Genomic DNA, 72,089 nt, shown 5'->3' with positions numbered 1-72,089 from the left:
TCGGCCTAATGATAAATTAAATAATTTAAAAAAAAATATCAATGAATCCACCCAACGTCATTTGACGCTATGGGTAAAATTCACGTATAAGAATACACATGCGTCGTAAATCGTTTTGTAAACGCCAAATATCACGTCAAATATTTGAGGTTATCTGTTAGTTACAACTGTGTTCTGTGTTTAGGCAAATAATAATTATAAATGTTGCAGTGTCTCAGTTAAACACTTTCATATATTTTTTCATAATATTCCATGCACAAAATATTCAACGGAAGAAGTCTGACAAGAAACAATAAAAGTTTACGTGTGGCAGGAGAGCCATAGGCCATAGATAAATACTGATTTGTTAGTGTTTCCACTTTCTCATTCGTCTTTGTATAATTACAATAATAATTTAATAATTGTCAGAGGGTTTTCAAGAATAGCATGACAAAGCTATTGAGATGCCCAATCGACTATTGTCGAGTGGGTGACAAAATGGCACACCTTTCCAGCATAAGGCTCCAGAAATGTATGACGACGTAAACGCAAATAAAACACTGTTTTTGTTAGATTTTTTTATTTATATATTAATCTGTAGATTTAATCAATGTAGAAGAATTCTTAGGAGTATCAAAAGATCTGAAATCAAAAAAATTAAATAATATAAAAATTTAAAAAATTTAACCTTCCCTCTCCATTACACAACAATACACATTGCGTCTAGTAACTATAATATCTTTATAAATATAATAAATATTGGGTTTAGATTTTTAGTGTTCCTCCATTACACATTTACGTATCCACTGAAATAATTTGTTATTTAATAATAAGTACTTATTAGGCACAAAAAAACATTTTATCGGAAATCGGGGATAAATTACAAATATCATCAAAAGTATACTCTCAGTCGGTCACGTAGTCCAGTACTATATAGCTACTCAGTAGCTCTCGGGAAGTTAGCGCGGGTGCACGTTTCGCCCGAGTCGTTAGCGATACCCAATGGTTTTTCATGTTTTCAGCAGTTAGATTTGAAATATTATCATCTTTGAATTAAATTATGGTTAATTAAAGCCATTCCCTATAAATATTCCATTTTCACCTTTTTAAATCTCTTATTTTTTATGTGTAATGACCACGCAGCACCGTAACGCGCGGGTGTATTTAGGACCGCAAGGGAAACGTTAAGACAATAGACAAAATTAACAAAATGAAATCATTATTTTATAATATGATAGAAAAATTGCAAAAACTAGGCATTCCAGGTACCTTCCTTCATTGGTTATCAAGTTATTTGACTGGACGCAAACTTGCTGTTAAATAATGTATTTTTGTCAAATGAATTTTCAGCTTCCTCGGGAGTTCCTCAGGGTTCTCACCTTGGTCCCCTTCTCTTCAATATATTTACAAATATTTGAGTTTGTCCAAATGCTCGTAGAATACTGGATTTCACCCCCTCGGGAGTCATTAAGATTAAGAAATTACAACAGGGATGGAGAATACCTTAAATAAGAAAATATGAAAGTCAAGGCATTTACAGGGCTTATGACCTGTCATTGGCTGGTTTAAGCGGCCACTTTACACACTGTGTAACATTTACCACTCTGCCTATGTTTGAACAGCCATATTTCCTCAACTCTTTCGTCCGTTGAATTTCCCTCTCTGTTGCGACAAATTTAAATATGAAGAACTACCAAGGGAGGAAATCCAGCTAGTCTGCAAGCGTTTGGACATACTCAAAATATTGTTGAATTAACTACCCGGTTACTCCATTCTTCTATTTGTTGATTTTAGTGAAGTTAAAGAGCTGACACTTTTATTGTTGTGAAGAGCTTCATCTGACTGAATTATTTCACATACTAGGCAATGCCTGAAATGACAGGTCTTAAGCCCTGTAAATACCTAGACTTCCACATTCTCTTATTTAAGGTATTCTCCATCCCTGTTGTAATTTCTTGATATTATTAAATGATATTGCGCTGATTTTTAAAAACATTGAAAATCTTTTTTTGCTGATGATTTGAAAATGTTTTTGAGAGTGAAAAATTATTTTTATTAATAAGATTTGTGTATCTGAGAAGTATGTTTACTTGGGATGAAAATCCAATGTGTTCTCTCTTATGAAAAGTCAATCTGCTTTCATAGATGATCCCCTTTGTGTCTTCCATGCAAATTCAAGACCTCTCTCTACCTTGAACTTTTCCAGTGATAAACGTTCGTCCCGACGCGGAAACAATTTTAATACTTACATGAGTTAATATTAGTATTAGGCATCTCATTCCTCCCCTATCTTTCTTCGCAAATCCTAAAATAAAAAAAATATTTAAATATAGGAACAAAGAGGAACTGCAATTCTTGGTAACAATAGTCAATGATGCGAGGGAAACGATGTTTTTCATTTTTTTTAATTAATTTTTTATTTTTATTTATTTAAATTTTCTGTTTTCTTACAATAAACATAATAATAAAACAGAGTATTAAAAAAATAAAGCATAATTACATATCAACGAAATACATATTAATAGAAAAATAGTAAACAAAAAATCCCACAAAGGCATGGCCTGTTCGTGGGTATACAAAAAAAATGTTAATGAATTTTTTCTCCATTAATAAATAATGGACAGTTATAATATTTTTGTACAACATAAGAAAAAAAAATATTCTGTAAAAGATAATATGGTATTTTTTTTATAGTAATTAAAAAAGGAAATAAAAAATATTTTTAAAAAAACACAAACATATTCCTTATTATTAAAGGGCAACAAAATAAATCATAGAAAAAAAGAGTTCATATCTTTAGTTTGAATCCAGGATAGTGTGTGTTTTTTAAAAGAAGGAAAATTTTGAAAGTTTGGAATCAATGAAATGTTATCAGTAAAAAAAATTAAAAATTTTTGGGCCTATAAAATATGCATGTCTCTGTGCGAGCCTCGTTTTACAATGTGCTATTTCTAACACACGATTCCTTCTTTGACTTGATTTATTTATTTATTTATTTATTTATTTATTTACGGACAAAGTCCATTATAAACATTACAATTAAAAGAAATTTTTACAAAGGAATAAAAAAATATAAGGAACAGAAATAAGCAGCAAAGACAGGTGATAGATTTTTTAGATTAAGTAAAAAGCATAGGCTAACTATACAGATTCTTTAGCTGATTTGTAAAGAAAGACATCCTTACACCATAATAATCAAGATCTTGATGATCGTTCACCCGCCTGATCATTCTGGGCAAAGGCGACTGTGCACCATAATTGGTCCTGTAGTGACCGAGGAAAAGCATTTCATTATTTCTTAGTCTACGGGTGGGAACGTTAAAAAGAATCTTTTGCAAAATTTCAGGGGCATCAATGAGACAGTTCATAATTTTATACATGCAGATTATATCTGCAATGCATCTGCGTTTTTCAAGACTTGATATGCTTAAAAACCTCTCCATATCAGAATATGAATAGTCTCCTCTTTCCAATCCCATCTTCCATGCAATTTTTCTTATAAAACGATGTTGAACTGATTCAAGGCGCTTGATATGAACAGCATAATGAGGGGACCAGATTACAGATGCATATTCAAGAATAGGGCGAACTAAAGAGCAATAAAGTGTTTTAAGTGTAAGCATACTTTGGAAATCAGACGTAGTTCTATTAATAAAGCCTAAAATTTTTAAGGATCTGTTTACTATATTATCAAAGTGTTCCAGAAAAGTTAGTTTATTATCTAGGATCACTCCAAGATCTCTTATAGAGGTGACAATCGAAAGAACTTGGCCATTAAGTTTATAATCAAAAATAAAAGGATGTTTACATTTATGGTATGAAATAATTTTGCATTTATCGATGTTAAGTTCCATGTTATTAGTTTTGCACCAAGTATGAAATGCATTTATGTCTTCTTGGAGTCTGACACAGTCATCAATATTTTTAATTAGCTTAAGTATCTTGTTATCGTCAGCAAAAAGCCAGAATTTTGTAAAAGAAAAAACATTAGCAGCATCATTAACAAACAGATTAAATAGAAGAGGGGCCAAGTGGGCACCCTGTGGTACACCAGAAGTTACTAGGAAGCTATTTGATATGAAGTTATTGATTTTTACACTTTGTTTTCTATGTGAGAGGTAGGATTTTAAAAACGATAAAAAGGGATCTCTAATGCTAATGATGATCTAATGATCTATTTGAATTACTTGTAAATAAATTTTGGTTCTTAAATGTATATTTTAAACATTAAAAACAATATATTTGTATTAGATCTAAAAGTTTAGCTTCTTGGAAGAATTGGAAAGAGGGAAAAGTGCGATTTTTATGAAGCATAATTTTTAATATAAATTTTTAAACAGTTTCTAATGGTTTTATATGATTGTTGTAAGTTCCCCCCCATCCAATATTCCATAGGAAAGCGATGACTGTACAAGTCCATAATATACCATTTTAATCGTATTTAGCTGGGCGTAAATACTTAGTCTTTTGAACACATAAGTTAAATATCTTAGTTTATTTACAATTACTTCAAGATGATTCCATTTAAGTTGACAGTCAATGATTGCTCCCAGGTATTTTATGCACCTTTCAGACTGATGAATGTCGATAAATCGAATGTGATGGTTTTTTTAAAGAAATAAAAGTATCGCTAAATTTGAAATATCTGTGAATGGGTATAATGAAACAGGCAGAGGAATTTGTATATTTGGGAAGTATGTTTTCTAGGGATGAATAGACAGTGAAAGATATTAAAAGAAGGTTCCCGGGAACATTTTGAACGGCGCACCTAAAAATTGGTAAATAAATGTTTGCAAATTAGCAGTTCACAATTGAGTGGTGCCGACCCGTGTGGTCTGTGAGCAGATGCACAAATGTCGAGATTTATGACGACAAATTAAGAATTTATAAAAGATAACGCATCCCGCGAACCAGCATTTTGAGCGTGCATCTGCTAACGAGCAAGTGGCGCAATCAGTCGGAAACATTAAACTAGAGATATGTTTCTTTCATCTCGGTCAGTTAGTTCGCAAAAGAAAAAAAACGCCGAACTAAATGAATCTTCGTGTCGTTCGGATCTTCGTATCTTTTACATCTCTAGCTCATTTAGTTCATTCGTTCACAAATATTGTGTCCGTATCCCGTGTTACCATACGGTATGCGTAGTTAGAAGATATGTAGGGTTTAAGTTGCTGGGTGTTAGTTGAAGTTCCTACCCCAGTTAGAGATTGACATAGAAGACACGAGGTTGCTGTTTGATGCGTATTTATTACATGGCGAATAAATAATGAGTTATGTCGGACGAGTGTTACGTCGATGATGGGTTGAAGAGACTGCACTTGAACTACACGCTGGAGCTGAAAAAACTGCACTGATCTTGTTGGGCTGACTGAACGAGCTGACTGATGTTGGCTGCGTCCTGTGGTCTCTTTATAGACCATATTCTTTGTAGTTCATTTCTCCATGGTAGGGACGATGTAAATGTACTGCAGGGCGACAATACCGTCTTTATGTGCAATATTGCTAGAGTTGTAATGTAAGTTGTACTGGATTCGATACAAAATGATGACATTGCATCGTCGGTCATTAGTCTACTTCAGGTGAACTAATTTAACACGTGTGTGTCATCGGCTATGGACTATGGACCCTACAGATAGGTTAAATATAGGTAAATTATCTTATGTTAAGGCCACGCATACATAGTCATTTGCTATTTCGGCGAGAAATCCAATTTACCAAAAATCCCGTTAATTCGTTCAGGGGTGCAATTAAAAATCTTCTCTATCCCCTAGAAAGTGGCTGATTTGGGGGTATTTATTTTTCCCCTTCTTCTTCGCAGTCTCAATCCTAGGGATTGGTTTGCAGCAAAGTCCTGCATCTCGTCCTCCATTGGTCTCTATTCTTCGCAGCCCTCTTCAGCTCGACATATGGGGCGCAATTTAAATCCTCGCACACTTGCTCCAAATATTCCCGTCGGGGGCGCCCTCTGCAATTTGTCCCCTCAGCCATTCCCTCTATGATGTCGTGCAGGAGACCCTCATGGCGCATAATGTGGCCGATCCATCGGGCTCGCCTATCTGAGATGGTTTTGATTAGGTGCCCTTCTTCGATTCTGCTGAGAACCTCGTCATTAGTGGTGTGGTCTCGCCAGCAAATTTCTAATATTTTTCTGTAGCACCACATCTCAAATTTTTCCTTGCAACTAGTTGATTTATATCTGGCCACGTTAAAAAAATATGAAAACGTGAAATCAAACAAGATGATTTTTATTAGGAACATTATTTTGACCTTTAGCATTACCCAAAACACTTAATTAGGTTAAATTGAACAAACCGGTTTTATACACCATTTGACATTTGATTATCTGTGTGGTCATTATGTAGCAAAGTGCCGTCGCATTAAAAAAATTAAAACCCTCAAATTAATCACTATCTAGAAGATTCATAATTGCACCCCTGATATCTGTAACTTACTTCTGGAAGCTCCACAGCGCCTCCCTGGTCTTCTGGGAGCCACTGGCCGTCTTCTTTCTTTGCTCCTTCAGCTTGGACCCTCAGCGCCATGGCCAGGAGAAGCAAGCTGAGAATCACGTAAAGGAACCGCATTTTAACTAGAAACAAACGTGTAATTTAGACAAGTAGATATGTGTAGTTGTCACTGCCAAATAGTTGAGTGAGCCACTGAACTGAGCGGCTAGGCTGTTCACTAAATGCTGGCATTCAACTGAATGGCTAGGCCGTTCGTTGAATGAACGTTAAACGGAAGGGTTAAACGTCGCCTAACCTTTTAATTTTAATTTAACAATAATTTATATTTAAAAAAATAAATTAATTCATATTTTTCTCTTACGAGCTATAGTTAATTATAAAAATAATGTGACCTCACTGGGGTTACCCGTCCTGAGGACACTAACAATATACTTTTTTACATTTGAGAATAAACAAAAAAGACTTACTTAATAAACAGAGATGATTAACAAAATATTCACAGTTTTAAAAACTAGGTATATATGTACATTTATATTACGAAACGCACAATGAAAATAACAAAAACCTAACATAAGCTATACACTTGTGGAGCAGTTGATTCAAAACTGGTTTGGGCGAATGAGACAATCCATTTCTCCCTAGCTCCACTATCAATTTTTTTATAGCCTTTTTAAACATTAAATTATTAACATTAATGAATTAACATATTAGAACAGAGATGAAGAACATGTTAAGGAAGGTAATATAGAAGTCTAGGCATCTACAGGGCTTATGACCCGTCATTGGATGGTTTAACTGGCCACTTTACACACTGTGTAACATTCCCCATTCTGACCATATTTAAACAACTTTATCCCTTCAATTCCTTCATCTGTTGATATTTTTGAAGTTAAAGAGCTGAAACCTTTATTTATGCGGGTGAGATTAATCTAATTGAATTATTTCACCTACATACCAGGCAACGCTTGAAATTTTTGATGTTAACAGCTGGAGTAGAATCCAGTCCTTGTCTAAAAAAATTTGGACAAACTCAAAATATTGTTAATATTAATTTAAGCACTTGCCCCACAAACGTAAAGTTTATGTTATGTTTTTGTTCTTTTATTGTGCGTTTTATATTTATGATTACATTTATGAGCACACACTATTTTACTATGTGATTATTTTTTCCTTATTTTTAAAATATATTCAAGTGAATTGCTATTCTTAATTTGTATATTTTATCGAAAAAAAAAAATATTGGCAAACAGAAATAAAATACAAACATAAATATGTAACGTGTTAAACATAAATATTAAGTCTTCTTTGTATATTTTCACACGTAAAAAAAAAGTATTGTTAAGTGTCTTTAGCACGGGTAACCCCAGTAAGGTCACATTATTTTTTTATTCATTATTGTTTATAATGTGAAAAAAAAGAATAATTAAATAAATAAAATTGTTATGTCCATGTAGGGTGTTAGTGTTAAGGAACTAAAATGGTCTCGTGTAGGTATATTATATATTATGTTTAAGTTGCGGCCGGCTCTATTCATTCTGGTTTTACCTTCCTAGTCACTCACACGCGCTTGCTATTACTGGACTCTAATATATTTTTTGTACGAAACTAGCTGACCCGACAGATGTTGTCCTGCCCGAACGTTGGCTTGCCTTGGAAAAAATACTTTTTATTGATAATTAGGTACCTAGGTACTTGTTTTTGATTAAATTCCAAAACTAAAAATTAGTAATATTCAAATATTGAATTTAAGTTGGTACCAAGGTAATTGTTTATAGTTGAATTCCAAAACATAAAAAAAATATTATTTCAAATATGGCATTTTTTGCAAACGTCAAACTCCGGTCTTCTCACCAATAGAGGTATTATTATTTTACAATATTATTTTAGTATTACCAAAAATTCAATAAAAAGAAATAAATGGGTAGAAATTATAAGGAATTTAAGGGAAGAATCTGATCGAGATCCACAAAAAACAAATGCTTTTTGTAAATGCATTCTCCTCAAATGCAACCCTGGTAGATCGATGAATAAAACACTAATGCTCCTTCCTTCTTTTTTACATATAAGATTGAAGATTTTAATATCTACGAACACGCACTGCGCAAAGATCTATATTTCTCTGAAAACCGCACGTAAATCGGTTAAGCCATTTAGAAGGAGTTCAGTGACATCACACGTACAGAGGAATTATATATGAAAAGATATTCTTCTTAAGCACTTACTCTCAAAACTCAGAAGTTTGGTGTTTTAAGCTGTGGTAAGCTGCCAAGATTCGCATGCATATAGGAGTACTGGCATTATACAAGAGTGGAGTAATCGGCTATAGACTAGAGTTAGACCATCACACGTACTAAGGAATTATATATATAAAGATAAGGACATTCAATCCATCTAATCTTCACATTCGTTTGAAAAAGCCGTAACAAGGCGAAACAATTGTCACGAAATTTTTGTTTTTATATTTGTAAAAATAAAATAAAGTGTTCAGTAGACTCAAATCAGTGTTTGATTTCTTAAATTATAAAAGTTTAGTATGGAATTTTACAAAATAAACACCAAATCAATAAATAATAAATAATTTACCAGGTAGAACAAAAAAAGGTTTTTGAATTCGCACTGAAATGTTAGCGATTAAAATGGCGATTTTTAGTATTTATACCTATTTTGTCGTGTACGCAAAATTGCCTTCGTGATTGATAAAATATGTGTTCATAAATAAATGTCACGATATTACAATAAATAAATTGTTAATGGTTTTAATTAAGTATTATATTTTCAATTACACATATGAAACGTTTTTTCCGTGTCCATATGCAAAAGGTTTGATTTTAATAAAATAAAAAAAAACATACAAAATGGTCGGATTAATAATGCGGGTATTAAAACCTTTGTAACATGCAGAGACGTGAAAAACTTTACGAAATATTTGTTCGTCCCCAATACTGTACGTAGGCACCCAATAATGTACGTCATAGAATACTGTACTCGGGGCTGGTTTTAGCACTACCACCGCCCTGGGAGGGATTTCTACGGCGCCCCCTATCTTTCAACCCTTTAAACCGCTACGAAAAAAGGCAAGGTTTTTAATGAAATAATCATTTATTGAAAAAATACTAATAAAATTTTAACATATTACAACAGAGATGAAGAACATCTAAAAAAAAAACCAGATATACGAGGGTAAAGTCGATGGTAAATGAAATGAAATTATTAACATATAAACAAAGAATATTTTACAATACAATGATATTTGTTCATAAAATTATAAACTCTAATAAAAAAACAGAATTTTGGAAAAAAATTGATCGGAACCAGCATGAACACGATCACAATACTAGAGAAAAGAACAAAATTAGACTTCCATTTAGGAAAAAGGCAAAGTCACAAAATTCAATTTTATTTAAAGCAATTAAAAAGTATTACGAAATGGAAAAAAATATTTATGAAGAAAAAAACATATCAAAATTTAGACATATCAAAACAGAGATGAAGAAAATTTAAGAGAAGGTAATATATAAGTCTAGGCATCTACAGGGCTTATGACCTGTCAATGGCTGGTTTAAGTGGCCACTTTACACACTGTGTAACATTCACCATTCTGCCTATATTTGAACATCTATATTCCTTCAATTCTTTCATCTGTTGATGTTTGTGAAGAGCTGAAACCTTTATTTATGCAGGTGAGATTCATCTAATTGAATTATTTCACCTACATACTAGGCAACGCCTGAAAATGTTATTTTTTCAATTTCTATACTTCTTCATGGACCAGGTAATTTATCAACTAATCAATTAAACCAGCCATTTAATTATCAAACCAGCCATTGACAGGTCATAAGCCCTGTAGATGCCTAGACTTCTATATTACCTTTTCTTAGATGTTCTTCATCTCTGTTGTAATATGTTAATATATACAGCTCCCCAGGGAGTTGAATCCAGTCCTTGTCTACAAAAATTTGGACAAACTCAAAATATTGTTAGTAAAATTTTACTTTTCTATAGTTTCTATCGGTAAACTCTTTTATTAAAATACTAAAGTTTTCTACTAAAATTTCGTTTTCGATTGACTAAGATGCCACGTTTGTCGATCTAGATTGAGATATTGTCGATCGTAGATAAGTTTTTATCAGTTTAAGCTTAGAAAAACTCCTTTCCCCACTAGCAACCTTTACAGGTATAGTGATCAATATTCGCAACGCTATCCATACATTTGGATACAGTCCTTGTAAGTTGCGATCTTTAATAAAATTCAAAACAATCACAGGAGTACCCACATTCTGATCAGGCAAAAATGATTTCAGACTTATGAGTTCATTACACAACATACATACACAGGAGAAATTAAAAATATACAAATTCTTCAAAATAAGGCGATGAGGATTATACTCAAAAGAAATATCTATTCTAATGTAGAAATAATGCACAAAAAATTGGCTTGCTCACAGTAAAGCAACAAATTAAATATAATGTAGCAATTTTTATGCATAAAATATTTATTTTAATTTTTTACTTATTAAACTTTTTGTACATAATGTTATTTGTAAATTGGCGGGCTTATTGCCAAATGGCAATTTCTTCCAACCAACCAATAAATTAAAAGTTTTATTTTTATAATTCAAGTTACAGAACACATTCAATAAAAAAAAGGTTAAAAAGCTAAAGATATATAAAAATAGAAATAAACGTATTTGTTTATTAATTACCTTAAATCAAAACTATTACTCAATGGGGATGAATAAAATAAATAAATGAAAATAATAAGGGGATGAATAAAATAAAAACAATAATAAAATTCAACCAACAATGTCATACATATGAAACGAGCAGCAAAAAAATACCAATAAAAGTCACTAGATGTCAATAAAATGCACATTTTTAGACAGCTGGTAAACCACGTGAAAACACGGGACCGGGACACAACGCGTGGTTATATGATCACGTGTTTACACGTCTCCGGGATACAAAGTGTTAAGATGGTGATTTTTTTTTTGAAGAGGTAGCTCATTCCGATATCGACGAAGGTAGGGTTTGTAATCGCCCCCCTGATTTTATCTCACACACAGAACTGTACTCTTCATTCGTCAGCCGAAAAATATTAAATTCAATAACGCAATAAATAAATTGTGAACGCGGGGTCATGCAAACATTAAAAAACATACAAATTATAGTGGAGAGGTGACAAAGCAAAAATCTTTTGAATTCACCCCAAGTTTTATTTAAGGGGGACAGTGCGTTTACAATAAGTCACTTGTCGCGTTATTTATTGTATAGGGACCCCTTTACAATAAAATCCAATGAAAGACATATTCGAATTAATGCATGCTAAAGGTAGGGTATAAAGATAAATAATATTACTAATAAAACAAATACAGACACGTTACGCCCTTATTAATCGCAACTAATATAATAGTGATAAAAATTCGTAATAAGATGATACGCCTTGAGGGTGTAGTCTGATAAAATTATGTTTTATGCTTGCGGGTATGTTTGTTCCAAATTATGTTTGCGGGTAGTCAAAGATTGCTTAGTAAGCTGGACGTATCTTCACTTAATCCTCTTACTGTCAATGGTACCAATATTCAATGCAGGGAATCTAGGAGTACAAATGGATGAACATCTCTGCTGGCGAGCTCATACTGATGATTTAAGCCGCAAAATATTTTTCAGTCTACACTCCCTTAGAAGGTTGCAAAAATTCTTACCCATTAATACTAAATGCACCCTCGTACAAGCATTAGTACCAGCCATTCTAGATTACGCTGATGTTTGCATGGCTGAATTCAGCTGTGAGCAACTCGATAAACTTTAACTTTAAGAAATATGACAACATTTCTGATTATCGTAGGCAACTGAAACGGCTCAAAATTAGACAGCAGAGAGACTATCACTCCCCCCCGCTTCTATTCAATGTACTTCATAGTCCTAACGCTCCTATATGAAAATCCTATACCTGCGTGAAAAATTTCAACGCTTATCAGTTCATGGTTTACCTATTCGTTCTAATTCTCAAGGCACTCTCTTAATACCCATCCACAATTCCTCTTTCTTCTCTAACTCATATAGTGTCCATACCGCTCGACTGTGGAATAACCTCTGTTGAAATCACGTCTGAAGAAACATCTCCCTCCTCTTCCTTAATCTCTTCTCCTTTCCTCTTTTTTCCTTTTTCCCATTGAGTAATAGTTTTGATTTAAGGTAATTTATAAACAAATGAGTTTATTCATATTTTTGTATATCTTTAGCTCTTTAATTTTTTAAATATTTTCTATTGAATATGTTCTGTAACTTGAATTATAAAAATAAAACTTTTATTTTATTGGTTGGTTGGAAGAAATTGCCATTTGGTAATAAGTCCGCTGATGTACAAATAAAATAATGTACAAAAAGTTAAACAAATAAAATAAAATAAAAATTAAGAAAATCATGCCAGCACGCTCTTTGTCAAAGTTACCTATAGGAAAATATCACATACTATGAATACCGATAAAAATATCTGAAATGCATTAAGAAAAATTAACTGTACTATGATGGAGTTGACAGAGAAAAATTATGGAAGGTGTTATCGGAGTCCGGAGTGAGCGGAGACCTGACACGGGCTATTGCTTCTTTGTATAAAGACAGCACAGCATGTGTTAGGGTAAATGAATCAAACACATCGTGATATGACTTCATAAAGGAAATCTGAAACATGCCTAAGATTAGCTATTTAACAAAGTTAACAAAATAATAATAAAAAACAAAAATATTGATAAAAAACATAACCAATTTATATAGACTAATTAATAAAATTCATAAACAGTGCATACATTTTACATATTTGGCTTGATCCACTCATCGATCCGTGCGCAACCCACCTCCACTATCCATTTCTTAATAGCAATTTTATATTGTGAGAACTTACTAATTGTCCTTATGGATAATGGAATTAGATTGTACACTTTAACCGAGTAGTAGGCCAATCCTCTTTGACCGGTTGTATTTATTTTTTATTTTTTTGCAGCATCAGAGTGGAGTATCTAGTAACTCTTGTATTTGTAACGGAAGGTAGATAATAATGTTTACGTGCGTATAGTAACAAAGTTTTACATAAAGTTGTTTTATAGATTTGACATTGAGATTTTCAAATATACCGAGGGAGCTAGTTCTGATTGGGACTCTTAAGATAATTTTTTTTAAAGCTTTTTGTGCAATTATTATTTGCTTGATCAGTGTGTCATTTGCACATCCCCATATTGGAGTGACAGGGTATAATCCAACCGGACACGCTAAGTAAGTAAATATAGAATCACATTCTCCAGCAAGATGTGACTCACTGCGACCCTTCTGACAGTTCGAACGCCAGTTATGTTTATGTAAAAAAAAATAAAAAAATAATAGTGTATATGCTTCCGCTTTCCATAATGTTGTATCCCAACTCAACATAGGGCTTTTGGTCTCATGGAGTCAGAGCTACGTTTTTTTTAATTTTTAAATAAGTATATATGTATTTTTTTGAACAAATTGATAATATAAAAAAAATTGAATTCATCAAACCTTGATGGTGCGTGTATATTTTATGACGAAATAAAACGACCTCATTTTTTCTTTACGCGCGCTTGATTGTCCATAGGGCACTGCATCGGAACACTAAATTATAGTCGAATGGTTCTGTGCATTTAGGTGTAGCAACTTGCAAGCTCGGTTTTTATTCTCTAGGCTCTAGTGATGCGCAAACCCGTCGAGTAATTCATAACCGATTGCGAGAATATCCGATTGTTCCATTGATATCTAATATACATGTAGGAATAGGTTGTTAAGAATTGGTTGGAGTTCCTAATCCAGTTAGAGATTCACAGAGAAGACACAAGGTTGTTGTTTAATGCGTATTTATTACATGGCGAATAAGACACAGCACTTGGTTGTGTAGCGCGAAATTGAGTGACTTTTTTCGAGCTGGACTGAAGTGAACTGAACTTGTTGGGCTGACTGACTGGCGTTGCGTCCTGTTGTCTCTTTATAGACGACGTTCCTTTGTAGCTCATTTCTTCATGGTAGGGACGATGTGAATGTACTGCAGAACAATGCTCCCGGTTTAACGTGCACTACTATAAGAGTTGCATAATACGAATGTATTGGATTCGATAGAAAATTATGACATTGCATCGTCGGTCATTAGTCTACTTTAGGTGAACTAATTTAACACCCGTGTGTCATCAATTATGGACTATGGACCCCACATATCCAAATAGAGCAACGCCTTACATTTTTCTTCCACTGTGTTGGTAGTAAACAAAACTAGACATGTGGTTTTTAGCCGAGAGAGTCATCTAAATGTAAATCTCCAACTTAAAGGTGTCAATATTGAGAGTGAAACAGCTTAGGTTATCAGCTCAGTATTATCACCGAAAATCTAGACTCCGACAATGAGATAAAATGCAGAATAGAAGCAGCCCGAACAGGATTTAACGAAATAAAAAATCTTCTTTGTGACCATAAAATAAACCTTAAGCTGAGACAACGAATGGTCAAATGTTATATATGGTCTGTCTTACTGTACGCTGTAGAGGCGTGGACTCTTAAAGTTAATATTATAAACCGTCTTGAAGCATTTGAAATGTGGATCCACCGAAGAATGTTAACAATATCTTGGACAGATATGATAACCTACAATGAAGTATTACGCAGAGCCAATACTAATAGAGAACTACGAGTATTCACCACTGTTAAGCTCCGTAAGATGTCATATTTTGGACATGTGTCGAGAGGTGATAAATATGCCATACTTCAGCTTGTCACGAAGGGGAAGATCGAGGCACGTAGAGTAGGTAATCGGTACATATCGAGACGGTATAAATTTAAATAGATATTTATTTACGAAAATGTGTCTATTTGTATGAAAATTTTAAGTATCTTCGTCGGTAATCTGTAATTAAACATGTTACAAAAAAATGTAATTGTATTCTATTTTTATTTGTTTTTTTAAATTGTATATTTGGACCCCTGTATTTAGTTGCCTTACGTGTCATGTACAAGGCTAAGGTACTCGGAAAAAATCGTTATAGTTTGTCTTGGAAATGGGGTGTTCGATCACTGATTTAAGTTTATTACCTTTATTTTTTTTTTTTTTTTTTTTTAAAATTTAAATCTTAAAGTAGAGCACACATATCATACATATTGTTATGTGTGTTCTAATAATAACATTACAAATATATTTAATTTATAAATTGTTTATCACATTTGTCTTGACCATTATTTTAAATTTTGATATGTTTTTTTCTTCATAAATATTTTTTTCCATTTCGTAATACTTTTTAATTGCTTTAAATAAAATTGAATTTTGTGACTTTGCCTTTTTTCTAAATGGAAGTCTAATTTTGTTCTTTTCTCTAGTATTGTGATCGTGTTCATGCTGGTTCCGATCAATTTTTTTCCAAAATTCTGTTTTTTTATTAGAGTTTATAATTTTATGAACAAATATCATTGTATTGTAAAATATTCTTTGTTTATATGTTAATAATTTCATTTCATTTACCATCGACTTTACCCTCGTATATCTGTTTTTTTTCATTTATTTATTAAATCATACAAAAAAATTTTTTTGTACTCCCAGGAGTTACAAAAAGCTCATTTTGGGACAGAAAAATATTTACACATAGGTGTGTTAACTTCAATAATAAAGCAACAAATAGTAATAAAGTAACAAGTAGTAATATGTACATAAAAACTGAAATAAGATAGCAAGCAAATATATGATCCAAATTATACATCCGCTTGCCATCCTTTAAACAATCTATAATAAAAATTAAAATTAAAATTGTTATATTTACATATTGCAAGAAAGAAATATTTAAGGGAAAAAATAACTTAAAACTATATTTCACCCTCCACGTACCTCCTCAAGTAGTAATTTTTTTAATGAATACAGTTATTTATTGACGTTCTATAGGACTCTGGTAGCCTGTTGTACTCGCTACAAGCAAGGTATAGCAGAGACCTTAGACCATACCTTGTCGTGCTTGATCCAGGTACGTGAATATTTTGACGCTGTCGCGTATTATACTGATGGACGTCACGATCAAAGGTATAGCCAATATTAGTCAGAGAGTCTTTATTCATACCTTGAAGCACCGTTTTTGTAATCTCATAATACGGTATGACCAAAAATGGGAGAATGTCAGTAAGTTTGTAAATGTCTTTGACATGCGTTTCCATTGGTATACCGTATATGTTTCTTGTAGCTCTATTCTGTATTACTTGTATTTCTGATACACACTTTTTGGTGGCAAATCCCCAGATGCACGACAAATATACCATATGAGAGTGTATCATTGAAAAGTACACTGCGCGGCGAAGTGAGATCGGAAGAACTCCCCTAAACCTATGCATTATACCAGTGATTGAAGAGAGTGAGTGAGTCCAATCACCATTGTTGCAAAGTTCAAGAACAATGGCGCGTGAACTATTTTTAAAGACAGTGTGGATATCTGTTAAGGATATTCCATCTTTCCTGCATTCTGCTTCAAGATTATGTATGGCGTTGTTAACTGAAAAATGGGCCCTGAAATAATAGATGTTCGATACGGACAATAGTCATCATTCTTTGATTTAAACCTATGTAGGTAACTTCTCGTAGCTCCGTGTCTGGTTAAGATTTGGGTCTTTTCGAAAGTACTTTGGTGATGACGACGGAAGTTTGCCGCATCAGCCAGCGTTGGGTTTAGTGATTTTACCTGTAGAAGAAGCGCGGTAATGATCCTCCCAACGCTGCTGCGTTAGAAAGAGTTTATTTTCTTTTTGTTACTAGCATTGCTTTTGTTTTTTCTTCTGAGAAGTTGATTTGTTTAAAACTTAAAGTACAAATAATAAGCACTTTGGCGGACTTATTGCAAAGCAATATCTTCTAACAAACCAAAAAACAGACTGGTCAAAAGAAGAGTTGGTCAATACGTATACTAAAAACAAAAATACATTTTTTTTAAAAACATAAACGGCAAATCTACCTTTTACAAACATTTATAATACTAACATATTTGGCTTAATATTTTTTCTTTTTTTTTTAAAAACATAAATTTCCTTATACCCAAGATTTATAAAAAAAAAATTAACCTAAAAATTATACAGCATATTCAGTAGAAAGTTTAAATAATAGAACATTCTACAGTAAAACAACAAGAAAATCATTAGTACTGTTTTATACAGCTGGGCAAAGTGAACAAAAAACTGTATATATTATGAAATGCATGAATAAATAAATATAATTACTATTCACCATCTTTGAAAAAGTTCAAAAGGTTTGTTCTAAAGGAACAATACCCTACACTCAATATATCTGATACGTGGGAATAACTATTGCCGAGTCCATGAAGTCTATTTAATACGGCATTACAAGTATACACTGTTCGTGAATTGTTGCTACAAAACGGTGGCACCTGTATAGTCATTAAAAAGACACATAATAAAAACCTGTTTTTTTAATTGGGAGATATGGGAGTTGATGTTTAAATATAAGCAGAATGGTGAATGTTACACATTGTGTTAAGTGGCCATTTAAACCAGCCAACGAAAGGTCATGAGCCCTGTAAATGCCTAGACTTCCATAAACCCTTCACTTTGACATACTTTCATTTTGACATTCTCAAAACGTTGTTTATGCTAAGATTTGTTCATTTTTTAAATCGATCTTATCCTCACTTCTTTTTCGCACCTAATGGTGCATAGGGCACTGCATTAGTACACCAATCACAGCGAACCTTTATCATTTTTGTTGCACGAAGATAAGATGATCAGTCTTACGCTTCAGGTGCCAGTCCAGGTATTATGAAATATTCTTGTGTGAAAACACATTTTTAAAATAAATATTTCATGTCAACCATGTCGGAAATCGAACCCAAGATTTTGTACAGTGAAGAAAAACGCGCTGACCACTACCTACACTACGAAGCTTGTCTTATTCTTACGTGACAAAAATGATTGGGATTCGCTCCGATTTGCGTACCAATACAATGGTCAATGCACCATTCGTGAAATAATCGATCGGTGATTCGATTAATCTTACCGGTTAAGCGTGCACAGCACTATATGGAATATAATGGTAATTTGCCGCCTGCTTGCAAATCCGATTGATGTTCTTTTTTCAAACGATTTGCCGGAGGGAGAGAATTAGGGTTGCCAACTTTCTGTCCACCGTACCGTTTTCTTTACCGGTATTTCTAATTCAATCCGGTACACCACAAACCGTTTGTTTTAAGTGAAAACTTTTTGGGCGCGTCGCGTAGGGGGGAGCGGGGTCTAAAGTAACACTGGTACAAAGTAACAACGCCCGTCCCTCAGGGGCAAATCGTTAAAATAAGCGATTATGCACAGCTTACCATTGTATTTGACTTTCGATAAAGATGCTTTATAGTAAATATGTTTATCACCACCCCCATTTATATCTTCCTACAAAAATATATTTATGAAGTGCGCCCAGCGCCCAGCCCGTTCTCAGTGAACGATGAAACTAGCCGATTACCTCAGCTTATTTCTCCGTACAAAAAAGTACACTATATTTTCCATCTTAAACCCGAGTCAGGTTTTTTAGTACTAAAACAAGCTTGCAGATCACAAATATTCTTTGAAGATTCTCTATTTGGAAACTAGTATTTCGAACATTATTTCCGAAAGACTATTTTTCTTTGATAGGATACGGGCCGTTTTTGGCATTATTCGTTTTAAATATAATCTAAGTGTTTTTTTAAAAGTTTTTCAGAAAAAAAATCTAAATAAAGTTTCCCATTACGTAAAAGAATATACTTACACATTTCGCGAAGTAATTAATTGGTGTTTGTTTATTGGTAATAATTATTTTAATTAAAAATAATTAGGTATTCCGTCTTCTGTTGTCAGCAGGCGAAACTGGAGCTGGAGAGATGAAGTTGTTTTTACACAAAATCATAGAAAAAGAAGCCGTGTACCTGTATATACTTTATTACTTATATGTAAGTATGTACATGCAGGTACAAATTATGAAAAAAAATGTAGCTTGCCTATAAAAAAAGTCACCGTTCGCCACTGGTACAGGGTAAGTTGTATGTTAGCTTAATTATTTATTTTTTAAAATATTTTTTTAAAATTTAATTTATTGGGGATATTAACAGCAATACATGTAAGAAAATATAACAAATAAAATATACGGAGAATAAATGCAATGACAGATATCCACAGAAATACTTACATGCCAGTGTGTTTGTGTGAGTGTAAGTATGTGAGAGGGTGGGCGAGTGGGTGTTATAAAGGAATGAGGGTGGAAATGTGTGTAAATATTATTGCAAAATTGTCAAAAATATATAAAATATTAAGAATTAGAGATAAAATAAGATTTCATTATAGAATCTAAGTATAAGACAAAAAAGTGTGTTTTAAAGCGCGCATTTAAAATGTTAATTTGCTACAATCAAACGGATCAATAAATTGAAAGTTCCAATTATATTCACGAGCTAGACATATAAGTGGAGAGTTCTGGGCATAGTTCGTACGAACTGCTGGCACATGAAATAGAGAGCTCGACGTGTGGCGTAAAGATGTGTGACGTAAAGACGTGTGACGTAAAGAAGTGTGACGTAATGACGTAAAGAAAGATATTCTTGTTATGTCTGTCTTGTCATCGGTTCCCCGGAAGGCGATCATGTAACTCGATTGTCAGAGCAAAGTGTCCTATAAGAGCAATAAATGAACAAATAACCGGTTTACAATGAAAGCGTCCACCCCTTTCCCGAAACTGTTTATAAATACTTGAGTCTTACTCCAGTTTCGCATATCAATATCGTTTTTTTAAAAACTAATTAAGCAAAAATTTAATCTTTAACCGCGGAAATAACAAAACAAAGAATCTTTAAAAGCTTTCATTGTACCCCTCACTGCAGTATTGTCAATTTATGATCAATCAAATACACATGGTCAGCACAATCACCTTTTTCTAATTTCCCAGTATGACAGTGGAGGAATACAGTGTTAGTTCCAAATTGAGACCGCGGCTGCATGCTCCAGTCCCGCCTCGGAAAGGAAGAAGAACGTAGTAATGCAAACAAATCAATCAACGACACGAAACCCAAATACAAATAGGAAACATAAGAATAATTTGCCCTATACAACATGCACTCATGCAACAGAAAAAAAACAATACGTATCTATACCAAATCACAGAGGAACATCAAATTATAAGATACTACTGGCAAAATCCTAACACAGATCCTAACATGATCCCTATCGAACTCAGGCGAAATTACTTCTCGCCATAGTACTGAATTCCTTGCAAAAACCATTATCCTAATACCAACAGTAGAAAAAACCGGTTTGTAGCGTTTGCTAGCCCTGCCGGCAGGTATTTAGTCACAAATTTATCGTTTCATTAGGTAACCCAGGCCCTAGCAAAGATTACCCGCCGCTACCAAAGGGCCGCGTGCACCCTCCACTTACAAGTATTAATAAAAACATTCCTACCAACCCCTGTATTAAATAATCGGTTTATCAAACAGGGCTGTCGACGCGAATCTGTGCACGTGAAAGCCGGGTGGTTATGCTGTCTTTTATCATTGAGGTATACGATATAACTATATAAAATAAATAAATAAATAAAACGAGTAGAAATAAATAAAACCGTTTTCAATTGTTCAATCGACAACACAATTTTAATGAACGTCGAGACAATTCGAGATCTTGGGATACTTTTTGTTTGATAACCAACTTAAATTCAACCATCACATTGACCACATTTCCAAGAAAGCGTCCAAAATCTGTGGATTTATTTTGCGAATATCGGAGCCATTCAAAAGCCCGAAAATTGCAATTACATTGTATAAATAATTTGTTTGTAGTTTGCTTGAATTTAATTCTATAATATGGTCTCCTAATTATAATATTCATATAGCGCGGATTGAATCGGTACAACGTAATTTTTTAAAATCGTAATGATTAGAATCGGGTCAAATACTTTCATAATCAACTATTACGATCGTCTAGAGTACTTTCATATCTTTAGTTTAGAATTCAGAAGGATTTTGGCTGGTTTGATATTCTTGCACAAATTAATATCTAACTGTATAGATGCCCATAATATCCTCGCTCAAATAAACCTCAATGTACCTCGCCGTAACTTGCGTACCAATCCTGTATTTGCTGTGGGAAATTATAAAACTAACATCGGATTCCTTTCCCCTCTGCCGAGAATCCTTAGAACAGTGAACGAAATCTCACTAAAAGGTACTGTCGATGTGTTCCTACGGCAAGGGCAGGCATTTAAGAAGCAAGCGGTGTTGTCTCTCCTGACTCGCGATGTCACACTTGCCATTTCCACCTAGATTATGCTTTATACGAGGGCGGATTGATAATGAAGCTACCTAGCGCTAGATGGCAGCACAAACCCAAAAAATATTTGTTTTTTCCAAATTGCGATCTGTCAAACGGCAGCTGTTAAGATGTCACCCAAATTCATCGATTAGTTTATTTGTTGTAGTCGTTTGAAGTAAACAACTTTTGTGTTTCTTGAAAAATGGTAAAAAGCGACTTTCGTGCAGTGATTAAACACTATTATTTGAAAGGGAAAACGGCGAAAGAGACTAAAGAAAAGCTCTATAAACATTACGGTGAGTCTGCTCCGTCAGATTACATGGTCAAATATTGGATTGCTGAATTTAAACGCGGCCGAACGAGCACTGCAACAATACCATCAACAGGAAGGCCAAAAGAGGTGGTTACATCCGTCAAATCCCGATCGCTGATTTCGGCCGAAAATTGGCCGAAACCACAGCCAAAACCCGTTTTATTAGCCGAAACTGAAATGCGGTCGGTCACCAAATATTTCATAGTTTCTGGGATGGTATTCCAAACGCTCTCACGGTCGTAGTAAAAGCTTTTATTTCGCGTATTTACATACGAAATAAAAGTGTTTACGCTGGACTGGCTCCTGTCTTACCTTCATGAAACAAACACGATCAGGATACAACAATGTTTCGAGTATGTCCAAATGCTTGCAGACTGGCTGGATTTTCTCCCTAGGGAGTTATTTAGATCTAAATTTGTTATAACAGAGATGAAAAACATTTTTGAGAGAGGAATATGTAAGTTTTGGCATTTTCAGGGCTTACGACCTGTCATTGGTTGGTTTAAGTGGCCACTTTACACACTGTGTAACATTCACAATTCTGCCTATGTTTGAACATCCGCGTTTCCTTGACTCTTCCATCTGTTGACTTTTGTGAAGTAAAAGAGCAGAAACCTTTATCACGCGGGCGAGATTCATCCGGCTGAACCAAATCACCTACTAGGCAACGCCCGAAAATAATTGTCTGATTTTTATACTTCTTCTTTTACCGGGTAGTTAATTCAACAATGTTTTGAGTATGTCCAAACGCTTGCAGACTGGCTGGATTTCCTCCCTAGGTAGTTATTCAAATTTAAATTTGTCGCAACAGAGAGGGAAATTCACAAAAGTCAACGGACGGAAGAGTTGAGGAAATATGGCTGTTCAAACATAGGCAGAGTGGTGAATGTTACACAGTGGGTAAAGTGGCCACTTAGACCAGCTAACGACAGGTCATAAGCCCTGTAAATGCCTAAACTCCCATATTCCCTTCTCAAAAATGTTTTCACTCTTTGTTGCAATAAATTCAAATCTGATTTTGTATATTTATGTTGATTTATGTATGAATCTCACCCACGTGATACACACAGCTCTTGTACTTCACAAAAGTCAACAGATGGAAGAGTTGAGGAAATGTGGATGTTTAAACATGCGCAGAATGGTGAATGTTACACAGTGTGTAAAGTGGTCACTAAAAACCAGCTAATGACAGGTCAAAATCCCTGTAAATGCCTAGACTTCCATATTCCCTTCTCAAAAATGTTTTCCCTCTTTGTTGCGACAAATTTGAATATGATCAGGATACGCTGCGATTGGTGTACCAGTGTGGTGCCCTATTTTCATTTCATTTCATTTATTTGCACCACAACGGGCCAGGAGGCCCAATTACAGTGGTGAATTACATTACAGAACAACCAGGCTTGAGAAAAATCATATTTTTAATTTTTGTGTTCTCACCGGGAATCGAACCCGGAACCTTCCGTGCGTGAGTCAAGCGTCTTGACCACTACACCACGGAGGCCGCCACTATGCACCATTAGGTGTGGAAAGGGAATAATTACATTGAAAACACACAATCAAAAAATAGATTTTCTGACATCGTTCTTTCTTTGACAACCCTGATGAAAAGATGTGCAAATAACTACAGTCTCTTTTGTTAAGACCGACATTAGCAGACGCTATTATTCGACAAATACAATTTACAAACGCTCGACAGTTTAAGGGTGAGATTTGATGTTAATTATTTTTATTAATTTATTTTCAGACGAAATTCCTAGCCTCGCGTAGGAGAGATGTAAAAAAATAAACCACTTTTGGTCAAAGTGTCCATTAAGAGGATAATTTGATGAATAGGTATAATATTTGTCGGCATCGTGACGTAATGGCTGGCCCGTTTGCCTACCATGCAAGAGGTCTCGGGTTCGATTTCCGACATGGTCGATATGAAATATTTATTTAAAAGGGTGTTTTTACACTAGAATCTAGTAGACTAGTACCTGAAGCGTAAGACTGGTCATTCCACTTTCATGTAACAAAAATGATCAAGATACCCTGCAATTTATTTTTATTTATTAAATAAGTGCTTCGGCGGACTTATTGCTAAAATAAATATCTTCCAGCCGATTAAAAAACAGATTGGTAAAAAAATTGTACTACTATTACCATCACGCCATTTCCCCGTAGGGGTAGGCAGAGAGAATGGACCGCCACACACGCCTTTCCTGGCATACATTCCTAGCTTCTTCCACATTCATACATCTTGTCATACATCCCCTTCGGTTCTGTCTGCTTTTGCGGTCGTCCTCGTCTCACGTTGCCGTTCATTTTCACGCCATTTCCCCGTAGGGGTAGGCAGAGAGAATGGACCACCACACACGTCTATCCTGCCATACATTCCTAGCTTCTTCCACATTCATACATCTTGTCATACATGCCCTTCGGTTCTGCCTGCCTTTGACATGATCAGACTTAAGATTTTGGTTTATCTGATCATGCTACGTCTTTCTCAGTCGTCTTCGTCTCACGTTACTGTTCATTTTCACCATATATACTTGTTTTACCATTCTTTCGTCGTCCATTCGTTCTACGTGACCAAACCATCTCAGAGACCCTATATTAATCTCATCAATTATACTTGACTCAAATTTACTCTCTTGCTTGATTTCATCATTCGTAGCCCTGTCATACATTGATTTCCCGCACATTCGTCTAAGAGATCGCATTTCAACCGCGTTTACTCGGCTTTCATCCTTTCTCTGCCAGTTCCACGTTTCGCTTCCATACATAAGTGTTGGGACTAGAGATGCAAGGCGGTAAAATTACCGCGGTATTTTACGGGAATTTTACTAGATTTTGGTAAAATACGGTATTTTTCGGTAAGAAACGAATTTTACGTATTAATTTTTATTTTTCAAAGATATTACAAGTACCAGTAGCTTTGTTTTAGGACACTTCGGGGGCTTAGGGTCATAAGGGCGAAACTACAAAAAATGCTGTTTTGTGTTAAGTACTAATCTGATATCCAAACAAAATATCCTGTTAGTGACAAAAAGATGAAACTCACCCGATAAGTAGTTACCTAGATAAATTTGTGTGAAACTACAAATGAAGCGTTTTGTTTAAAGTCAGAAGAATAAAACACCTTTTACATCATTTTGTTAATTTACTAATGTAAGCGCAAGTTAGGGTCATATAGACGAAAGCGTAGTTTCATATTTTTGTCTCTAAAACACATTATGCTCTATTAACTGTATTTTTTATTTTCTTTATTTGTTACCCTCAAAAGACAGTATTATTTTTTGAAAACTGTTTTATCATTTATCTCAAAACTGTGTTTTTGTAGTTTCGCCCTTACGACCCTTAACCCCCGACTTTACATGACTGCAAAAACCAGGTTTAGATCCATCGGGTGGTTGTCGAGATTTATTAGAAGTATGGGACGTTCAAGGTCATTCGGTATTTCCTCTCTCAATTTTTTTTATAAAAAGGGTTATTATGTTTTGAAACTTAACAGGATCAGTGGACATAGGGTCCTCAGTAAAACCTTAAGTTTGTGACCTCGAACGACCACCGCTCATGCCACGATTTAAAAAAAATGGTGCTTAAAATCAGTTTTTTGTGTATAATTACGTCCCTGAAGGTTTTATAGAAAAAAATATACGAAAGTCTGAGAAAATAAAATTTACTTAAAAATCGTAATAATTTTCATTTTATCAAAATAGCGGAAAAACGCTATTTGCACAAATTTTTTACTAATTATTAAATAGTTGACCTACCAAAAGTCATCATCGTTCCATTTCCGCTACCTAGTTGGAGCATATGGTGTTCACAAAGATCCTTCAGGCATCTCGGTCGGATGCCAGATCCTGTGCATCCTCACAAGTCAGGTTCGCATCTCGTAGTTGTGACATGAACATACTAAAACTATTATTTTTTGGTATGTGTATTTTGTACATACACAAATCTGGATTTCTCCCAAGGGGGAGTAGGTATATATTTTTTTATTAATATCCCTACAGAGATGAGGTAGATTTTTTTTTTTTTTCAAATTCAGGATTGTGGATATTCAAAAATACTTAACTTCAATATCAATACATAGATGGCGCTCCAACACGCTTGTGAATGGTTTCTCATTTAATAACATATATACAAAAATCAAAAAAATGTTACCTGTGTCGATATTCGCTAATAAGCGGAATGGTGAATGTTGTAGTACGTAAAGTGGCCACTTAACCCAGCCAATGACAGGTCATAAGCCCTGTAAACGCTCGAATATCCACAATCCTGAATTTGAAAAAAAAAAAAAAAAAATTCTACCTCATCTCTGTAGGGATATTAATAAAAAAAAAATACTGAAACTACGTTGGGCACTGCCAGTTTAGCTTCGATTGCCATATTTGTACTAAAAAAACGAAAATACACGGTTTTTTAGGTCCAGATCGCAAAACTTCAGGGGAACATTCCTCATGGTAAGCTTTAAAAAAAATCCGAATCAATTTTTTCCAAAAAGTAGTTTTTTAAAAAGAAATAAAAAATATTGTAATTTCGAAATGTAGTCAATCCTTAATTTCTCGGACAAACAGTCCCTCCACAAACCCCCACCTCTCTCCTACCCAGCCGCTTCCCTTGTCCGCGTCTGGTGCGTATCGCTTCGTTGGTCAAATACGTTTTTATCACATTTTTTTTGTTGAGAATGAGTAGGGGTTTGCGGGAGGGATGCTAGTCCGAGAAATAAAAGATTTACTCCATTTTGAGATCATTTTATTTTCTTTTTAAATAACTTTTTGGAAAAACATTATTAGGATTTTTTTAAAAGCTTACCAAGAGGAATGTCCCTCTGAAGTTTCGCGGCTTGGCCCTGAAAAACCGTGTATATACATTTAAAATATCAATGTTTTTTAATTAGGAGATAAGGCTTGCACATATTAACTTTAAAAAGTACATTATGATCTGCATATAAAAATATATATAATATGCCTTAACTTTATCAAATTTAGTTTCTAGTATTTTCATTAGTTTTTTATGTATACAGGGTGTTCATTAAACCCTGTCACATCCGAGACCACGATGATCAGTATGAGCAAGAAGACATATTGGCACATTACAATAATTTTTTAGAACTAATAAAATTTAAAAAAACAAGATATCAAAAAAAGCAAATGGTTGCTTACTTCTGCAGGTACACACACACACGCACACACATTCATATATACATACACTCACATTCATAAATACATACATGCATACATGAATGAACCCTGTCACATCCGAAACCACGATGATCAGTATGAGAAAGGATACATATTAGCACATTAAAATAAATTGCGTGGCCGTGCTTCCCTCTTTTCTCCCCTGCTGAAGCAAGCAACCATTTAAGAAGAACCATTTAACCAAGAAGTTAAACTTTTAGATACAAGACAAATATATTGTTTTCAATGTTTAAAATATACATTTAAGAAATAAAATTTATTTACAAGTAATTCAAATAGATCAAGTCAAAGAAAGAATCGTGTGTTAGAAATAGCACATTGTAAAACGAGGCTAGCACAGAGACATGCATATTTTATAGGTCCAAAAATTTTTAATTCCTTTTTTACTGATAATATTTCATTGATCCCAAAATTTCAAAATTTTCTTTTGCCCTTTAATAATAAGAAATATTTTTGGTTTTTTTATTTATTTCCTTTTTTAATTACTATAAAAAAAAACCTTATAATCTTTTACAGAATATTTTCTTTTCACTTTCTTATATTACACAAAAATATTATTATAACTGTCTATTTATTATAGGAGCAAAAATTCATAAACATTTCTTGTAAACCTACCCACGAACAGGCCGTGCCTTTGTGGGATTTTTTGTTTACTATTTTTACTGTTAATATTTATTTCATTTCTATGTAATTCTCCTTTATTTTTTAAAACTATGAATGGTGCGACATCAATTGTCTTCAACTTAACATTGACAAATGTAAAATAATATCTTTCTCGCGACGAAAAAAACCTATACAATTCAACTACAAACTAAAAAATACTTCCCTTTCAATGGTTTCGTCAATAAAGGATCTTGGCATTACTTTAGATAGTAAACTCTCCTATGGTGAACACATTGATAATATTGTAAACAAATCGCTCAAACTTCTCGGTTTTATCAATAGAGTGATGGCGGACTTCAAAAATATTAATACCATCAAAACTCTTTATTGCTCACTAGTTCCACCCCATCTAGAATACGCTTCTCCTATTTGGTCTCCATTCTACAGGACTCATATTGACCATATCGAGTCTGTTCAACGCTGTTTTCTAAGAAAAGTGGCATGGTTGCTCGGATTACAAAGGAGTAATTATTCTTATTTTGAAATAGAGCAATCTCTTAATCTGTCTTCATTGGAGAGACGTAGAACTGAGATGGACCTTATATGCATTTTCAAAATACTTAATGCTTTAAGTGATGTCCCATCTCTGTTGCGATCAATTTCTTTTCATGTTCCCAACCGTGTCACCAGAAGTCAAAATCTGCTATTTATAAAATCTTCTAAGAGCAACTTTGGTTTTTATGCCCCAATGTCCAGAATGTGTAGATTAGTCAATTCATCACACGACTTGGAATTCTTTGGGATAGATCTCCGGCTTTTCTTAGATCTCTTCGCGACTAAACAGTGTAGGATGAAGTTGGATTGGCATGGTTTAGCTCAAAATTTTTGGTCTTTCGTTTTTTTTAATATATTGTATACTATTATTGTTTTGCCCTTGTTTGTCTTTGCTAAATACTCGTAGTTTTATGTTCTTTTTGTTCAGTTTCTTGCATTTATGTTTCTTCATGTAACTGTTGTAATTGGCTTAGGCCGTATATACATAATAAATAAATAAATAAAACTCTGTTTTACCTCTTATGTATACTGTAAAAATACAAAAAAAAAAACTAAAACTAAATATTTTTTTTAATCTGCTAATATGTCTTCTTGCTCATACTGATCATCGTGGTCTTAGATGTGACAGGATTTAAAGAACACCTGTATATATATACACATACATACACACATGAACATCACACTCGATAAATTGTTGAATAAAACAAATAAATAAAACAATTTCTTATAAAATATTTATTTTTAATTAAAAAAAGAGTTACACATTTTCTCGAGCCCTTCTTACTTAAAAATGCAATTTCACATTTCAACAAATCAACAAAATCTTCTTAAATTTTAAGATGAATGAAAATTTTTCAGTACCCTATGCACCGCTGGAATGAAAACCGGAAGGCAGCTATTAGATTATTGATTGGGAGTGTTGATATTGTACCCGGGCGCTTTTTTAGAAGTGTAGATATATCATTTGAAACTCCGGTGTTTGGAGGAGGCAGGAGCTTTGGAGCAGCAAGAGATGAGTATAGTTATTAGATGATATTGGCCAGATAGTCTTTGATATGTGCAGGGTCCAGACGCCTGAAACCGGTGGCGTCGCAAATTCCAATCTGTAAATAAATTTTAAAAGTTTTTTACTTTCTGCAATAGTGTTTTTTTAATGCCACCTGATAAATAATTGAAATTTTTCTAAACAGCTTACTTTATTATTATTTCATCTAAAATGTACAAAAAAAACTGTTTTGGTAAATATACAGTAAAAAATACCAAATACGTATAGATCGCTGCAAAATTGTTACACACTTTTATGACAACTTTTTAAACCATCATTTTTTAAACTTTAAACATATCTATTGTTACATTTTAAACATCGCAATTTATTGATATTAAAACTTTATTGCTCCTAAACGTTTTTCAACTGTGTGTCATGATTTGTACAAGTCAATATGACGATTTTGTTCAAATGAAAACTAAATAAAAAAACTAACCCTAAACGAAGACACTTAAACAAAAATGACAATTACACTGCACCTGCTTTGAATTTAGGTTAAGACTAGTAAAAAAGTTTGACTGGTAAAAATGCCAAGTCGATCCGGCACTCTAAAAATAATTTAATTTGTAAAATGTGTGACCATTTGATAGAAGCTCACAGATTTTTGACAAGTAAAACTGACCAACACACATAGTCACTTTTATTAGTAAATTTAAGATCCAAAGAATTGACCAAGTAACAGTTGGTCAATTTGACTTGTAGGTTATGTCACCAGTAAAGAGTTAGTTAAGACGAACAAATGTTAAGAAAATGATTCAACTTCTAGATATCATGACAATTGATCAAAGAATCAAATTCAATGTTGCCAATGAAATAAACAAAATTATTAAAGGAATAGTTCCGAGATATTTTCAAAATAAACTAAAAAATAATGAGTTCTTTCATAGAAACTATGCAACAAGAGGATCTGAAAATATAAGACTGGAAAAGAAATCAAAAGCAATGTCCCAGAACTGCCGCATGTACAAGGGAATAAAGCTATTTGAAGAAATGCCAGAAAGCATAAAAAATGAAATTAATGTAAATATATTTAAAATTAAATGTAAAAAGCATATATGTGAAAAATATTAGGTAGTATATAGTGTAAATAGTGAATATAATTAATGAAAATGTACATATGAAACAGTTAATATTATAAATTAGGATACTAAGTGTAAAATAGTGATAAATAATGTTAGAATAAGTATAGATGTAAATATTGTGTTGTAAATATATATTAGACTATGTTACATAGAACTAAATAAATAAATAATAAAATAAAGTCACAATATGTGTAAAAAGCTAGACGAGCAATTGGTCGTGTCTTCTTGTTTGAGAAGAAAATTCAGTTTCCCCTTTGTGAAGTCACCTGAATATTGTCAGCCGTCATCTGTCCCTCGAAGCCCTCCTTCAGCGTCAGGATGGCCGTGTGGACTGCGTCATCCAGCTCCAGATCTTCGCTGTACCTAAAAATTCACATTGTAATTATATATGACTGTCAGCGTCCAGGCAGGTGAAAAATACAGTAATGTGTGTAGAGAGGATAGTCTTCCTCTTCCGCATTCATCAACATCAGCATTGTAAACATTTTTCAGACATTATTTCACCGTCCATTCGCTCTACATATCCAAAACCAACGCAGAACTCCTTGCCCGAGTTTGTCGATAATGCTTGCCTTAGAATAAGGAACTTCAGCCCTATGGGAAATTGGATACAAAAAATGTTCCCCTGCGCGCTGTAAAAATTAGACATTTATTGTATGGCAAAATAAACCAATCGGAAGAACTGACCTTTGACGTCACACGCAGAGTTATTTCAGAAATACAAAACTTTAAAATATCACAGCGCTGATAAAGCCATTTATAAAAAATAAAAAAAATGTTTTTTTAAAAACCTATTAAATAAGAGATGTTTGGAAACATTAAAATGGGATGTCCCACCGCACCTGTAGTATCTCCGGACGTTGCTCCCTCTGACTACCGCTTGTTTCCATCAATGGCACACGGAAAGGCTGACCAGCACTTCCGGTCTCATGAAGAAGTAAAAATTAGATTACTTCTTTCTTAAATATATTGTATTCCTGACTGTACTTTTGATTATCTTTGTTCATTTCATTAAAGAAAATATTCCTCTATAAGTACTCGTATAATGTTGTGCAGTAGTTGTTTTGAATTTAGGAATGAAGATATTACCACCTGTTCTAGGTCGCGTACTTACGTTTTGAGACCTAGAAATACTACTATTTATTTTATGTATTTGAAGCAAACAATTCTTTTTATATGGCAATTTTATATCTAAAACCTTAAACTTTTTAAATAATAGAACAGTGGGAAAAGTAGACGGTTTTTTCAAAATAACTTAATTTTTGTATTTTTTCAACTGGTAAAATATTTGTTTTAACGATTATTCCGTACTGTAATATGGATTGGGCGAATGCAAAGTAAATTGATTTTAATTTTTCGATGGTTAATATATTCCTTAATCTAATAAATACATAAATAAGTTTTCTCATTCTATTTACAATATTATTTATTTGCTCCTTCCATTTTATATTTTTATCAATTATAATGCCTAAATATTTTATGCTAATTTTTTCAGTGATTTGAAGACAATTATCATTATGAAACTGATATCCTTCATTGCATTTTGTAGTGTGGATACAAATATTTATAGGAGTTTTTTTTTGTAGTGTGGATATAAATATGTATCGATTCATAGATCGTTTCAAAAGATGATCAGTTTTTTCAACGCGTGACTTGTATGCCGCCCGAAAGATGAGAGAAAGTAGGGAGATATTAAAGTTATTAGATGCAATGCGTACTGACTATACATCACTGGAAATCATCATAATATTTTTTAGGATTCCCTGACAAAAAATTCAATTAATATTTACGCAGTATTGCCGTATCACGGACAATATGGAACTTCACTGACAAACCATATAAATTGGCTCGGTGAGTTTCTACCTGCTTTGATGATGAATAATAGGATTCATGTGTTTTGTTTTACTGCACATAGAACAGAGTATAAATTTGCAACCCACCTCTTTTCCAGGAAGGTCTTCCCGTTGACGTAGTTCTTGCCCATCGCTGTGGCCTTCCAGGCGTAGTACGCACCCGAGGGGTCGCACTGGAACAGGAACGGCCGCCCCCCGTCCCAGCCGCAAATCAGCAGCGACACGCCAAATGGCCGCACGCCCCTGGACGCGGAAACGTAAACATGACAATCGGTAAGTTAGTAAGTTTTGTAATATGGTTAATTGGTTCAAACGTTCAATCAACAAAGATAATATGCTGCTACAGTAGTTGGTTCGATAATGAGGATGTTCAAAGCATCAGGAATTTGGGTATGAAAAATTAGAAAATATCTTAGATTTTGCAAAATTTAAAAAGTAGCGTCAGTTACCCTGTCTGCGTGTACTCCTGCATGACGGCCGCGACCTTCTGCACGAGCTGCGTGGTGGGGATGGTGTGGCCGTACATGAGGCGGTACCGCTGGGCTATCTTGCGCGCGTGCTTCACCAGCAGGCGGTAGTCGGGGCCCATGCCCGAGTACACGGCGCCCGCGCACTCGGTGATGCTCTCGATCTTGTTCACCGACTGGGGGCAGTACAGCAGCGACTTGTGCTTGTTCTCCGTCGCTATCACCACGCCGTTGCTCGCTGGAAACAGAGGCAAAACAAATTAGCCACAGCAAGAAAATATCACTTTATCTATGAAATACAATATGAGTCTATAAAATTAAAATACCCGTGTATCACTTTAATTTATTTAAATAAACTAGATTTTCGGAGGCATTAAACTTCCCATCCGCATTCTATATTGTAAGATTTCCCAAGAGCTGTCGTTTTTGTGACTAACACTGTTTAATGTTTGTCGCAAAAGTCCTGGTTCCGACCCTGATGTATGGGAGCGAAGGATGAACTTGAAACAGGGATGAAAGTAGGCTGAATGCTGTCAAAATGCGATCTCTCAGGCGAATGTGTGGTAAAACTATGCACGATAGATGCACAAATGTTGAGATCCGTACATTATGCAAGGCGGAGGGAGGTAAGCATTATCGACAAAATCAAGAAAGGAGCTCTGCGTCGGTTTGGACATGTAGAGCGTAGGACAGCAAAATAGCAGCTAAAAATATTTACAATGCGAATGTTGATGGATGCAGAAATGGAGGAAGACCGAGAAAGATATGGCAAGACTAAATCCAACAAATACTTGGAGATGGACATGTTAAACATCAGAATAATCGGCGCGCGTGCATGACTACTCATGTAGAGGAAGCGAGATCTGTATGCAAAGATAGTGATTTTTCAATTTTATTTATTTATGTACATTACAAAATGGAATTTCTTAATTCATACATATAGAAATAATTAAAATAATTAGGTATATACAAAAAAAAAAACACATTAGTATACATAATATCAAAAGAATAATATGTTAAAAAAATAAGAAAAATCTTGTAACGAAAGACTCCCTCAGAGACGTGAAAAATGTCAATGTCCATAGTAAAATTGTTCAACATTAAGATAACCCTTCCATTGGCAGGTTGGTCCTGTATATTGGAATGTGAAACAGTCTATGCTGACGCTGTCTAAGGAACATAAAAATTAATGCTCCGCATAATTTCAGGTTGCCAATAATACCGAGCAACAATGGAAAGAAGTGTGTAGTTAAATACACATTCCGTCCGGTCTTCAAACTGTTGTAACCGAGCAAACCCTGGAGGAACTCAGTGGGATAAAGCCATAGATAATATCCGCACTCCCTCATGTAGAGAAACCGAAGAAATTTCTTCTGAACCCTCTCCACCATAAGAGAGTATTCGAATCACGCGGTCCCCGAATCATCGAGCCACTCTCGAGTCTACTTCGCACCAACAAGTTACAAAGAATTCTCAGTACTCGTGTATTACCAAAAACCTTGACAGTACCAGTGGCCAGTGGCATTCTATCGAAAGAGAAACGGCGTGATGGTTTGTTGTTGTAGTTGATTATTACAATTTCTTGTATGAAACCGGCCTGGCTGATTCTAACGGCATTTGATAGCACTAATATCTCATATTTTTAAACTGTGAATTGCTTTTGGTATAACTACGTTAAATTAGTACTGACCTTTGATCCCCACAGATGGCGCTCCAGCAGCAACAGCGGCCAGAGCATATTCTATTTGTACCAGTTTCCCTGAAGGGCTGTGAACATATTAAAACATGGGTATAAAAAGAAAAATAACAAGAAATATATATACATATACATGTATGTATGTCAGCGTACAAAAGATATAAAAAATATTAAATGAATAAACACCAGATCGTTAGCATAAGTAGCTTTTGCAAATATTTCGTTAATCGTTACTATAGAACATCATGAAATATTTATAAAGAGATGATTTTAATTCACAGAGTCTCGGGTTAAAAATGTCCATATGAGAGGTACACTCGTTTCCTAGTCTGTGTATACGCGGTATTGGTGAGTGGCAAAGATGCTTGGTTTGAGAAGGTTGACAATAATATAGACTATTTTGTCTAGATCTACGTATTGATATATTAATGTTTCTTAAATCCGGGAGTTCGCAACAATCGAATTTAGAATGATTTTATATAAAAAATATTAGGTCAGTTATTTTCCTGCGATCCTCCAGAGTAGGTAAATTCACAGTTGAACAAAAACATGTAGTTGATTTGTTCTATAGGAATATGTTTATGCTTTTCGTTGGACTCTTTCAACATTATTTATATGAATTTTGTAAAAAGGGGACCATATAGTAGGCCAAAACGTAAAACTACTAATTTATGAGTAGTTTAATCAGCTTCAGTTTGATGCGCGTATGCAGTTTCTGGGATATTATAATTCTGATCAATTGAAATGTTGAAATAATGCATAAAGATATTGCCTTTCTCACAATGCAAAGTTTAACCTGCACACGAGACTAGAAATAAGATTACTAACAACAAGAAAACTTATTTTACATTGAATTACCTGAAGAAATAACTAACTAACTAACTAACCATCACGCCATTTTCCCGGAGGGGTAGGCAGAGAGGATAGAACGCCACACCACTCTGTCCTGGCACACTTCCTTTGCTTCCTTCACATTCATACATCTTCTCATGCACGCACGTCGATTATTCCGACTTTTCACATGACCACTTTCAAGAATTTGTTGTACTTGATCATGCCATGTCTTTCTCGGCCTTCCTCGACTTCTACAACCAGACACATTCGCATCATAAATCTTTTTAGCCGTTCTTTCACATTCGCCTGAGGGATCCCATTTCAACAGCATTCAGTCTACTTTCGTCCCTTTTTTTCCAACTCCATGCTTCGCTTCCATACATTAGGGTTGGTACCAGAACTCCATTATGAACTGCTAATTTAGCCTCTTGCGATAGACACTTATTTGCTACGACAGACTTTAAGGCACCATTAACTCTGTTACCGGCACTAACCCTCCTTTCAATATCCTTGTCCATATTTCCATCTCTAGTAAACATACTACCCAGATATACAAATTCTTCGACCTGTTTCAAACTATCTCCATTTACTACAATCTTACATTCAGTCATAGTTACATTTCTTTCAAAGACCATGACGTTCGACTTTTGCACATTCATTAGCAAATCACTCTCCTTGCACACTTCGTAAACCTTTGTAACCGAGGATTGCAGTTCCTCTTCGCTGTCAGCTAGGAGGACTGCGTCATCGTATTGTGTACATGTACGTGTGTACATGTGTATTGATATATTAATGTTTGTTAAATCCGGAGGTTCGCAACAATCGAATTTAGAATGATTTTATATAAAAAAATATTAGGTCAGTTATTTTCCTGCGATCCTCCAGAGTAGGTAAATTCACAGTTGAACAAAAACATGTAGTTGATTTGTTCTATAGGAATATGTTTATGCTTTTCGTTGGACTCTTTCAACATTATTTATATGAATTTTGTAAAAAGGGGACCATATAGTAGAGTAAGTAGGCCAAAATGTAAAACTACTAATTTATGAGTAGTTTAATCAGCTTCAGTTTGATGTGCGTATGCAGTTTCTGGGATATTATAATTCTGTTCAATTGAAATGTTGAAATAATGCATAAAGATATTGCCTTTCTCACAATGTAAAGTTTAACCTGCACACGAAACTAGAAATAAGATTACTAATAACAAGAAAACTTATTTTACATTGAATTACCTGAAGAAATAACTAACTAACCATCACGCCATTTTCCCGGAGGGGTAGGCAGAGAGGATAGAACGCCACACCACTCTGTCCTGGCACACTTCCTTTGCTTCCTTCACATTCATACATCTTCTCATGCACGCACGTCGATTATTCCCGACTTTTCACATGACCACTTTCAAGAATTTGTTGTACTTGATCATGCCATGTCTTTCTCGGCCTTCCTCGACTTCTACAACCAGACACATTCGCATCATAAATCTTTTTAGCCGTTCTTTCATCATTCATTCGCTCCACATGACCGAACCATCGCAAAAGACCTTTCTTAATTTTGTCGATAATGCTTAACTCAGCCTTGCATTCTGCTCTAATTTCGACATTAGGGCACCTATCATACTTTGTTTTTTCGCACATTCGCCTGAGGGATCGCATTTCAACAGCATTCAGTCTACTTTCGTCCCTTTTTTTCCAACTCCATGCTTCGCTTCCATACATTAGGGTTGGTACCAGAACTCCATTATGAACTGCTAATTTAGCCTCTTGCGATAGACACTTATTTGCTACGACAGACTTTAAGGCACCATTAACTCTGTTACCGGCACTAACCCTCCATTCAATATCCTTGTCCATATTTCCATCTCTAGTATCCAGATATACAAATTCTTCGACCTGTTTCAAACTATCTCCATTTACTACAATCTTACATTCAGTCATAGTTACATTTCTTTCAAGGACCATGACGTTCGACTTTTGCACATTCATTAGCAAATCACTCTCCTTGCACACTTCGTAAACCTTTGTAACCGAGGATTGCAGTTCCTCTTCGCTGTCAGCTAGGAGGACTGCGTCATCGTATTGTGTACATGTACGTGTGTACATGTGTATTGATATATTAATGTTTGTTAAATCCGGAGGTTCGCAACAATCGAATTTAGAATGATTTTATATAAAAAAATATTAGATCAGTTATTTTCCTGCGATCCTCCAGAGTAGGTAAATTCACAGTTGAACAAAAACATGTAGTTGATTTGTTCTATAGGAATATGCAGTTTGAAATTAATGAATCTTAAAAATTTTCGTTGGACTCTTTCAACATTATTAGAGTAAGTAGGCCAAAACGTAAAACTACTAATTTATGAGTAGTTTAATCAGCTTCAGTTTGATGCGCGTATGCAGTTTCTGGGATATTATAATTCTGTTCAATTGAAATGTTGAAATAATGCATAAAGATATTGCCTTTCTCACAATGTAAAGTTTAACCTGCACACGAAACTAGAAATAAGATTACTAACAACAAGAAAACTTATTGTACATTGAATTACCTGAAGAAATAAAAGCCATGGAAAGCCTTGAAATATGTAAATTCAATTTGAAAAAATATGTTCATGAAAAATTTTGACATAAAATCTAATGCTATTCTTCTTTTTATGGTTCCTCTCCCCGATGGAGGTTGGAAATCATCGTTGCGATTCTTACTTTGTTGGCAGCTGCCCTGAACAAGGACCGAGTGCTACAATGGAACCAGTCGCGCAAGTTCTTAAGCCAAGAGATGCGCCTTCTACCTGTACTGCGTCTTCCTTCAATCCTCCCCTGCAGAATGACTCGTAAAATGTTATATTTTTCGCCTCTCATCACATGCCCAAAGTACTCGAGTTTTCTTTTCTTTATGGTCTTCAGTATTTCTTTATCTTTTTCCATCCGTCGGAGAACATCATCGTTTCGGACTCTGTCCACCCGGGAGATTTTTAATATCCTCCTGTAGCACCACATTTCGAAGGCTTTGATCTTTTTTGAAGTGTTTTAGGTGAGTGTCCACGTTTCGACGCCGTAAAAAAGTACCGAGAAGATGTAACATCGAACAATGCGAATTCGGAGGTCTAAGTTAAAGTCTACTGTAAAAAAGGTCACGCATCCTGAAAAAGCAGTCTCGCGCCACCTCTATTCTGACTTTGATCTCTTGCGAGTGATCCCATTTATCATTCAGCCAGCATCCTAAATATTTACATTGATGAACTTGCTCGATAAACTGCGCTCCAAGTTTTAAAGCCATTGGAAAAGTTTGCGGCTTTTTCCGAATAACCATACATTTAGTCTTGGAAATATTCATCTCTAGCCCTTTATTCAAACTAGCCATGCGAACTTTGTCCAATAATAGTTGCAGGCTTTCCATACTATCTGCTAGAAGGACAGTATCATCCGCGTATCGGATATTGTTTAAAATTTGTCCATTTATGCGAATGCCGTTTGTTTGTTCTAATGTTATTAAAATGTTTATATTAGTTTTTAAGATGTTATAAACGAACTTAATGAAGCATAAATAAAATGAATATTATCTTAAATACAAATGCCTGAATACAGTAAACCTCTGATTTTAATTTCGTTGTTATAATGACAAGGCACATATTTTTTTCATCAAATTATTATTAAAAATATAGCCAAGTTTCACTCGAGCACTCATATCACAATATTTTCGTGAAAAACGTGAGAAAAAACTGTCAAATAAGCAACATTTTAATGTAACTCTTTAACAGCATAGTGAAACGAAAAAAAATCAGCATTTTTGAGGTTATCCGGCACACATCTCTTTTTACACCGAATCAACACAAAACTAAAAAGAATTATAAACTTTAAACACGGAGCAATCAAATACACGAGTTGTTCCGAGAATGACGCTTTTACCCAGTAGTTTTGGACAATTTTCAAATTTGACACGGAGTTTTTAAACCACAAGAAAACACTCAAAACAGCTATGGCGATCAAACGAAACTAGCGAAATCTGCTTTATTCAAACTGTAAATATTACGCTGATAATTTATATATTTACCTGAAAGTCGTTAGAGAAAAACTATAACGTTCGGACGCCATGACTATGAGTAAATTATTTGCAAAATTGAAAATCGTACAATTTTGACGTTCGACTTAAACCACAGATAATATAAAATAATTTGACCATTCATGCTTTCCTCTTCTTCTTCTTTTAATTTATTACTATATTGAAGTACTTACCTACATTACTCAAATATATTTTATTTAAAAAATTCGGACAACGAGTAATGTATGTTGGTAAATGGTGTAATAAGGTATATAAAAAAATAATTTAAAAAATGAAAACAGATCAGGTTTCTGAAAAAAAAAAATTAAAGTGAAAAATTTCAAACCGCGTTTAAAAAATGAAAAAATGTCAAATTGACAAATTTCTTATTTTAATAAATAAAAAACGCGTGACGTGTGGCTGATAGTTATTTAATATATTTCTAATTTAATATATATTTTAAACAAACAAGAAAAAAAAAAAAAAAAACATCTGTAACACGCTGTTTGCATTATTTTTATAACATTTGCTAGCAACAAAAAATATATAAATATTACGGCGTTTTGGTAGTACATTTTTTAGTTAATTTAAATTCATGAGCCGCGACGTGCTGCCACAAGTGGCAAAACCTCTCGTAATAATATTTTTAACACGACAATGTGCTGTTGATACGCTGTTTCGTTCTAGAATGTAATCAAAGAATATTGATGTGCATATACCTTTAAAAAGTATATTACAATTGTACGTGTGTTCTGTCAATCATCTTTTTATGTTTTTCCCTTTTTGTGTATGAGTTTTTACTATTCATGGCGGTTTTGAAAAGCGTGTAGTTTAGCAACGTAATCAAAATAGCAAAGTATTTTTTTCTTTCAGATTATACTACTGGTATACAAGAACAAGTTTTTTGTGCACGAGTCGTTTTTATTTGCACGAAGTACATTTTATATATTTGTCTCCATCGAAACTATAATGAAACATGACTCGAGTCCAAATAGAAAAATAAAAACTCTGTAACCCGTTTTTGTGAAAATCAATAAAATCAATTGCGGCTTTACAATAAACCTCCTAACACTTCTTGCAGCTACAGAGCGCAAGAACGGTTGAAATTCTAAAAGAAATATTATAATATATTTTCATTGCATAGATTTAATTTGATGTATCGCTATGCATTAAAAAACACTGGCTTAGAAACATATTTTTTCATTTAATCGACTCATGTACAGGTCAATTAGCTAGTGCTGGCGCGTTCACAAAACGTGCACTAACACATTTTTAATGAATAGAATTTTTATTTGAAAACGCTAGTATTAAGTTTTAGTCAAATGTGCTATGTTTTTTAATACGTTTTTGGATTAGAGTGAAAAAAACAATCAGTAAAGAAAATGTCATATTTTTATATAATAATGTTATTACTATTTTATTTTATTTTTAGTCATTGGAAAATTAAGGCCATAGTTTGTTCTATGCTGATCGATGAACAGAACTTCATTGTTTCTCAATCTACGAGTCGGAATATTGAATTTTACTTATTCCAGTAATGATGGAACATCGATTATACCATTTAGTATGCCGAACATATATATGGAGTCATTATTAGTTCTACGTTTTTGTAGACCAGAAATATTTAACATTGACTCTATTTCAGCATAAGAATAATTACCTCTCTCTAGTCCGAGCATCCACGCTACTTTTCGAAGCAAGCGATGTTGGACTGATTCAATGTGATTTATGCGATTGACATAGAATGGAGACCAGACCACTGAGGCATATTCTCGAAGAGGGCGAACAGTTGAGCAATAAAAAGTTTTGATTGTACGGACATTAGTAAAATCAGATGATATTCTGTTAATGAAGTCAAGTAATTCCAGTGATTTATTTACTTTATTATCTATATGCTCTTTGTTTGTCAGTTTATAGTCCAAAACAACTCCTAAATCTCTGATGGACTTAACTACATCAATTTTGGAGTTTTCTAATAGGCACTCGAAGGAAATCGGTTGTTTCGGGTTATCAAAGGATACTGAAGGTGGGAAGTGGACAGATGTTGTGGATACAAAGGATGTAAAAAAATGTGACAATAATCGACAAATGCACACCCACATAATTCGCAACCAGTAGTTTTTCCTAATATTTGAAAAACGTATATTGTTAAGTGTCCTCGGCACGGATAACCTGACAGTTGTCACCGTCAAACTGTCAAAACTCGAAATACAACTCGGCTGGTTATAAAATCGTGTGGAGATAACGTTTCTTTGTACAGATCGTCAGTTTTAAAGGGGCGCTGCTTTTATAGTTAAATAATAAATCCATTTATCGTTCAATGTTTAAAGGTGTTGCTTTTATTGTTCAAATTAAAGGGGACGTTGCATTTATCGTTCTAAGTGAACAGGGCGTTGCTCGTGAAGCTCGGCAGCTGCGTCACCGTATTCCTGAAGTCGCTGACGTCACAGCAGAGCGAGTACCCCATCCCGATATTGTCAGCCTTCCAGTTGATCCAGTCGAAGGCCGAGTTGCCGCCGCAGCGGTCCGTGCAGAAGGCCAGCGCCTTGGCCTCCGCGAGCGTCACGTGGGGATTGTTGAGGCCGAGGAAGGCCGTGGCCTTATTAGTGGACGGCTCGTGAACCACCTGAAAATCAAACCTTTTTCCATTAATGATTTTCAAAATGCGAGTGAAAAAAATAGTTCTGTATGAAAAATAATCTTCAACTATTTTTTTACAAAACTAGATATTTTTTCTACAAAACGCACAGTTCACCCTAATTCACCATTCCTGCAATGGTAGCCGAAACGTCGGAACAAATGCAACATTATCGTAAACTCCAACGATATTCTCACTTTGCTACACCTCCACTAATACTGGATGTCAGCACTAAATCCGACACTCTCCGACGTTTAAGTGAGGCAGCTTCTTACAATTATCCACCGTTTTCATTTTCTTCCGTTCAAGAAACTGATATTCAACGTATTTTACTTTCTATAAAAACCAAATCTATGGGCAGTGATCAGCTGAGTATGAGATTGATACACTTTATTTTTCCTATTATCTTACCGGTTATTACTCACATTATAAACTTTTCTTTAAATACTGGAGATTTTCCTGAAGCTTGGAAAAAAGCATTTATTATACCACTTCCCAAAATTTCTTTACCAGTTTCTGTCAAAGATTACAGACCTATATCTATTCTTCCAATTTTTTCCAAAGTCATTGAACGAGTTGTATATAATCAGCTAAATAATTATCTATTGTCAAATAATCTTCTTGATCCCAATCAATCAGGTTTTCGTGCGGGCCATAGTACAATTACCACTTTAATCACAGTTACTTATAGGACTATGAAGTATATTGAACAGAAGTGAGAGGGAGTCATAGTCTCTCCGCTGTCTAATTTTGAGCCATTTCAGTTGCCTACGATAATCAGAAATGTGGTCATATTTCCTAAGACCAAATGTACCTTATGCATGTATTCTGAAGTCGTTCAAGTTATACCACACACAGATCGCATTTTGATACAATTCAGCCTACTTCTATCGAAGTTTTTCCGATTACATACATTAGAAGCAGTAACCAGGCTCCATTTTAAATCGCTGATTTCATATCCTGGGATATTTTCGTCCGTACCTTGTAGAACCACAGGGGCACTGGCAGCTTGTTATTTGAGGGGCTGAGATAGATGCTCTTGAGTGATCCGGCGCTGTTTTTCAGCTGCAGAATGCCGTGAGTCCCCGTGTAGATCTTGGTCCTAGCTCCTGCGTTTCCAATCCTGGTGCGGAGATTCTAAAATATAAAAAAAACCATTTCAAACATATTTCGTACAGATTAAGGTCACCGTGTTTTTTTTTAGTTTTCCAAAACATTTGAAAAAAAAAGATTTTGAAGCTCTGCATGTCAGTAAGCAGAAATTTTAGAAAATTATTGTATTCTTCAAACAATTACTCGAATTATTTTTGTTACGTACTGAATTTACATTTTCTATACTGGCAACTCATATAAAGCTGTAAATATCCTTTTCTTCCCAAATCCTTCCTATTTCAAATTCTTGTGCTTCTACCTCCTGTGAGCAAGTCACATGCAAACAGTTGTCTCTCTGATAAATCTTTATCATATACTGCGTCAGCATAGTTCGTACAAAGTGAAGTTTAGTGTTGTAAAAACAAGCTAAATTATACAGTTCATCATCATCTACACGATACCGGTATCCATGCTGTAGCAGTAGTAAAGTGCTCCATATAAGAAACAATCGGAAGAACTTTAAAAGTGAGTAACAATTTCCATACAGTCCACTAAACTCTAAATCCCGCTGTTTATCAGTGCTCAATGCCTGAAAGGCATTAAACTGGCCAAACATTCCTTTTTGGTCCTATTCCCGACGGATTAATATCAATTCGTTCCTAAAATTAATTCTCGATTTCTATTACAGTCTTATAGAAAGTTTTCATTGTTGTTCATTTGTCTTTTTTCAAATGATGAAGACGACACGAAAAAAATTCCTTGTTAACAGTACCTCTATTTAATTTTATTTGTAAATACAATTAAATTTATTAAATAAGCTTGCAATTAGTTATATTTTTACGACTTTTTTTGAGTGGAATGAAATATTTGGTAAAAGTATACATCTGTCTATTTTGTACATCGTTGCCTCAAACACGAAAGAAAAATAATTTGCCAATGGCAACTGACGAAATGTAAAATATAAAATTACCGCAGAGATGAGCACAGTTGTAGAGCGAAATCCTTAAAAAGTGGTCATTATGACGCACGCGGCTTGCCAAATAATTAAACCTTGTGGAACGTACAACATATCCAAAATTCAAAACAGCATGGTCTTTTGCAAGTTAAATATATTGTAGGATGGGGTGGTGCATATGCCAATATATTTAACCCTCTTAAAATAGTACAAAGATTGATTATCAAAGTAATTTTAAAGAAACCCTCAACATTCAATACTCAAAGTCTATTTAAAATATTTAAAGTTCATACAGTAGACACTCTTTATAAAATAAATTATATTATACAAATATATAAAAAAGAAAAAATTAAAGAATTTGAAATGAATAAGTCATTCAGATACCAACATAATATCAAAATTCCAAAATTCCATACAAGTCATAGTCAAAATAGCTTTGTCTTCAAAGGTGTAAAAAATTATAATAATCTTCCTAATGAACTAAAAACTATTAAAAATAATATATCGATAAATAAATTTAAAGTTGATCTAAAGAAATTTTTTGAACTCGTGTAAAAACAACATTAAATTTTAATTAGTATGAATGTATTATTGTTTTATGTTTATTCTTTATATATCCTATGTTTTTATTTTTCTTTTCATATACTCGTAATAAAATTATATAAACTCTTACAAATAAATAACTAAAACAGTGTATGTCACTCTCCAAGCACAAGAGTTAGTCTCTTTTTTGGAGAGTTACAGTGATAAAATTTACTAGATGTGTAAAAGTAGTTATGTTTAGAGTTTTATAAAAAACTTGTACTTTTTTATGAAATTTATGAATAAAAAAATTTAAAAAATGTACTTGGCTACAGGACTAACTGGTATAGAATTAAGAATAGTCCGGAAACCGCATACGCACATCAAACAGAAGGCGACTAAACTACTCATAAATGAGTAGGTTTACGTTTTGACCCATTAGTTTCTTTGTAGACATCGCTCAGTACGCAACTCCTGATTTGAATTCAACTATGCCGTGTTGTGTCCTTTTAAAGTGTAGAAATACTGCTAGGATCTTAAAGAAACATGATGGAATCACATTTCGTGGGTAATTAGCAAACGAATGTTAAAGTAGCAAATACATTACTTTATGTATCAAATGAATTATTTTTCCATCTGTCAGATTGTCGAAAAAACAAAATGGAAATTTCGTTAGTGTTGCCAGGGTAGTAATTTTTTTCACCCTACTTGGCCCATCTAATGCAAGAACTAATGAAAATCAGACCTCGGATTAAACAACGCCGTGGGAGACATTTGAACTACATTATCTTTAAAACATCAAATATTATTTAACATGATATAAAAATATCCGTTTTTTTGTAAAATTAAATTTGTTTTATAATTTATGTTCAAATTTCATAAATTCAATTACTCTTATTAAATGACCATTTACTTATCTTCTATGTTGTGTCAATCAATGTTTCCGCGTGCACAATAGAATTGTAGAGAAATTAACATATTGATTTTGTTTTATCTTACATTTGTGTTATAATATTTTTTTTTCCCATCAAGCAACATTACGCGGCGACATCACGAATGCGCGCGGCGAAAGTAGGCCATAGTGAGGGGATTATTGGACATAGTCCGATGTATTCCAATATGATTCTACACTTCTTCTGGACTATTCTTGATTCTATGGCTACGGGTATATTTTGTCAAAGAATAATCCAAACATAAACAAACAATAAAACATTGTTAAAATAACCTGTTCAAACGTGTTCCAATTTCCTCCGTTGAATGGCTGCCACTGGGGGGCGCAGTTGATGAAGGTGAAGGTCGCTCTCTGCGCCGGGGAGAACACATAGTCGGTCTTAGCAGCCAGGTGCCCCCTCGCCAGGAAGTAGGTGGCGTTGACATATCCGGACGACATGCCTGGCCCGAGGATGGAATCCATAGCGCTTTTCTGGGAGTTCTGAGTGTAAAGGTTGTCCACGCTTAGCCCGGGGTAGAAAGCTCCCTCTGAAAATACACGCATCACTCGATCATCACGGAGGCCTGTATTGGCAGGCCAATTTAAGCGCGCCTGTAACATGCTAAGGATTTGAGCGATCACAATGATCAATAATGAACATGCTTAAGTTATCGCAGTCATCAGTCAACGCGTATGTAATCTCTAAGTCAACGCTCGTGTCGGTTTGTTTTTGATTTTTCTCGTAAATAAATACAGTTCGCTGGAAAAAATCGGCGTTTACCATTAAAAACAATACAATACATTGCATTTGCAAAATAATAAGGAGTATCTAATACAAAAAAGTAAAAAAAAAAAACAATTACTATGGCGATTGCTTTTCTTGACATTCGGCTTGCCAACCGCCGCCGCCGGCTAAATGCAATAAATAGCGTGATAAATAATAAATAAAAATAGCATTTTGGAATATTTTTCATATTTATACCGGTGAAATTCAAATATGTGATTGCGCAGCAGGATTATACGTCGCGAAACGTGAATATTTTGACATTTAATATTAGGCGTTCACGGTTGTTGCATTGTGATCGCGAATACGAGAAACAACCATGGGTAAAAAATGTTATCACGTCGCTTATTAGTACGTCGATAGTTATTTGTGATTGAGCTACTGGAGAACTTTCGTTACACGGGGTACAAAGTCCTACGCTTCCAGTGCCAGTCCAGGGACAGTGAAAGCACTCCCTCCACGTTCCCGTAAAAAGTTTTAAAGACCGAGGGTTTTCCTATCGGTTTTGCTCATACTACTAAAAATTAAAAAAAAAAATTTTTTTTTAATTTTGTAAAGGGCTATTTTAATTGAATTTAAGTTTTCTGCTTTCATTGCCTAATTAATTTGAATTTGGCCAACCATAATATATAGGACTTACGTCGTTGAGGCGGCAAAATCGGTCGAGTGACATTAAAAAAAAGACGATAATTTGAACAACGTGCCTTTTGATGATGGATTTTTTTATATACTTTTTTAATTGAAACAAAATTGTGCAATCTTAATGAGAAATTAAAAATACTTTTAAGAAAGAAAAATCGCTCAACAACGTTAAGCTTTGGCATCCTAGGAAAGCGGTGCCGTTATCTAGCGGCCATAATATACGGTGGTGCGGTGGGCGTAATAAGACGGCCGTCTTAACGGTTGCCAGAAAGGGCGTGCGGTGTTTCCGATTGGGTACAGTCACTTGGTACCTATTAGATACATAGATTGGTAAAATTTGTGCACACTACGAACACATAAATTCGAATGAATTGCTTTGAAATATACTAAAAAAAAATTTTTTTGCAATAATTTCAACAAAAAAAGCTATATATCATAGTTTAACATAATAATATCTACCATGGTGTTGACCGATTTAAGTGATAAATTTGCTATAAAACCGTCAGAATTGATGAAAAATAAACGTGGATTGGTTTGTTGGAATCGCTTCCACAGAGATACTAAAGACCTTAATTTACGCATGCGCAGACTTGTGAATTGAGTACTGGACGACCGCCTCATAAGAACCAACAGATTTAAGCAGTTCCAGTGTTTTACTTCAGTCCGCGCATAACTGAGCAGTTGAAAGGTCAAGTGTGGACTTGCCTCAATTTTTTAGAGATTATTAATGAATGAACATCGAACCTATCTCGAACCGCTACTATTGACAACTAACAAACTAATTAAAAAATAGTTGTTGTTACTAAAAAGATTAGTTAACTTACAGCTGATTTGATTGAATAATAAAAAATATAGATAGTTCCTATGATAAACTAAACAAACAAACAAACAAACCATCACGCCGTTTCCCCGTAAGGGTAGGCAGAGAGGATAGAACGCCACAACACTCTATCTTTGCATACAGATCTCGCTTCCTCTACATTCATACATCTTCTCATGCACGCGCGCCGATTATTCCGACTTTTGACATGTCCATCTTTAAGTATTTGTTGGATTTGGTCATGCCATGTCTTTCTCGGTCTTCCTCTATTTCTGCATCCATCAACATTCGCATTGTAAATATTCTTAGCCGTTCTCTCGCTGTCCATTCGTTCTACATGTCCAAACCAGCGAAGAGCTCCTTTCTTGACTATTTGTCTGTAAATCAAAATTACAAATGCACGCTAATGGTGAAAATCTATAGTGTGTAAAAAAATCATTGCTCCAGTGCCACAATCCAGAGAGAAAATACAAAAATACGTTTTTATGAAGAAAAGCGTGACCGCGTTATTACGAAAATCTATTTTAAATATGTTTTTTCAAATTGATGATTTGGCTTACGCGAAAAGGATGGACGGGCGACTCCGGACATGTACACGAAGTTCTCAGGCGTCTGATCGTACACGACGTAGAACACCTCCGCCTTGGCCTCGTGGAAGCAGCTGGTGATGAGCGTGTGGGTCTTGCCGCCGGCAGTCAGCCCGATGTTGATGAGGGTGCCGCCGTCCACGCACGACCCGGCGCGGGTCTCCGCGGAGGGAGGGTGCGACGAGCAGCCCACGGAGGAGAAGGAAGCGGTGCTGGCGAGCCAACCGGCGCTGGAGAAAGACGTGCCGCCGGTGCATTTTAGAGCCTGGAGATTATTTTATTTATTAATTTCAAGAATACAGTGGGACCTTGCTAATCCAGACTCTCGCTTAATCCGGAAGGATGTTTCACCTTCAGAAGCTGTGGGATCACCTGTTCAGAAAGTAAGTGTACTGTGACCATAACGGGCGGTGGTTTTTGTTTGTTTGTTTCACGTATTGTGACCCGCTTCCTACTCGCGAAATGAATAACACCTACCGAATTTCTTTCGCCAATCAAAACGGTTTACGGTGAAGGTGTTATGAACAGAACGAGTGAGTTTAACTGGTGTAGGGGGTTTAGTGGAGGCAGAACAGATGTTCATGACAAACTGAAGAGTGGAACACCTTCCATTTTGACTGATGGATTGGTTAAAAAAATCGAGGAAACTGTTCGCGAAGACTACCGATTGACAGTGGACGTAATTTTTTCGACGTTTCCACAACTCTCCAGAACTCTCTTATACGAGATACTCACAGAAATGTTGGTATGCCAGAAATTCTGAATGAGATGGGCCCCAAAACAGCTGACAAGAAAAAAACTTTCTTGAGCAACTTTGGAATTGGAAGGTAAGGATTTTTTGAGCGCTATAGTGAATGGAGATGAAACGTGGGTGGCTTATTACACCAGTCAAAAAGACAGCCACCTTGCTTATAATATACAAGGTTTATATTTCAAAAAGAGGATTTTTCTGCTATTATATTACACTGGCAATCTCTGTTTAAATAAATTTACTCACCGCTTCAACCGGTTTCGCAGACGTGGAGGATTGGGTCAAGCCGCTCCCCGGGCACGCCATGGTGACGGTCTCCCCATCAGAGAACGCAATGGAGCCTGTCTTGCCCGTGGGAGTCAAGAGACTGCCGCTCGATGCATAGATGGGCTGGGGCTCCGATAGAGAGGATACGGCCACGGAGCAACTGGCTGCAAAATAGTGAAGAAAATTATTATTTTTTAATGCTGCTGCTACTACCATCACGCCATTTCCCCGTAGGGCTAGGCAGAGAAGATGCACCGCCACATACATCTATCCTGGCATACATTGCTGGCTTCTTCCTCATTCATACATATTTTCGCCCTTAGGTTCTGCCTACCTTTAACATGACCTGACTTGAGATTTTGGTTTATCTGATCATGCCACGTCTTCCTTGGGCGTCATCGTCCCACTTTACCGTTCATTCTTGTTATATGCATGTTTTGTATACGTTCATACCTTTTTACCATCCTTTTGTCATCTATTCGTTATACATGACCAAACCATCTCAGAGACCCTTTCTTAATCTTATCAATTATGCCTGACTCAGATTTACACTTTCGTCTGATTTCATAATTCGTAATCCTGTCATACATTGATTTCCCACACATTCGCCTAAGAGATCGCATTTCAACCGCGTTCACTCTGCTTTTATCATTCATCAACTAGTTCCATGTTTTACTTCCATACATAAGTCTTGGGACTAAAACTCCGTTGTTCACTGTCAGTTTAGCTTCGATTGACATATTTTTATTGGCAATTACTATGCTTAGTCCACCGGTTATTTTGTTGCCCGCATTCACTCTCCTTTCTACTCTTCCATCTCTTGAAAACTTACTTTTCAGATACAAAAATTCTTCTACTTTTTTTGACATTTGTTGTATACATTTATTATGCAGTCAGACCTCACTTCCCCTTTGAAATACCATCACTTTTGACTTACTTTCAATCATCACCAATAAGGAAGCTCAGTGTCTTTTTAAAAAAAAAATATTTGTTAATAGACTATTTAACCAAGCCTATTTTTTTTTTATATACAGGGTGTTCTTTAAACCCTGTCACATCCGAAACTACGATGATCAGTATGGACAAGAAGATATATTAGCATATTAAAAAAAATATTTAGAACCATAAATTTTTATAAAAATAAAATATTTAAAAAAACAAATAGTTACTTACTTCTGCAGGGGAGAAGTGAGGCGTGTCAGTGTATCAGACTCCCCTCTCCCCCATCGTTTCTCCCCTGCAGAAGTAAGCAACCATTTGCTTTTTTAAATATTTATTTTAAAAAAAAAAATCGTTTAAAAAAAATATTTTATTGTGCCAATATGTCTTCTTGCTCATACTGATCATCGTGGTTTCGGATGTGACAGGGCTTAATGAACACCCTGTACATCGTATTTTCAGCGCTATAATTTTTAAAGTTTTCTATTTCTGTAATAACTCCGCGTGTGACGTCAGAGGTTGTTCTCTGTTAGTTCTTCCGATTGTTTCGTTTACGGATATCGAGCAGAATTCTTTATTTTCGGTAAGGCAACCGGCATACCGACGTTTCCATTCCACGGAGACGGGAGTGATAAGAGTACTATCTGACATTATAACGGCGGTAGACTCTGGTAATCTGGTGTTGATGGCTCTTCTGGACATGAGTGCTGCATTCGATACTGTAGACGTAGACCATATGGTATCCATGACCAGGCACATATGTGGTTCAGTTCATATCTTAATGAAAGAGAATATGCAGTTGTGTTCCAGGGTAAAAGCTCAACCAACTTTCGGGTGTCTACAGGAGTGCCTCAAGGGTCAGTACTCGGACCACTCCTCTATCTCCTTTACACTAAAGATATAGAGAACATTATCAAAGAATGTGGATTGTGGTCTCACTGCTATGCAGATGATACGCAGATTTATTTTTATTGCAAACCAGGCAAGAGAAGTGTGCTTGTCAATTTAATTGATGGATGCATCAAGAAAATGGAAAACTGGATGGCTGAAAACAGACTAACATTAAACCCATCGAAAACTGAACAACTGTGGGTGGCTTCAGTCAGACGACAGAATTTGATCCAGGATACGGCTCTACCCAATGTAGGGAGTACCGCTTTACCCACCGTTAAACTACTGGGAGTTTTACTCAATTCTGACCTTTCTCTTGACGCTCAAATTAGTAGAACGATAAGTTCATGCTTCAACCAGCTGAGACAAACTAAATGCCTACGCAAAAATTTGCCGGTTGATGCCACCCGCCAATTAATAAATGCGTTTGTAGTGTCTACAGTCGATTATTGTAATGGTATCTATGCAGGTCTACCAATGAACAAAATGACTCACCTACAATCTGTATTGAATGCCGCAGCGAGACTTATTTTCGGAATCTCTAAGTTCAGTCATATCACTCCACTACTTCGGGAACTACACTGGCTAAGTTTTCCACAGAGGGTCGAATACAAACTCTGTTGGCTTATGTATAAGTCACTGCACAACTCTGCTCCGGAATATCTAAGGGAACTATGCATTCCGGATGAATTAGCTGACAGGCGTCTCACGCTTAGATCAGCTACGTCTACGGCGAGAGGAAAAGTTATTATACCTCTACGCAAACAGCGCACTAAATTTAGTGAGCGCGCATTTGCGGTCGCAGGCCCCATGGCATGGAATGCTCTCCCAGCAGAGGTGCGACGCTGTGAAAGTGAAGTGATTTTTCGGAAAAAACTTAAAACCCACTTGTTATCTAAATCATTTGAATAAATCCGTAGCATGTGACAACAAAATAAATTGTTTTAATTAAATTACAAATTTAAAAGCTTCAATTAAATTAATTATTTAATAATAATTAAATTAAACTGCAAAATTATCCATTTTTGCTCTCTTATACATTCTATCTTTTCCATACAGTTGTCCATTATTAAACATCCGCGGTGAACATGCCCGTTGGACATCTAGAAATAAAAAAAATGTTGCTTGACCATTTTCGAAAAATTATTTTTTTTGCGTGTAACTGCCCTATCATGTTGTTAGTTCAAAATCAGAATTATTGATCACTGATTATGTACCGATCAAATAGATTTTTTCATGCAAACGTGAGACTCTGTTTACGAAAATTGACATAAAAACGCAAAAACAAGCCTATTATAGTGTGTTTAAGACAATTATTTACTTTTGCTGACAACTGTCATTCTAATCAAGACTATAGTAATTAGGACTATAGTAATTTCTCGTCACTCAGGACAGGGAAGCTTTCGCCCAAGTGGTCGTCCACGTCGGGAGTCTTGACATGACACGTGAAGAAAAATATGATAAATACCTCTTTCTGCTATGCCTTCGGGTAAATCTTGCAGCCTCTCCTCAGTCTGCTTGTGAAGCCAGAAGTCCAAGTAGTCCTCGTATTCTTCTTCAGAAAGCCGAAAGACCAGATCTTCGGGAGTCGGGAGACTCTTGAATGGGACTTCTATCAAATTCAAATCCTTCACAATCCCCGGGTACTCGTAGGCGCCAGCTGCGACCAGAGTCGCCAAAAATACAACGTGATTAAAATTCCACATATCTAAGAACTATTTTTTTTTTATAAATCAACCGGGATCCGGTTGATTTTTTAATCAAAGTACTACTCGTACTTTTGTCGCGGTTGGACGAATTGATTAGAAACTAAGTCATGATTTTGGTTTTATACTTAACGATATTACAAAAATAAATTATATCATGAACATTTGATAACATATTAAAAATAAATGTGTTCGCGATTGGTATTTGATAAGGAACATTGATTGAACACAATATTATCATTATCAATGTGTACAGATTTTAATCCGTTAAAAAATATAAAGACATGATCAGAATTAGTGATGAATAAATGAATTTAAAATATGGAGAATTAATTCCTAGGCCTCGATTATGATGGGATGATAAGGACGTCATACCTCCTATAAAACTGCGTGAAAAATTTCCTTATTGTCCTAACGCTCCTATTTACCTGCGTGAAAAATTTCAACGCTTATCAGTTCATGGTTTACCTCTTCGTTCTAATTCTAAAGGCTCTCTCTTAATACCCATCCACAATTCCTCTTTCTTCTCTAACTCATATAGTGTCCATGCGGCTCCACTGTGGAATCATCCCCCATCCACCATCAAAGATGTTACTACAGTATCTCTGTTTAAATCACGTCTGAAGAAACATCTCCTTTCTCTTCCTTAATCTCTTCTCCCTTCCTCTTTCCTCTTTTTTCCTTTTTCCCATTGAGTAATAGTTTTGATTTAAGGTAATTTATAAACAAATACGTTTATTTACATTTTTATAAATCTTTAGCCTTTTAATCTTTATTTTCTATTGAATATGTTCTGTAGCTTGAATTATAAAAATAGAACTATTATTGTATTAGTTGGCTGGTAGAAATTGTCATTTCGCAATAAGCCCGCCAATTTACACATAACATTATGTACAAAAAGTTAAATAAATAACCTCACCATGACGGTATAGTTGAAGATAAATTCTCTCGAGCGATTACGAAGAAGAACTACCGCCCCCACTTTCAAGTTTTGGGTAGATACATCGATATGAAACAAGAGGAAGCGTACGTTACACTACACATATCTACGCACCAAAGTGATAAAGTTTCGGTATGACGTCATAGTTGAAGATATAATCCCCCCGACCGATTACGACGATACACTACCGATCCCCCCACCTTCAAGTTTTGATGTAAGTACATCGGTTTGTACCGACGGGTCTAGTACCCCTTGACACGCATATCTACGTATTTAAAGTGTCAAAAATTTTATTCCAACCAGCAATTTTGCCTTTAATTACGATTAATTTTAATTTTTAATCGTTCTGAGGTAGGCTTTTTTTTATCTTAAAAGCCTATTTAAAATATGAGAGAGAAATAAGTAAATTTTGAAGTTGAATTGAATTCTGACAACTGTAAGTTTTGAAAACGATCGGCTTGAAAAAATGTAGCTTGATTCTGCCTTATTTACATATAAGAGTATCTAGGCGTAAGAAAGATGCCACTTTAAAAAAATAATTAGTTTTTATATTTTTTCCATCTGTTTTACTATCCTTCTGACTATACGTATCGAGACGATAAAGGGGCCGGCCTTTGTAGTCGCCCGGTAGATAAATACAGACGATCGTTTAGCATGCCGTCTTGGTAATTTTCAAAGTCATATAAAAAACATGTTCAAGCTAGGATTTTTTTCTCGATTTATTGGAGTTTATAATCCGCTTTGAAGTGGGCACAAATAAGTATGAAAAAATAATAAAACAAATAATTTGTTTTGAATATATGCAGAATATAATATACAGGGTGTTCTTTAAACCCCGTCACATCCGAAACCACGATGATCAGTATGAGTAAGAAGACATATTGGCACATTAAAATATTTTTTAGAACGAAAAAATAAAAAATAAAAAAAATATTAAAAAAGCAAATGGTTGCTTACTTCTGCAGGGGTGAAACGAGAAGGGGGAGTCTGATACTGCGCCGCGCTCCCCTCACTTCTCCCCTGCAGAAAAATTTTGTCCTAAATATTTTTTTTAATATGCTAATATGTCTTCTTGCCCATACTGATAATCGTGGTTTCGGATGTGACAGGGTTTAAAGAACACCCTGTATAGTGAACATAAAATTGTATTTATGATAAAATGTATAAACAAATAAATATGTATTAAATAAACATGTTAGACCTTATATCTTCCATTATATTTGTGTTCATTTTACGCCGGTGTCTCTCGGAACGGAACCCGTTCGTAAAACGGCATTTACCTGTACTCAATTATTATAAATAATCCATTATGATAAAAAACGAAAAAACCATCCGTCATTGGTTTTTTGGTTACCTATTTGTACAGGTACTGTACCACCATTGTGGTTTCAGAGTGCTCGTCTCGTGTCGATTAGGAAATTTGAAAAGAAAATATGTTTTAATCAATATTAATCATAAGTTGATAGCTTATCTGACCACACAAAGTGTAATAATTATTTTTCAATAAAATACTTATGATTTTAAAAAAAAATTACCTCCTTGTAAATGAACAAAACGAATTGGTTCAAAAACCGAAATGGGTTGTTCCTAAATTTAATCAAATTCCTGGGCCTCAGTTATAAACGCTATCTTCATCTGCATATTATATCGAGACGGTATACTTAACTTCTGTACTATCTGTATGTTACCTCGGTATGTTCTACCTGCTTGCCATATCGACATCATATGATCGAAGCAAGGCATTGAATGACCCCAAACAATTACTCCGCGTTCCTTACGTCAGTAACATTTAAAATAGTTCTCATTGATATTTAAATAGGCTTCTGTGATAGAATGTGCCCACTTCAAAGTGATTATAAACTGAAATAAATCCCAATTTAAGCAAAAAAGCTCGCTCATTGTCTCATAAAATAAAATAAAAAATTGCAAATAGGGGCTAGATTGTTTAGTGTCCATTCGCTCTGTAGCTGCAAGACTTGTTGTAATTTTATTTATATTTAAATAAATTTGTTTTTTGTTTGGTTTTAAAAAAAAATCACTTAAACTCTAATCTTTACTGTCACATAAAATAAAAAATGAAAATGCAAATAGGGGCTAGATTGCTTAGTGTTCATTCGCTCTGTAGCTGCAAGACTTGTTGTAATCTTATTTCTATTTTTATAAATTTGTTTTTTGTTTAGTTTCTTAAAATATCACTTAAACTCTAATCTTTATTGTCACATAAAATAAAACAAAAAAATGCAAATAGGGGCTAGATTGCTTACTGTCCATTCGCTCTGTAGCTGCAAGACTTGTTGTAATCTTATTTCTATTTTTATAAATTAGTTTTTTGTTTAGTTTCTTAAAATATCACTTAAACTCTAAACTTCACTGTCACATAAAATAAAAATAAAAAATGCAAATAGGGTCTAGATTACTTAGTGTCCATTCGCTCTGTAGCTGCCAGACGTGCTGTAATCTAGCTCCTGTGTATCAGAATTGTAATATATCATTATTGGAGACAAGGAACTCGAATCCCAATCGTCCATTCGCTCTGTTGCTGCAAGACGTGCTGGAATATTTATTTATTTTACAGCGCCCTTGAGGTGATTTTCACAAAAATGGTGCTATATACATTATCCAAATATATACTCTTATACACATATATATATCATAATCGAGGCCCAGCTGGTTATTTTTATTTGGGTGTCCGTCAGTATACAATTTTAACTTAAATTTTCGATTTAAATTTTATTTATTCATATATATGTACATTACAAAATGGAATATCTTCATTCATACATATAGAAATAATTAAAATAATTAAGTAAAATTAGGTATATTTAAATAACACATAAGGATACATAATATCCAGAGAATAATATGTTGAAAAAGTAAGAGAATCTTGTAACGAAAAACTCCCTCAGAGTCGTGAAAAATGTCAATGTCCAAACTAATATTGTTCAACATAGAGATATTTGTTTATACATTTGGCAATACGCCATCGGGGATTGAAATCGGAATCCTCTTTGCTTGAAGCGAGCGTCGAACCCATTACACTACCGGGCCGCCGTTTGAAATTATCGAAATCAATAATGTATTGCAGTAACTTGGATAGCCATGTTTATAAAATCAATGCCTTGACAATTTGTTTGCTTTTGATATGCTCCTGTACACCTGCTGTAAATCCCAGATTATTTATTTAACGTTCAGAGACTAAAAACATGGGATCTTTTGTTACGAACAAAAAATAAAAACAAGTCACGGATAGCCGTCTTTGCATTCAGATCTCGCTTCCTATCTCACTCTACATTCATATACACATTTTTTTTTTAATTTCGAAATGAAAGGGGTCTAATAAGTTGCCTTTTGGATTTTCCGGAATGCAAAAAATATCAAAAAAAAAATTCTATGCTACGTTTGGCCCTCAACCAAAGCTTGAAGTTTTCGAAAAAGTCAATTTTTTGCGCTGAACCGGCTGTCATTTCCTATTTTAGTAAGAAAATCTGTCCAATTAAGTCACTTTATCTCTCCCTGGTTAGAAGTCGTTTAGAATATATTTCTCCAGTCTGGTCGCCCCATTATCGTGTACATTCTGATTCACTCGAGCGCGTCCAGAAGAATTTCTAAAATATATTAATTTTAAACTACATATTCCAGCTGCTTTACTTCAGCAAATCTTTTAAAACTTTCTGATAGAAGAATCCTAACTGACCAATATTATTTATTTATTTTATAAACATATACGACAAATCTGCCTTTTACAAACATTAATAATATTAACATAATTAGCTTAATTTTTTATTTTTTTAAACATGAATTTCCTTATACCCAAGATTTATATAAAAAAAAATTAAACCAAAAATTATACAAGATTTATATTTAAAAATTAACTCAATGTTTGAGTATGTCCAAATGCTTGCAGACTGGCTGGATTTCCTCCCTCGGGAGTTATTCATGAATCTCACCCACGTGATAAAGGTTTCAGCTCTTTTACTTCACAAAAGTCAACAGATGGAAGAGTTGAGGAAAGGTAGATGTTCAAACATGGGCAGAATGGTGAATGTTACACAGTGTGTAAAATGGCCACTTAAACCAGCCAATGACAGGTCATAAGCCCTATAAATGCCTAGACGTCCATATTCCCTTCTTAAAAATGTTTTTCCTCTCTGTTGAAATAAATTTAAGTATGAACAACTCCCTAGGGAGGAAATCCAGCCAGTCTGCAAGCATTCGGACATACTCAAAAATTGATAAATATTTCATATCAAACATGTCGGGAATGGAACCCAAGACCTCTTGCATGGTAGGCAAACGTGCTGATCACTACACCGCGAGGCCAATACACGTAAAAATACGTTAATCTTAATGTACACAGTTTGTTGATTTTTTATCCCTGCAATCTTGACAGACAGTGATTGACAGTTCCAACATCGGATTTACTTGACCAAAGTTTCTGTAACAGTTTTAAAATGTAAAAAAAAAACGATTTGTCAAATTGTTTTACATACAGTTGCAAAAATCTGATCCCAATATTTTAATTATATAAATACAGTAATATCAATTCAGATAATTATTAGAATTTATTTATTTTAGAATTTATCGCCTGGAAAATCCAATCATATACGACTACTCACTGAACAATGAAATATTATCATCTGTGTCTAGTATCCGAAATTTGGGTATTATACTTGACACTAAACTTTCTTTTACAATTCATATTGAACATGTTTTTTTTTTAATCGGAAAAAACTGAAGTGAAGTCAGCTTCAATTATTTATAGTTGAAGTCAAGAGTGATAATATTTTAAATCTAATGCTAAAAACATAAAAAAACCACAAGCTCATGCTCGCAGCGCGGGCGAAAGAACCGCCTCTGACGAAAGTCAGATGGCTACTAACTGGCGTCTGGGAGAAGTACTAGACACTTTGCTGTTCGTGCGTGGGACGCGTGAAATTGTTTCTATACTTGACACTAAACTTTCTTTTACCAATTCATATTGAACATGTTTTTTTTTTAATCGGAAAAAAATGTAGTGAAGTCAGCTTCAATTATTTATAGTTGAAGTCAAGAGTGATAATATTTTTAATCTAATTGCTAAAAACATAAAAAAACCACAAGCTCATGCTCGCAGCGCGGGCGAAAGAACCGCCTCTGGCGAAAATCAGATAGCTACTAACTGGCGTCTGGGAGAAGTACTAGACACTTTGCTGTTCGTGCGTGGGACGCGTGAAATTGTTTCTCACTAAGCATTATGTAGTTTATGAAAAAATATTTTTACCTATACTAAAATGTATAACAGAGGAATACTGAAATTCTTGACACATAAATTTAGGGCCAACTACCTTAATATATGGTAATTTCATGTAATTATATGTATAAACTTAATATTTATGTGTAAACTATTATTATTTGTATATATATATATATATATATATACATGTGTGTGTAAGTGTGTATGCATGTCCATTAGTGTATGAAGTTTTTAGACATCAAAGTGAAAAGGTGTCTACATAGTTGCATTTTGGATCACATTGAACGTAAAAATATTCCTTACTACTTTTGGCCCTCAACTGAGGTTTGAAGTTAATCACTGTCTGAACATTTTGTTAATTATCTATATTAATAAAATTATTCTTTCGTTAATAAAAATATAACTTAATCACATTACAAATTCGAACACGCTTTAAAACAACCGAAATACAAAAAGTTTACACTCCGCGGAACTGATTCCGTTGAGCGCCCGGCTAATATTGACGAAAATAATGGCTCATAAAAACAATGCTACCCATTTGTATCAAAACAAAGAGCAACTCACGCCCTAAGATGCTAATTTAATAAGGTTTAATGCACATTTCAATACTTCAAGGTCTGGTTGAAGGCCAAAAGTAGGATCAAATATTTTTTGCATTCCAAGTAATTCAAAAGGCAACTTTTTGGATCCCTTTCATTTCAAAACTCGGAAAAAAAATATTTTCCCATCCGTGCAATGGTGTTTATGAATGTATTGAAAGTGTCCAGACTCAACACGGATTTTCTAGCGAGTCGAGGCAGGTTCAAAGGCATGGGTAGTTTCTGATTGTGTCACTATAAATTGTGTCTGTAATCAACAAATGTATGCATGATGTTTTGAATGAATAAGGGTATTAGAAGCAAACTCTGAAATCTCCATCAAAACGGAAAATTATTATTTAAATTTATTTCAACAGAGAGGGAAAAAAATTCTCAATTTTTTATTTTTTAAATTAAAAAAAAAATTGATGTTTTTTTTTCCTTCTCTGTTGAAATAAATTTAAATATGAACAACTCCCTAGGGAGGAAATCCAGCCAGTCTGCAAGCATTTGGACATAATCAAACATTGTTGGAAAATTATTAGTTTATTGATGCCAAAATAAACTATACATAAAAACGTACCCTCTCCTAAATAATAGCGTAATTCGAAACCGTCTCTAAATTTTCCACAAACAGATTCTAATTATACTACTAGACACTACAAACTTAGCATTCTCTATTGAGTTTGTGAAGCATAATTACAAATCTCACAATTATTTTTTCAACGTTTTTCGCAAATATCTTAGTAACTTTTTTAATGGAGATTTCTAAGTTTGCTTTTGATACCGCTAAATAAACAAATAAAGACTACCTTAAGATGTTATAAATAAAAAGGAAAAAATATATAATTTTCATAGAAATAAGCACATGATATTAAAGATTGACAATTGGGAATTCATGTTACAGAATTTATCAGTAATTTAATTTAATAAGGGGTTGTACGAAAAACGTAATAGAAACCATTCGAGTGAGTAAAGACGATTAGATATTTTAAAATAGGTTACTCCTGAAAGTCGATTCTTGGTAACAAAAGTCTACGATGTATGCAAGAGAAGCGATTTGCTGATGAATGTCGATAAATCGTATGTGATGGTTTTTGAAAGAAATGAAAGTATGACTAAATGTGAAATCACTGTGATAAAAGGGGTTATACTAAAACAGGAAGACATTTGTGTATCTGGGAAGTATGTTTACTGGGGAAGGGAATGACTGAAAGATATTGAAATGGGGCGAACGACGGGAACAGAGTGAACGGTTCACCTTACACTTTAATCACCGGCCGAATACGCATAGAATTTACCCGGTGCCCGGCCCATTTTTGTGAAATTTCATGCTTTGTGAAGGGTTTCTTAAAAGTGTCATAATTATGAAAATACTGGGTTTTTTTAATTTTTTTTATTTAAATCTTAAAGTAGGGCACACATATCATACATATTGTTATGTGTGTTCTAATAATAACATTACAAATATATTTAATTTATAAATTGTTTATCACATATGTCTTGACCATTTTTTTAAATTTTGATATGTTTTTTTCTTCATAAATATTTTTTTCCATTTCGTAATACTTTTTAATTGCTTTGAAAAAAATTGAATTTTGTGACTTTGCCTTTTTCCTAAATGGAAGTCTAATTTTGTTCTTTTCTCTAGTATTTTGATCGTGTTCATGCTGGTTCCGATCATTTTTTTTCCAAAATTCTGTTTTTTTATTAGAGTTTATAATTTTATGAACAAATATCATTGTATTGTAAAATATTCTTTGTTTATATGTTAATAATTTCATTTCGTTTACCATCGACTTTACCCTCGTGTATCTGTTTTTTTTCAAAATGATTCTAAAGGCTTTATTTTGTAATACAGTTAGTTTATCTATGTTTTCTTTGTTTGATAAAAATAAAATGCTACTACAGTAGTTAACGTGTGGTTCAATAATTGCTTTGTAAATAGTTTTGCAGGAGTCCTTATCAATAAATCTTCTGATCCTTCCCAAAATTGCTATTTTTTTGCAATCTTATTTATTACCATCTTAGCGTTTTGGTGAAATGTAAGTTTTGAATCCAACATTACACCTAAATATTTAATTTCAGTGACTTCATTAAGTTTTTCATTTTCTATTACAATTGATGGTGTAATTTCTATTCTTTTGTTTCCTATATTCATATATTTAGTAATTGGGTTTAATACATCGAAACTTCTCATTTTAAACAATTCAATAAGTAATTTTTGTATGATAGTTTACAACATTGGCCTTCATGAAGAGCCACATTGCAATGTTCGCACAATTGGTTACGTTTTTTATGATTATTTTAGTTTAAATTGCTTATTATGTACGTCTTTATTTTATTGTTACATTAACTTTGTTAACTCTTGTGTGGCTGTCAAGTCGACATAGGACACAAGCCTTGATATATCTCTCTTATTTTTTTGAGTGATGAATTCGTATTTTTTCTAATCTTCAAATGGACATTTTCACACCCGACTTGGAAAGTAAAATTTGTATAACTATGCTAAATGTTTATTCAAAAAATATTTATCCTTGCTACGCGAAGAATGAATGTCCGCTAATTTAGCAACACATCTATACATATACCTTATACAAGAGAGAGCACAAAGATATAAGTCATAGCAGGAAAGACAGAGACGCTGTTCTGCGGCGGGTGTCGTCTAAAACAGACTTAGCCTTCAGTTGGTTAATGACAATGATAGGGGGCGCACGCGCGTAACATGAGCGGCGTTTTTGTGATTTTTAATTTATTTGCTATAACGGGGCTAAATTATATGTTTATTCGCATAAGTTATGGAAAACGAATTATTAAACAGTATGTTTCCATGTTTTTCATTTTTTTCATGTCTGAACTTCTGAATATTCCGTCTTTTACTAGTGGTAACACGATGTTACATCACCGCGCGCAAAGGGATTATTTACCACAGTCTTTTAAGAGTTAAATAACTAATTTACAGCATGTTTAACTTATTGTAAAATGTTTTCCTCGGCACGGAACCCCCCAGTGACGGAACATTATTCTGTATAAAAAAGAATACAAACATTGTAAAAGTATAAATAATTTAATATTCGAGGTCTCACTCCTTTTATTGCGCTTTGTATCCCGGTCCCGCGTTTTCACGTGGTTTACCAGCAGCGAAAAAGTACAAATAAAAGCCACTAAATTTCACCAAAATGCACTTTTTTAGACAGCTGGTAAACCACGTGAAAACACGGGACCGGGACACAACGCGAGGTTATATAATCACGTGTTTACACGGGATACAAAGTGTTAAATCAACCTTAGGAGAAATTTTAATTTATTCGTATGTAAAGTGTCACCATGGTTGTTTACTGTCTACATGGACAACTGGATGGAAGAGATAGAATGTTTGGGTATTTTATTTTATTTTTATTTTATTAACATAAACTATTTGGTCTTCATTCTACAGGACTCATATTGACCATATCGAGTCTGTCCAACACCGTTTTTTAAGAAAAGTGGCATGGTTGCTCGGATTACAAAGGGGTAATTATTCTTATTTTGAAATAGAGCAATCTCTTAATCTGTCTTCATTGGAGAGACGTAGAACTGAGATGGACCTTATATGCATTTTCAAAATACTTAATGCTTTAAGTGATGCCCCATCTCTGTTGCGATCAATTTCTTTTCATGTTCCCAACCGTGTAACCAGAAGTCAAAATCTGCTATTTATAAAATCTTCTAAGAGCAACTTTGGTTTTTATGCCCCAATGTCCAGAATGTGTAGATTAGTCAATTCGTCACACGACTTGGAATTTTTCGGGATAGATCTTCCGGCTTTTCGTAGATCTTTTCACGACTAAACAGTGTGGGATGAAGTTGGATTGGCACGGTTTGGCTCAAGGTTTTTGGTCTTTCGTTTTTTTTAATATATTGTATACAATTATTGTTTTGCCCTTGTTTGTCTTTGCTAAATAGTTTAATGTTCTTTTTGTTCAGTTTCTTGCATTTATGTTTCTTCATGTAACTGTTGTAATTGGCTTAGGCCGTATATATATCATAAATAAATAAACGGCAAATCTGCTTTTTACAAACATTTATAATATTAACATAATTGGCTTAATATTTTATTTTTATTTTTTAAAAAGCATGAACTTCCTTATACCTAAGATTTATAAAAATAAAATTAAACCAAAAGTTATACAATATTTATATTTAAAAAAATTAACCTCAAAATTATACAGCATATTCCGCAGAAAGTTTAAATAATAAAACATTCCACAGTAAAACAACAAGAAAATCATAAGTACTGTTTCACACAAAGTGAGCAAAAAATGTATATATATATATTATGAAATGCATGAATAAATAAATATAATTACCATTCACCATCTTTAAAAAAGTTTAAAAGGTTTGTTCTATGGGAACAATACCCTACACTAAATATATCGGATACGTGGGAATAACTATTGCCGAGTTCATGAAGTCTGTTTAATACGGCATTACAAGTATACACTGTCCGCGAATTGTTGCTACAAAACGGTGGCACCTGCCTAGTCATTCTTCCAGGCACCCTGAAGTTGATGAGAGATAATAGTTCAGGGTAATCCCATATTGAATTTACAATTTTGAATAAATTTAAAAGGTCTATAATTTTTCTTCTATCGTTAAGTTTTTTTTTTAAAATCGTCATTAAAAAATTCATGACGAATTTCTTTTTACTCTTTGCTGAGAATTTTGGTGACAGTTTTAGTAAGGAGTCCATATTGTAGAGTTATACTCTAACTGGCTTCTCACTAAAGAAGTATACATCAACAATTGGGTATTGGAGCGAAAATGGATAATTTTTCAGTAAGCTTCTTGTCGTATGCTGATGATGCAGTTCTGTTGCAAGCAGCAAGGATGATTTGCAACAAATAGTCTCTAGAACGTATGATGTATGCCTGGAAAGCGAACTGGCGATAATCGAAAGTAAGTCACAAGTGATAGTATTTGAAAGGGGAAGTGAGGTGAGGTGACTGACTGCATAATAAATGTAAACAACAAATGTCTCGAACAAATAGAAGAATTTGTGTATCTGGTAAGCATGTTTTCAAGAGATGGAAGACTAGAAAAAGATGTAGAAAGGAGAGTGGATGCGGGCAACAAAATGAACGGATCACTAAGCACAGAATTTGCAAATAAAAATATGTCAATCGAAGCTAAACTGGCAGTGCACAACGGAGTTTTAGTCCCGACACTTATGTATGGAAGTGAAACATGGAACTGGCAGAGGAAGGATAAAAAATACACTTTCACAGTAGTAGCCGCTTGATTGTGGAATAATCTACCCACTTATGTTAGAGACGGCCCCTTCTTTATTTACATTTAAGTCAAGATTGAAATGTCACTATCTTAATCTTTAAGTTGTTCCTTTATCCTTCTTCTTTCCTTCCCATCCCCTCTCCTCTCTTCATAGAAAAGTATTATTTTTTTGTATATTTTTATTTTGTTAATCTTTGTTTTTAATATTTGTATAAAATTGTAAGATGTTCATGTATTTGTAATTTTCTCAAACTGAACGGTTTGGGTAGGTAGGAAGAAATTGCCTTATATATTGTATATGTATATAAAGTGTTAAATAAATAAATAAAGCCGAGTGAACGCGGTTGAAATGCGATCTCTTAGACGCATGTGTGGGAAATCAATTAATGACAGGGTTACGAATAATGAAATCAGGCGAGAGTGTAAATCTGAGTCAAGTATAATTAATAAGATCAAGAAAAGGTATCTGAGATGGTTTGGTCACGTAGAACGAATGGACGGCGAAAGAGTGGTAAAACAAGTATATATGGCGAAAATGAACGGTAACGTAAGACGAGGATGACCGAGAAAGACGTGGCATGATTAGATAAACCAAAATCTTAAGTCTGGTCATGTTAAAAGCAGACAGAACAAAGGGGCATGTATGACGATATGTATGAATGTGGAAGAAGCTATGAATTTATGCCAGGATTGACGTGTGTGGCGGTCCATTCTCTCTGCCTACCCCTACGTGATGGTAATAGTAGTAGTAATAATTGAGGCCGCGTTTTCTCTTTTCGAGCCAACACATTGCAATGTTTATTTTATTTATTAGAACGAATTTTTCCACCAAGCGACTTATTTCAGTGACAAATTTTAATTTCTTGGAGTCAATTTTTCGAAAAGTGCCTTATGGATTTCTCGGGTAAAATGGTGTCTTTCTTTCTAGTAAAATTGTTTTACCTTTACAAGTTAACCGGAGTTATGTCTACGGCTGTTTCATTGAGAATATGTGAGTATCAAATTTTAATACTTAACGTAGCCAAAGAAAAGATGCTGGTTGTAGAAATTGAGTTTATCATAATAAAACACGTCCTATCGCTAGGGAGCACTGAATCCGAATGCCGTCCGAAGATTTTCTAATCAAACAAACACAAATTATAAATTATTATGAAAATAAAACTTTGTTATTAGTGTTACACAATTTTTATTTTTTATTTTACTTTTTGTGCATAATGTTATTTGTACATTGGCGGGCTTATTGGCAAATAGCAATTTCTTCAAACCCACCAAAAAAATAATAGTTTTATTTTTATAATTCAAGTTACAGAACATATCCAATAGAAAATAAAGATTAAAACGCTAAAAGGTGGGGGGATCGGTAGTGTATCGTCGTAATCGGTCGGGGGGATTATATCTTCAACTATGACGTCATACCGAAACTTTATCACTTTGGTGCGTAGATATGTGTAGTGTAACGTACGCTTCCTCTTGTTTCATATCGATGTATCTACCCAAAACTTGAAAGTGGGGGGCGGTAGTTCTTCTTCGTAATCGCTCGAGAGAATTTATCTTCAACTATACCGTCATGGTGAAATTATTTATTACCTTTTTGTACATAATGTTATGTGTACATTGGCGGGCGTATTGCCAAATGGCAATTTCTTCCAACCAACCAATAAAATAATAGTTCTATTTTTATAATTCAAGCTACAGAACATATTCAATAGAAAATAAAGATTAAAATGCTAAAGATATATAAACATGTAAATAAACGTATTTGTTTATAAATTACCTCAAATCAAAACTATTACTCAATGAGAAAAAGAAAAAAAAGAGGAAAGAGGAAAGGAGGAGAGATTAAGGAAGAGAAAGGAGATGTTTCTTCAGACGTGATTTAAACGGAGATAATGTAGTAACATCTTTGCTGGTGGATGGGAGATGATTCCACAGTCTTTTTATTATTTTACAAGAACACTTCTACAGTTTTGGGAGAGCACTCCTCCCATCGACGGGTGATATTAAACTAACATAGTAAACACAGAATATTGTTCACAATGTCATGGAATTAAAACAAAAAATAAACAAATTAATCAGTGAAACTTAAAGCAGGGGGGGTACCCTTCCACTTATCAAAACCACTCTCCCAAACCCATCGATGAGAGGAGTGCTCTCTCGAAACTGTAGTAGTGTTTTTGTAAAAGAACAAAAATTTTGTAGCACTAATAACAAAGTTTTATTTTCATAATAATTTATAATAAAGTGTTACGAAGTAAATGCCAATTCAATTAATAATATTATGTCGGCCAGTATGGTAAAATAGACAGTTATGTCCTCCCGTCAACGGGAAGAGTGCTCTCCTGAAGTTTCAGGAGAGCACTCTACAGTTGTAGTAGTGTTTTTGTAAAAGAACAAAGATTTTATAACACTAATAACACAGTTTTATTTTCATAATAATTTATAAGGAAGTGTTACGAAGTGAATGCCAATTCAATTGATAATATTATGTCGGCCAGTATTGTAAAATAGGCAGTTATGTCCTCCCGTCGACGGGAGGAGTGTTCTTCTGAAACTGTAGTAGTGTTCTTGTAAAAGAACAAAGATTTTATAACACTAATAACACAGTTTTATTTTCATAATAATTTATAAGGAAGTGTTACGAAGTGAATGCCAATTCAATTGATAATATTATGTCGGCCAGTATTGTAAAATAGGCAGTTATGTCCTCCCGTCGACGGGAGGAGTGTTCTTCTGAAACTGTAGTAGTGTTCTTGTAAAAGAACAAAGATTTTATAACACTAATAACACAGTTTTATTTTCATAATAATTCATAAGGAAGTGTTACGAAGTGAATGCTAATCCAATTAATAATATTTTGTCGGCCAGTACGGCAAAACATGCAATTATGTCCTCCCGTCGACGGGAGGAGTGCTCTCCCGAAACTGTAGTATTGTTCAATAAGTTCAGTAATTGTGTAACACAATTAACAAAACAAATTACTAAGTTTGTGCGTGAAAGTGGTACTGTTAAAGGTTACCAGATTACACAAACTTTACAGTAAAATCAACGCCATATAAAATGTTACATGTGATTCAGACACGAACTACAGAAGATCTGTCTTTAAAATCTATTTTTGGGAAACGAAAAATAAAATGAATGACGGACCACGTGTCCGCACTGTCCGAGAGAATTTACCTTCGGCTTCTTGCCGGTCGCCGCGTTCCACGTGGCTCCGCTCACTCTTACGTCACATTACTGATACCGTAGCGACATCTATTGAGTAGCGATTATCACTGCTTCACTACGTTTAGAATCGGCAATATTTATACCATTAAAACTACGGGTGGATTTTTATAAGCTGGCGCGTGCGCTATACTTACACATACGCATTGTGTAGTATCCGTGAATAAGCCCATGGTATGACATCGCACGGCATACTCATTACGAAAATAATCTCTGTCTCTCTCGCGCTCAGACGCGCTTATGAGCGTGACATAGACAACTATTGCTTTATTATTTGCTAATGATATGGTGATACAATATTCACGGGATGCTTCTGCGTTCGTCTGAACTTCGCTGCGATTCTTATAGTTAAAATATAATAATATGTACGAGTAATTATGGATTAAAAACACTGGTTTATAAATATGTAGGTATTTTCATTTAATCAAATCATGAATAGGTCGATTATGCAGTGATGGCGCTTTCGCAAAACTTACACAAAAACATTTTTAATGTACAGAATACTGATTTTTTAAATCTTAATGTTATTTTAAATGTTTTTAAAATTTAAAATGTCTCATTAACGAGTATTTATTTTTAAAAAAGCATGTTATTTATTTAATATTTTGTGTTCATCATAATAATAATTAAAATAATGTAATTAAAATGCACAGTACAAATTATATCGGAGAAAATATGTCTACACACTTATTGACAAACAATAAATCTTGTTATTTATATACTCGAAAAAATCTACCCCATTTTTTTTTTTTTTTTTTTAAATTTAAATAGTCCATTGTGCTTGGAAGGATTATAATGAGTAAAATGCAACATTTTAAAAATTTATATTGAAAATATAAAATAATGAAACAAAGTGTTTAAGTAAATTAATATTACATTTTCTGAACCCTGTATTTTTTTTCATATACACAACCCTCTAATCCAACACCGAATTTTAAAAAAAGATAGCACATTTGGTTAAAATTTAATACAACATTTTTTTTAATCAACATCCTGTAGATTTTAAATGCGTAAGTGTGAGCTTTCCACCATAAACCACCAGTAGTTGATTCCATTACCATCATCCCTGATTAAACGATATGATTCACCAATCTTTTGAATCCATCAAATAAATTTTTAAAATGTTTTTTTTCTCTTTAGTTCACATATCGGAGGAATTGCAACCAGAGGCTTCTCAATGGTTTCTGGACTCTATAGCAGAACTCGCTTCTAGAAGTCCGGAATGGCTGGAATTGGAAGGAGAAACGGTACTTCTAGATAGGCAGAATGAAGAAATAAGTCTACAAAAATGTGAGTATTTTCAGCAACAGCAACAAGTATTTTTTAAGCTACAACCATTGTGAAGGCAGTGGCGAATGGTGATTTTATTTACAGGTAAGCTGTAAAAAAATATTATATATTTGTACCTACATAGGAGGTACATAATATAACGTAAGTAATATATACTATAAATTGATATTTCTCTGTGGTTCTGTGTGATACGACAACTCTCATCCATGAAATCAACTCATACTATGTAACTTCGTGATATATTATATTATATAGATATTTTATCCATTACTTTATTCGGTATTCAATTGAAATGTCAACTGGCCGCATTGTTCTAGTAAATAATAGTGCTAAAAACGGCCGCGTGGAGCGCTTTATGTCCTGCAATATGATGCATGAAAGTAATTATGGTCTTATGTCAAAAGTACCATCTCAAATAAAAATAGTCCTTAAGAAACAATGTTTAAAATACTGTTTTCCAAATCAAGAATCTTCAAATAATTTGGGTAATCTGCAAGTTTAATCTAGAAGAAAAAACCCGCACTGGGGTTAATACATTCAAAATATAGTATACTTATTTGTATAAAAAAATAAGCTGGAATAATCGGCTAGTTTCTTGGCTCACCGCAGGCGCTAGGCGGGCTTTATTAATATTTATATTTATTTTAGGATACAAATATAAACAGTGGAAATAATTTAAATTTAATGTTAATTATTTATTTGTTTTTCTGTAAATAAAGTTACAATAAAACATTATTATGGTTAGTCAAATATAATGGTAAGCTGCGCATAATCGCTTTTATACACGGTTCGCCCCTGAGTGAAGGTGTACAGTGGGATTTACGTGCTAGTTTAATTGGTGTCCTGACGAAGAGACGGGAAAGTCTCGAAACCGGAAGACGTAGAAAAGTCGATAAGTGGTTACAAACAAGTATTTAACTATGTAAATATTCAACATTGTAAACCGCGTTGTGGTTCCGTGGCTAATGTTGCGGACTCACGGATCCGAGGTCCGTGGTTCGAATCCCACTCTTCTACAACTAGATTCCCATTACCCAAAAATAAGTTAAATACAACTTGCAGAAAATGGCCGCCAAAATTGAAATATTTGAGTAAATTTTGAGAACTCACATGTTTTTTTCCGTTAAAAAAAATGTCTCAGTCACTCAGTTTGTTCGTTCTTGGGTTCAGAAATAGGAGAGTCTCGGGGGAGCCCCTGTAGTGAAATCTTTTGTCAAAATTAAATGGCTCGTGTAACTTACCGCAGTTTCGTTGCAAGGTAGCGTGAAATTAAATGAGAGATTTACCAACATTGTTCTGAGATTTAATAAATAATATGATGAATACAAGATATCCAAAGATGAGATAAAATTAAGTACAACACTAAATGAATTGACCATGACTTGAATTTACATGAGGTGGGTATTTGTAAGTTTTAGAAAAAGAGAGCAAAAGCCAACTGAACCGAAGTCAACCGGGCACACGCAGATTCTGGCAAGCTCCGATTGTGCCGACGTCGGGCAGTTCCGGTGTGTCTTGCGCGGTGTTGTTAGTAGTAAAAATGCGGCGAGAGTGCGTTCCAATACATAATACTTTTTGATTTATTTTAATATGTAAATACTATATATAAATCTATGCAATGTCTTTCAGCAGTCTCCTGCAATAATTATGACAGAGGGGGCAAATATCTCTGGATATAAACATAATCAATATTTTGCGATGTCGTTTCCTATCAAAGTATTGTTGCCTTTCTAATCATTAGTGTTGTAATTGTCAAGTGTAGTAATACCAATATAAATTAGCTGTGAATATTTTAAGACTGTTTTCTTTAACCTAGATGTTTTTCAGTCTGCGCCCAGCTCTCGCGAGGAGTCTCCGTGGCCCTGGACACGACCTGGTCTCCGTGGGACGAGGCCCGCAGCCTGCTGGAGACCGCCGGGGTTCCCGTCGTCAGAACCGAGCTGGGAGAAGGCGCGCACATCCTGGAGCCTCTCCTGCAGTTCCTCGCATTCAAGAACGCGACAGACGCAGTCCTCATATTTGAGAAAGAAAATGGTAGGCATAATATACCATTCATCATCAAACCGCTATCCGCACATGGTGCATAGAGCACTGAATTGCTACACCAAATACAGTTTATCATGTGTTACATTAAGGGAAGGTTTTAGGCCTTTGACACTGTCGACCATGATGTCTTATTAAACAAGCTGTATGACTATGTTAAAATTAATGGCGAGCTACCTCCAAAAATAGGAATCAATATGTCTCCTATGGTCTATTTGCGTCAGAGTGTCTCCATACTTTCTCGAGTGTCCCACAAGGCTCTAACGTGGGTCCATTGTTGTTTTCAATTTTCATTGATGTTTTTTTTTTTTTAAACATAAATTTCCTTATACCCAAGATTTATAAAAAAAATAAAACCTAAAAATTATACAAGATTTATGTTTAAAAAATAAACCTAAAAATTATACATCATATTCAGCAGAAAGTTTAAAAAATAAAACATTCTACAGCAATACAACAAGAAAACCATAAGTACTTTTTCATACAGCTGGGCAAAGTGAACAAAAAACTGTGTATATTATGAAATGCATGAATAAATAAATATAATTACCATTCACCATCATTAAAAA

At 34.4% G+C, this 72,089-nt stretch overlaps 2 protein-coding genes across 2 annotated transcripts; both read right to left on the bottom strand.

The window, feature by feature from the left end:
• Positions 1 to 29,129: 29,129 nt before the first annotated feature.
• On the bottom strand, positions 29,130 to 39,585 carry Prosalpha2 (proteasome alpha2 subunit). Its single transcript, XM_088229678.1, has 6 exons — positions 39,431 to 39,585; positions 34,547 to 34,623; positions 32,839 to 33,094; positions 32,477 to 32,632; positions 30,803 to 30,899; positions 29,130 to 29,512 (listed from the first exon to the last, which is right to left on the bottom strand). Exons 1-6 carry the CDS (start codon positions 39,469 to 39,471, stop codon positions 29,435 to 29,437), a joined length of 705 nt encoding a protein of 234 aa, XP_088085804.1. The 5' UTR covers positions 39,472 to 39,585; the 3' UTR covers positions 29,130 to 29,434.
• A 2,142-nt stretch (positions 39,586 to 41,727) lies between these two features.
• Positions 41,728 to 53,037, bottom strand: LOC148279606 (salivary endonuclease-like). Its single transcript, XM_088229677.1, has 6 exons — positions 52,706 to 53,037; positions 49,387 to 49,571; positions 48,363 to 48,654; positions 45,851 to 46,104; positions 43,038 to 43,193; positions 41,728 to 42,044 (listed from the first exon to the last, which is right to left on the bottom strand). The coding sequence occupies exons 1-6, from the start codon at positions 52,941 to 52,943 to the stop codon at positions 41,796 to 41,798; spliced, it is 1,374 nt and encodes a 457-aa protein (XP_088085803.1). The 5' UTR covers positions 52,944 to 53,037; the 3' UTR covers positions 41,728 to 41,795.
• Positions 53,038 to 72,089: the final 19,052 nt, after the last annotated feature.

Source organism: Micrasema longulum, unplaced genomic scaffold, assembly GCF_059751315.1.
Source record: "Micrasema longulum isolate JH-2025_06_02 unplaced genomic scaffold, ASM5975131v1 h1tg000693l, whole genome shotgun sequence".
Taxonomy (NCBI): Eukaryota; Metazoa; Arthropoda; class Insecta; order Trichoptera; family Brachycentridae; genus Micrasema; species Micrasema longulum.
Note: the sequence above shows the minus strand (reverse complement) of the source record. Positions and strands in the feature narration are given on the sequence as shown.

What these genes read in the sequence shown, in the direction of transcription:
- Prosalpha2 (XM_088229678.1), bottom strand. Translation starts at nt 39,471, where the DNA reads ATGGCGTCCGAACGTTATAGTTTTTCTCTAACGACTTTCAG. An exon ending in AAGACCTTCCTGGAAAAGAG is followed by an intron (nt 30,900 to 32,476) that starts GTGGGTTGCAAA and finishes GTGAATTTTTAG; the next exon opens with GTACAGCGAAGATCTGGAGC. An exon ending in TGACGGCTGACAATATTCAG is followed by an intron (nt 29,513 to 30,802) that starts GTGACTTCACAA and finishes ATTTATTTACAG; the next exon opens with ATTGGAATTTGCGACGCCAC.
- LOC148279606 (XM_088229677.1), bottom strand. Translation starts at nt 52,943, where the DNA reads ATGTGGAATTTTAATCACGTTGTATTTTTGGCGACTCTGGTCGCAGCT. An exon ending in CGAAGGCATAGCAGAAAGAG is followed by an intron (nt 49,572 to 52,705) that starts GTATTTATCATA and finishes ACTATTTTGCAG; the next exon opens with CCAGTTGCTCCGTGGCCGTA. An exon ending in ATTGGAACACGTTTGAACAG is followed by an intron (nt 43,194 to 45,850) that starts GTTATTTTAACA and finishes TTTATATTTTAG; the next exon opens with AATCTCCGCACCAGGATTGG.